The sequence below is a fragment of the Microtus oregoni genome, unplaced genomic scaffold (assembly GCF_018167655.1).
Source record: "Microtus oregoni isolate MIOR12 unplaced genomic scaffold, Mior012 000006F_ref0000085, whole genome shotgun sequence".
Taxonomy (NCBI): domain Eukaryota; kingdom Metazoa; phylum Chordata; class Mammalia; order Rodentia; family Cricetidae; genus Microtus; species Microtus oregoni.
This window is the reverse complement of record NW_024543065.1, coordinates 38,588,533-38,660,621: the sequence shown is the minus strand read 5'-3', so window position 1 is coordinate 38,660,621 and position 72,089 is coordinate 38,588,533. Positions and strand designations below refer to the sequence as shown.

Sequence of the window (72,089 nt, the reverse complement as noted above, 5' to 3'; positions counted from 1 at the left end):
CCCTAAGGGAGACATACATGGATCTAATCTATATGGGAAGTAGAAAAAGACAAGATCTAAGTAAATTGGGTGTGTAGGGATCATGGGAGAGTATGGGGGCAGCAAATTCAGTATGAAACAACACAAGAAATGCTGTAGAAGAGTTGCATCTTTGTTTACTTTTAAAATCTTTAGTAGAGTCAAAACTTATCAAGAAGGTGAGGAACTGTAAAGAGATGAGCTGTACATGTGACAACACAGGCTTACCACAAAGAGAAACTGCAAGAACTCTGGGTTTGGTGATACATGCTTTTAATTCTAGCACTCAGGAGGCAGAGGCAGTTAGATCTCAGTTGAGTTCAGCCTGGTCCACACTACAAATTCCAAGACAGCCAGGGTTATACAGAGAAACCTCCTCTGGAAAAAGCTAAAGCAAACAAAAAAAAATCCTTAAAAGCATGCAGAAATTCATTTTGAACTACTGAAGTAAAGTAAAATGGCATAGCTTCCATTAGCTGCCAATAGACCCTCATGGAGGTATAGTAGACTCATGGTACCATCCCTCATCCATGATGAAATGGTAATTGCCACAGTCTTACACAGTTGCTTGTTCTTAGTACTTTCTGAACAGTAGTGAGTCTCTGCATTACCCACTACCAACTACAAGAGTACACTTCTTTCACCAACGTTGAGAGTAGAACAAAGTGATAATTATAAATGTGAATCTTTAGATGGCAGATTAACAACATTTTCATTAACAAAACATCAATAGGGTCTGTCCTTGGACCTATACTTCTCAAGCCTTGGTTAGTGACCATGGCATGAGTTCCTCTCTATGGAGCAGAACTCAAAACCAATCAAGAGATTGGTTATGCCCATAAGGAGTCATTCCAGTATTGCACAAGTGCAACCATCTTGTCTAGTGGGTTGGTATTGTAAGATGAATGATCCAGGGGTAAATGGGACCATTGACATAATTTCTCTGCTAACACCCTATGAAAGGTAGCCAAGAAGGAGAGTTTCCTGGTAAATTCAAGATTGCTCTATCTTTCAACCTAGGTGTTTGAAGTCTTCAGGATTGCCATGTTCTTAGGGTGTCTAACCAAGAGCACTGGCAATGACCTATTTTGTTTGAGGTGAAAATGGGGCCTCCCTGACCAGTAAATCCTAGGTCGATGACCAGTACCTGGTATAGAAAGTTTCATCTACTAGCCCTAATGTCTGGAAGCAGCATTATTTACCCAAGTCAGATGCCTCTGTTTCAAGTTTTAAAATCATATTTCCTATTAATCTGTAAGACAGTGGGATTTCATGAGGCTTCTTCATACATCCTTTTGCTTAACCCATCCATTCTTACTACTTTCTTCCCCATGCCAAGTTAAAAATTTAGCATACATTATCCAATGCCCCATTCTTTTATAACACATATGTTCTACTATCTTCTATTGTTGAATCATTTACTTGGGTTGCAGAATGATGGGTTTCCATGTAATTTCTTCATGGACATTTCACTTGACCTTTCAGCAGCCCCCACTCTTGCCGCCACTCCACTACCTACTTGAACCATTCTGCCCCCATAATACCCACTCTCTAATTTCATATCACCTATATTCTACTACACATACCCTCTTCTTGCATCTCCCTATTAATGGTCCATTTCTGTCTTCTTGCTTCTACATGTAATCTTACTATAACACACAAAAAATACAGAAAGGTTGAAACTATGACCCACATAAAATATGTCAGGTTTGACCTTTGGGGACCAGGTGGTGGCACTCATCATATTTCTTGTTGTTCACATTTACATCTAGATTTCATATACTCGTTCTTTATAGCTAAGTAATATATCTTTGTAGAAGTCTAGCACATTTTCATTTACCCATGATCAGTTGATGGATGTCTGGGGTGATTCCATATCCTAGAGACTGTCATTAAAGCAGCAATGAACATGATGGGCAAGTGTAGCACAAATCTATTTAATCTTAATAATAAAAACTCAGAGACAGATATTAGGAAATGAAAACTAATAGATCAGAAAAGCAGAGCAGCCAGCCATGAGAGTTCCTAACTCTACCAATGCTTAGAACAAAGGGGCAATCCTCTTCTCAGACTGCATTCTCAGACTGACTGCCTAGACTGCTGCCTCAGACTGCACTGAGCTCCTTTCTCCTCCCGCCTTATATTCCTCTCTGCCCAGCCATATCACTCCTGTCTCTACCTTCTTAGTGCTGGGATTAAAGGTGTGTGATCCCAAGTCTTGTATGAGCTCTGTTTTTCTTTTAGATTGAATCAATTTTGTGTAGCCTAGGGTGGCCTTGAAATAACAGAGATCCATCTGCTTCCATCTCCTGAGTTCTGGGAATAAAGATGTGAGCCACCACTGCCTGGCCTCTTTGGCTAACTAGTGTGGCTAATTTTGTGCTCTGATCCTCAGTCAAGCTTTATTTGTTAGATCATAAAAAAAAGTGTCATGTTCTCCCTCCTGCTCTTCATTGGGACCTTGGGAGCTCAGTCCGATGCTCCAGTGTGGGTCTCTGTCTCCATCGCCAGATGAAGGTTCTATGGTGATATGCAAGATATTCATCAGTATGGCTATAGGATAGGGTCATTTCAGGTTCCCTACCCTCAGCTGCCCAAGGAGCTAACTGGGGACATGGCCCTGGGCACCTGGGAGTCCCTCTAGGTTCAAGTCTCTTGCCAACCCTAAGATGGCTCCCTTAATTAAGTTATGTGATTCCCTGCTCCACTATCCAACCTTCCTTTCTCCCAATCATCCCGTTTCCCCAAGTTCCCCCCATTCTCCCCTTCTTACTTTTCTCTCCCCATCTCCCTTTACCCCCGTCCCACCCCACCTCCAAGTTCCCAATTTTTTGCCCGGCAATCTTGTCTACTTCCCATACCCAGGAAAACAACTATATGTTTTTCTTTGGGTTCACATTCTTATTTAGCTTCTTTAGGATCACAGATTATAGACTCAATGACCATTATTTGTGGCTAAAAACCAATTATGAGTGAGTACATCCCATGTTCCTCTTTTTGAGTCTGGGATACCTCACTTAGGATAGTGTTTTCTATTTCCATCCATTTGCATGCAAAATTCGAGACCACGAGGGGTGCACCCACCCACTGAGACAGTGGGGCTGATCTATTGGGAGCTCACCAAGGCCAGCTGACTGTGACTGAAAAAGCATGGAATAAAACCGGACTCTTTGAACATGGCGGACAATGAGGGCTGATGAGAAGCCAAAGACAATGGCACTGGGTTTTGATCCTACTGCTTGTACTGGCTTTGTGGGAGCCTAGCCAGTTTGGATGTTCACCTTCCTAGACCTGGATGGAGGTGGGAGGACCTTGGACTTTCCACAGGGCAGGGAACCCTGACTGCTCTTCGGACTGGAGAGGGAGGGGGAGAGGAGTGGGGGGAGGAGGAGAAGAGTGGGAGGAGGGGGAGGGAAATGGGAGGCTGGGAGGAGGCGGGGAAAAAAGAAAAAAATTAAAAAATAAAAAAAGAAGTGTCACTACAGGCACATGCTCACTGGTATGATGGTGAGTCCTTGGAGTTCACTCTAGGAGTGGTTGTTGTGTATCCATTTCCTCTGAGATTAAACCCCTCTATCTCTGAGAAAACTCCTTAAAATAGGATATTAAAAGAGAGGTAAAGGACTGGGATGCTCTGTGGGAAGTGATATATTCAGTCCTAAAGAGAAGGTCCTGAAGCGCAGAAGTAGACAGTAGCTTTAGGAAGTCACTGAAATTGGCAAGATTCACTAGTGCTCTCCTGCCTCAAGCATGTATAACCAGTAAGGACTGCTGATACACTCAAACAAGCTGAGCTGCACAGAAGATGCTCAGACCAGCCATGAAGAAGACAGCAGTCAAGTTGCTTGGACCAGGCAAGACAAGCTGCCTGGAGGAGGTAGTGAGTGGCTGGAAAGACACTTCCTACCTCCCTTGAGCTGCCTGCAAGCTGTGTAGTGATGCCCCGTTTTCTAGTTTAAGTAGCCATCACGATGCAGCCATAATATAGTCCTTTCTGCTTTTGTAAGACACCCCATAAAACCTAGTGGTCCACTTGACTTAAGAGATGACTCAGTGGTAAAAAGCACTGTCTGCTCTTTCCTAAGACTCACTTGAATTTCCAGCATCCTCACATGGTCACTCAATCTGTAACCGCACTGCAAGACCCTCTTCTGGATCTGCTAGCACTAGGAACACACATGGCGCACAGACATACATGCAGACAAAACACCCCTAAAATAATTATCGTCATTGGATCACAAAGTTGAACGTTGTTCATTCCACATTATTTGTTATAGTAGCCTCAGAGACCAGCTCTCAAGGCTACCCCCAGCGTTCAAAGGGAATCTCTACAGCATAGTAAAACTGAACTTAAAGGTTTTTATTCTTAATGGGTACAGAATAAAGTCATACACGTGTTGTCCAAATCATGCTCTTTATTTTCTTCCTTTAGTTTCAAATATCTACAGTTTATGTCCACATACCACAGCAATTCTTTGGCAATAGAAAACTTACAGGGATATTGCTCAGGGTCACAAAGCAGTTTTTGTAGATAGGTAAGAGACACATACAGCAATAACTTGTCAGCTTGTTTTATGGCTGGCTGCAGTTGGGTCTGAACAGTTTCAGCTGACCTCTTAAAGAAGAGGGGTCACAAAGAGGAGAAACTACACAAAAGAGAAATCTAAGAAGGAAGCCAAGAATTCATCCATTATTCTACATTTCTTAAGTGTAGCGAAATTTATAAGCTAGTAGTTTGTGACCAATAAAACACAAAAAGGCAAAATGTAAGGAAATGGGGTTTTCTCATGCCTAGAGTGAAGCCATACTCCGGAGTGGGGGTGGGGTGGTCATTGAGTAACCATGGTAACCTGCCTAAAAGGTAGAGAAAGCATATAGTTCTGATTCACATCAGCATATTCGCTAAATGTTAACTGGCAAAGAAAGGCATTTCAGATCTAAAAATACTTCTTCTACCCTAAGTGTGGTTTCAGAACAAAGAGGAGACATATTAAATATTTTGTTCAAAGTTGGGACTGGGCATCTTCCTGCCGTTCTGACCACCTCCGGGTTCCATTTCTCATGGTGGATGAGTGAGAAAGCTATCTCTCTCCGGATATGGTTAGTTTGGTTGGTTAATAGCCTCTTCCTGTTAATCACACAAATCTCAGGACTAAGACATAAACAGTATACTGAGCCTAAAGTCTTGTATCAATAAACTAAAGTCAAAGTATATACAAAGTATTAATAGCCTTTAGGGGTCAAAGCAGGGAAGCCCTGTGGTTTCTGTTATTAGCTGGCAGTGTGAGTTCGGGGCAATTTTGTTCTCGTTAATCTCTAAAGAGCTTTGATTTAGCAAACTCAGACATCCTGCAATCCCATCCTTGGGTATTGTCTGTGAAATTCCTACTTGTGATCTATTCACAGAGACACCACATCTGACCAAATTGTCCTGTCAGTACGTTAATTATAGAGAACAGTCTTCTAATTTTTTTTTATCATAAAATGGAACAAAGACATGACTATGAGACTTACTTTATTCACCAGAATTACACAGTACAGGGAGAAGTAATCCTTCTATCAGTACACAGGAATAATTTGTGTCCGATTAATCAAGAATACATTGCTAAGTTTGTGGTACAAGTCCCAAAGGTGTTTTAGAGGTGGACCATGGTATCACAAGAGAATTACATGTAGACTCAGACAGCTATTCAAAAGGGAGTCTTTCTCTCGTTTCTCCAACATCAGTTATGTACATCTCTGGTGGGTTGGCCTTCTAAATATCAGCTGTAATCTACTGCATAATCTTATGGACTCCATCAATTTGTCATTGGTTCCTCACCTACAAAAAGTTGATGTTTATCCTGTTTCCAGAGAACGAGTGTCACACATCTCCTCTGTAATTGGGTAACAGTAGTTTCTTTCATTTTCTTTTCTTTCTTTTTTGTTTTTAGAAAACATCTAGACTGATTTCAAAAGTTGATCCTCTAGTTCTAACTCTCACTGCAGTGTATGACCTCCATCTCCCACATTTATGCCAATATTACTTATCATTTCTATTCCCGATGATGGCCATTTTAACTAGGGTTACATGGAAGCTTAAAGGATGCCAACTCTGCATTCCCCTGATAAATATATAATTTGTTTGTTTTAGATTTAGTGTGGGTTTGTTGTTTATGTTGTTTGCTCATTTGTTTTATTTTTGTTTTACTTTGTTTTTTTTTTACATTTTTAAATTTGAAATTATAATACAATCACTACATGTCTCCTTTCACTTTCCTCTCATCAAATCCTTCCCTATGCCCTTCCTGCTGTCTTTCAAATTTCTGGCCTCTCGTTTTTCATTAATTGTTGTTGCATATATATGTATATATTGCTGAATATAACCAACTCAATCCATATCATGTTACTTGTGTATATGTTTTAAATTATGAATATTTTATATTGAGTAACCAATTGGTGTGCTCTTCTCTAGGAGAGATTATTTCTCCTTGTGGACTTTTCCCCACCCACTTTGGTATGTCCATTGTTTGTGTCCTTGCTCAGATCCTGTTTGGGAAATTTTATGAGTATAGCTTCTGGCATTACTAGGAAACCAAACCTCACAGCAAACTCCTTGATTCTCTGGTCTTACAATCTTTATATCCCATTACCAATAATGTTTCATGAACCTTAGGTGCATGAGTGTTTTGTAGATCATCCATTGAGTCTGTACTTCACAACTATGTGTTTGATTAGTTTTGGTTTTTTTTTTTGTGGTCTCTGTCTGTTGAAAAGAAAATTTTTCTCCCTGAGGGATGAAAACTATATTTATTTATGGTTTAGATTCTTGTTAGGGATTATGCTGGTTTAGTAAAGTGGTGATTATAGGTTCTCCTCCAAGATTCATGCCTTCAACAGCACTGAATAGATAGCAAGGTTTCTGGTGTCATACGCCACCCTTGTGGGAGTGAATTCTGCTACAGTCCTGCCAGGGCAGGTTCATAGATTCCAGGGTAGGGGCATGAGAATTAGAAATGTTCGACAGGAAGAACAGAGATAAGAAAGAAACACAGAGACATAGGATAGTACCAGCAGGGAAGTTCAGTGAATACTGAATGTTAAATTTGCCCGCATTTATTTTCCATACATTTTATATCCCAATACAAAAGGGAGGAATAATGAAAGAGACTGCTTGCATTAACACTTGAGACATCAAGTCATTAATGCCTAAGTTTAGGGCAGTGAACACATTGCATCCTGCAGGCAACCAAACCTCCTTATTTCAAAAGAAGGAGCAGACGTATGTTTAAATTCTCTCACCTTTGGTCAGGTTGGGGCAGATCCACCTCTAAGGGCCATCTTAATATCCAAAACATCAAGTACCATAAGCCAGGATATCTTGTTTTGTAGCCACGCCTGTTAACAACTTTGAATGAGTAAAACGAAGCTCAAAATTTCTAACCTTCAGACAAGGTGGAATAGGCTCACATTTTGGGGTTCCCGCATTCCAGCATCAGTCATAGTTTCCCTTTTGTTAAGAGGTCTTAAGTCCAGTTAGAGAGCTATGGGTTACCACCAAGGTATGCTTGCCACTACTGCATCCTTAGGGCTATTGTGCCACAATGACAGCTGATGTCTTCATAGGCATCCTAGCTGCCTAGGATTGTTGGTTGGCTCCCTTCTTTGCAAGATAGCGTGGTGCTTATGGTACCATGAAAACTATTTCTCAGTAAGGAATTTGCTTTGAGACAGGGTCTATCTCTGTATTGCCAGCTTTCCTAGACTCACTATGTAGATTAGCCTTGAAATCAGAGTTCCCCTAGCATTCCTTCTAAGTGCTAGGATACGTGGCCTTGCCAACCTATATATAACTTTTTTTTATCAATTTCATAACTTTGTGATGAACATCATAACTTCTTGTTACCATGTGATAACAATTACCAAATTCATAGTCTTCACCCTGACACAGAGGAAGCCAGACACAGAGCAAACAAGATGTGATTGCCTTGCCGAAAAAGTTACCAAGTCACGTGGTTAACATAGACAAGAATAATAGGCTAATTTAAGATGTAAGAAAGAATGAATTAATAAGAAGTCTTGAAAGACCCTCGCCGAGGACCTCTTTTCGGGAGGAGACCTCCCCAACACCAAGGAACAGGCCGAGACTGCACGGATGCAAATCGCAAGAGGTTTATTGAGTAGACACAGGTACCTGTGGGCAGCAAGATCTCTCGGAAGATTTGCGCACCTGCCAACTGGAGGGCGGGCTTTTTATAGGGAAGAGCAAAAAGCAAGTTTACAGAAGCAAAAGCGTGGTTATCGGAATGCGGCGGAGGGCATGAAAGGTTTCCTCTCTCAGTATGGATGCCTGGCAACAATCATCCTGTTCCTATCTTATAGCTAACCTGCTTTGTTGACATCCTATCTTATTGACATCTTGCCTTGCAGTCTTCCTATCTCTATCTCCTGTTCTCTCAGGCACCTGGGATGTTCTAACGGGAGCAGGCTGGCTGCTGATCCGGAGATTTGTTTAAAACAAACAGGACGTTCCCCCGGGAGCATGCTAGCTGCGGGTTTTGAGGAGGGGGTCTGTAGGGTCTTTCAGTCTGAGCTATGGTGGTTAAGAGCACTGTCTGCTCTTCCAGAGGTCCTGAGTTCAATTCCCAGCAACCACATGGTGGCTCACAACCATCTGTAATGAGATATGGCACCCTCTTCTGGAGTGCAGGCATACATGGAAGCAGAATGTTGTATACATAATAAATAAATAATAAATCTTTAAAAAAAGAAGACTAATCCCAGCACTCGGGAGGCAGAGGCAGGTGGATCTCTGTGAGTTCGAGACCAGCCTGGTCTACAAGAGCTAGTTCCAGGACAGGCTCCAAAACCACAGAGAAACCCTGACTCGAAAAACCAATAAATAAATAAATAAATAAATAAATAAATAAATAAATAAATAAAAAAGAAGACTGAGCTACTATGTCAAGCAGTTTATAATTAATGTAGACCTCTGCATGTTTATTTGGGACTAAACATCTGTGGGACCTGGTGGGATAGAAACCCTAGTCAACAAATGGTGCCTTACATGTGGACAGTCATTGAATTCACATAAAGCCTGAAAAAGCTTGGGAAGTAATTCTAGACAAAAAGAATAGAGTTGCAAGGCTTCTTAGTAGCATTTTCTCAGGTGGGCTCTGTTTGCTAGAGGCAAGTGCATCTCATTTAACAGAGGCTTCCTGACTCAGCTTTAGTTTGTAAAACCTTGCAGCTCTTTTAAGAGGTCCTACCACCAAACACTTAAATGGTGTTTATGAATGCTTCTTGGTGGTGTCAGGGACCTTGAAATGCCTTAGAGTTGTGGCAATAAGCGTGGCTTTGGTTCCTCTGCCTTGAGGCTAGACTCTCAGAAAGCTAAGGAATGGGCTGGATACAGCCGTCAAAGCCATGGTTTTAACCCTAGCCACATCACTTAGCAAAATAAAGACTCATGTGGTCAGGAAAAGAAAGATACAGTAAAGACAGTTTCAGACAAAAAAGCCTCTAAACAGTTTATAGTGTGTATAAAAATGCATGTATGAAGGCGTAAGTCACGAACAATCCCACACCAGTTTGGAATTATGATTAATAGAATGGTTATTTATTTAAAGGGGAAAACTTATAGATCACTGTCCCAGACAACAGACCTCTGCACAGTCAGGAAAGGAGCCTAGTTGCCAGAGCCAGAAGCCAGAGGGGAGAGGGAAGTGGCTGCTTTTTTAAAGGGAGAGAGACCGCATCCCACTGGTATCTCAGTGGCTATTGGCTGAAGGAGCGGAAGGAGCTCCCGCAACACCTGTAGGCTTGGGAAAGAAAAGAAAAAGGATAAAGTCCTTAAAATAAAAAAGAAAGAGAGTAGTTGGGTGTAGTGGCACACATCTATAATCCCAACACTGGGGAGACAGAGGCAGGCAGATCTGTGAGTTCAAGGTGTGGTAGCACACACATAATTCTCCCTGGCCTTCCATCCAGGGTGCACAACCTCTTGACCATGCCTGAATCTAGTTTAATAGCTTCAATGATATCTGTTAGGACCTGGTCAAAGGAATGAATGGTCAGTCTTGGCCGGGTGGTAGTGGCACACACCTTTAATCCCAGCACTCGGGAGGCAGAGGCAAGGGGATCTCTGTGAGTTCGAGGCCAGCCTGGTCTACAAGAGCTAGTTCCAGGACAGGCTCCAAAGCTACAGAGAAACCCTGTGTCAAAAAAACAAAAGGGGGGGGGGCTGGAGAGATGGCTCAAAGTTTGAGAGCATTGCCTGCTCTTCCAAACATCCTGAGTTTAATTCCCAGCAACCACATGGTGGCTCACAACCATCTGTAACTCCAGTTCTCCAGTTCCTGGGAATCTGATGCCTCTTCTGACCTCTGCAGGCATCAGGCATGCATGAGGTACATACATATAAAATCAATAAATATTTTTTAAAAAAGAATGGGCAGTCTTTTTATTCAGAAGGATCTTCACAGCCTTTCTAGGCTTCATTCCACTTTGATTCACTGTCACTAACTTGGGTTTGACAAAGTCCTTGTTTTCTTTCACCTCACTTTTCACAGAGACCACGGCCAAGGCTAGGGTTGTACCTCTCTTGATATTCACAGACCAGTTCAGATTAACGTTTTTGGTGTAATCAACTTTATGAAATGATTAATTGGAAATGAGAGGCTGTGGATTCGTTCTGAATTAAGAAAAATCAGGTTTGATCAAGGAAGAACCCCTGAGAAATCTCCAATAGGAGCTGATGGCCCAGATGATTAATGTTTCAAAGGACCTCTGTTGGAGTTTCCTCTGAGTTCTGCATGTAGAACAGCTTCAAAACTGCTGTATGAGATGATCAAGCCTCACAGAATATTCCATTCAGGACTTGATTAGAATTCAAAATTTTCTTTAGGTCCACATTAGATTATCAGTGCCCTAATCAGCAGGAAGGAGCCTGGAAAACTACGCCCACATTCCAAAAACATGGATTATGGATGTTTGCATTTGTTTGGAATATTGGTTACAAGTTGTTATGGATAATGGTCAGGAGAAAAGCTAAAAAAGGAGATTTGATTCAGAGTTCTTGTTTTTCAACAAGGGCGGGGGGAGTGCTGTGGGACATGGTCTGTGCCCTGGAAGTATAGGCAGGGTGACCAGGCAGGAAGTAGAGGAAGGGCAAGGAGAACAGGAAAGATTCAATCTGCAGTCATCACCCAGACACAGAGGAAGCCAGGCACAGAGTAAGCAAGATGTGACTGCCTCGCTGAGAAAGGTATCAAGCCACATGTTTAGCATAGACAAGAATAATGGGTTAATTTAAGATGTAAGAAAGAATTAATTAGGGCTGGAGAGATGGCTCAGTGGTTAAGAGCACTGACTGCTCTTCCAGAGGTCCTGAGTTCAATTCCCAGCAACCATATGGTAGCTCACAACCACCTCTAATAAGATCTGGTGCCCTCTTCTGGCCTACAGGCAGGTTTTTTAAAAAAAGGAAAAAAAGAAAGAATTAATAAGAAGCCTGAGCTACTAGGTCAATCAAAAAAAAAACAATTACCAAGTTAACTTGCACAGCCTACTTGATAGAAATAAGAAGTGTATCTTATGTCTACTAACATTGACTTCAATTCCATCTAATTGGAAACTCTAATGGAAATAGAACAGTTTCCAGGTGCATACAGCATACTAAATTTCAACAACACGAAATAATGTAAACAGAACCACAATAGAAACGAGACTGAAGCAGTACTAAAATGCTCCCTTAAAGCAACCTCATGACCAGATTGACAGGACTGTATCAGAGCTGCAAAGAAGAACAGCAAAGTACTTAAGATACTTCTTGACACAAAAAGGAAGATTAGTTTATCTGATATTAAACCAGATGATGATACAACCAAAAAGGAACTACAGATTGATGTGGTCATTTAAAAAATATTGTTAGCTCTTTCTCTCTTGCTCGCTTTCTCTCTCTCTCTCTCTCTCTCTCTCTCTCTCTCTCTCTCTCTCTCTCTCTGTCTCAGGTATGTGTGTGCACATGTGCACACACGTGCCCACCTTAAATACTGCCCACTCTCACCTCCTACCTCTATACTATCCTGGTCTACAATTCCAACAAATCTGTTTTGATCATCTTCATTCATTTTGCTTTGGGACCCACTGAGATTAACCAGAGTCATCTGTGAAACTGTGGGTTTGTAGATGTGTAGGAGTCTAGTGGACTACAAGCAAAGGCAGTGATTCTGCTCCTACAATTCCATCCATAGACAACAGTTGAGTGGTAGATGGTTGGGTCCTGTGAGCTTTCCCTTTCCTAGACTGATGTGGTCTAGTGTGAGGACAATGCAGGTAGTACAGTTGCTGTTGGTTACTGATTACAGCAGCTGTATGGAGTCTAGAGAATGGCATGTCTTAGCTCTTCCTCCTCTTTCCCTTCTTATTTCCTTTCCACCTCCTCTTCTTTAATGTTCTCAAAGTCATGGACAGGATGGTGTAACTGATGTTTTTTAGGACATGTTTTCCTTATTTTCTTTGTCAGGAAAAGCTAAAAATCTGTGCATTCATCATTGTATTTTCCCCCATAGAGAAAACTTTCAGTTTAATCTCAAAGCATCTTTATTTAGCATTTGAATTTAGCCTATTATCGTTTGATGTAAAGATGTTGTCCAGGAGGCTGGCAGTCAAATCAAGGTTAGGCTGTCTAGCTTTTATCTGAAGGGTTCAGAACTCACTGTGGTGTGATATCGGGGTGCAGCCTCCTCCTAGATCCAGTTCAGGTCTAGGCTAACAGCAAGCAAGTGGGGAGGCTGTGCAGAGCGAGTCCAGGACAGCCTGGTGGCCAGAGCTGAGTGGTAGGCAGCATGAGACGGAGTGGGAGGGAGCGTTCAGTGGGGCGGAGATACTGGCCGGGAAACAACGGTTGGAGGATGTTGGACCTTAGGTGAATGTAGGGAGGGGTTAGAGGAGTGACGTAAACGGAAGATGGGAAACCTGTAGTGTGGCACCAGGGATGTTGAAGAGCTAAATAAAGGAAGAAGTTTTGAACTGCGGTTCTATGTCTTTGCTCGAGGGCCTGCACCGTGGGGAATCGCGTAGTGCAGACCTGGTGAGGAAGACCCTTCCGCAGTCTCCACGCGGGGCGGCCTGGGAAAATCAGCAGCTCAGTGGCGGGAACCGCAGCCCGGCGGCCCTGCAATCTCCGAGGTCAGAGGAGCTGCGGGGCTGGGACCCAGGAGGGAAGGGACCAGGGGTTCGAACAGTTTCTGTGCTGTTCATAAGGAAGCTGGCTCCGAAATTCTCCTGTGGATTTCTTACCCTTGTCTTAAAGTTTAGATGAACTGGACTAATCCTGATTTTTTCATTGATTTGGTTATGAAAATATTTCTTTTTTGTTTTTGTTGCTGTTTTGTTTTCAGGGGTGGGTGTATTCAAGACAGGATTTCTCTGTATCCTGGCTGTCCTGGAACTCACTCTGTAGACCAGGCTAACCTCGGCTTAAGAGATTCATCTGACTGCCATAATATCCTGGTAAGTATACCCTAGTAGAATTGTTGCGCCCAGACTTTCACCCCCAGAAAGGTCACCAGAAACCAGAGAAGACCAGACTGCAAAAGCACTGTTCATTGTTGCTAATTAGCGTAAATCAAACTGCAGTTCGGAGGAGCTTGTCCAGATACCCTAGTTTGCAGCAAGGGTGGAGGAGCTGAGCTCCTGCGGGGTTAGTCTTTTTAAGGAAAAACTATAAGAAAGCCTTTTAGAGCCGCTTTGGCACAGGTGCCAGGTCTTTTGCTCTTTCCTATCCTGCTGTGTTAGCTAGTTGCTTGTTCTTTGTTTCCAGGGCTAGGTCACTTATTCACTGTCAGGCGGCCTTGTGCTTGGAATTTCCCCGGGAGGGAGGAGGGACTACCACTATCTTCCTGGGAACAAGCTAGTTTGGGTTTCTATTTTAAAACACTTAGATAGGAAATTTCTTTTTCACCTCTATGAGAATAGAGGTGAGGGTCCCACAGAATCTTTCGATGTATCCGTTGTTATTTGCAAACACGTTTCTCTTTGCAATGACGGAAAGGACAGAGCTCTTGAAATTTATATTCATTCACACTAACATCCGTGTGATAGGTGGTACCTGAGGACTTGGCATCCCCGGAGAACTTTTAGGTATTAGTTATGAAAGGAAGTGTAAGGGCTTTTCCGAGCAAGGGAATCTTCGCTGTCGGGAGGCAAGAAATAACGCAAAGTCACAACAGGCAACAAAAATCAAGAAAGACATCAGAGGGCTGAGTAGAGGGTTGGGCTTTCATAGTGTCTCTATGACCTAGTAGAAAAGGGCAATGGGGCTGGAAGTGTTTCTTGGCGGGCAATGAAGGCTGAAACATTGGCCATTAACAGGGACTCAGGAGTTGGGGATTTCCAAGACTGTTGAGTTTTGGGACAGCCAGGAACAGAAAGAGTGATTTTTCCTCTGGCCTATTACCCTACAGGAATGCCTACAGACTGAGTTGAATATATGTATATTCCACTTTTATGGTTGTAAATATTAGCATTTAAAAGTAAACTTTTTACCCACCATTAATTTTCTGTCTGAGACATGTGCACTCTGGCTTAAATACAGCTTTCTGAAAAGTGTCTTTGCCAGGCCTGGTGGCACAGGACTTTAATCCCTGCACTCAAGAGGCAGAGTCAGGTGAATCTTAGTGGGTTCAAGGTCAGCCTGATCTACATAGTTCCAGAACCCCCATAGGTAACAATGAGACCTGGTCTCAAACAAAACAAAACAAAACAAAACAGACCAAAAAAAATTTGAAGAAAAATGGAATGTGTCTTCTTGTGCTGAATTTTTAATTTTGTATGTTGGAGTCTGGAAAGCACCATATGTTGTTTAAGAGTACGAGGTCACAGTATTTTCACAGTTAGAAAAGGCATGCATGCCAGGTGGTGGTGGATATGTCTTTCATCCCAGGACTAGGGAGGTAGAGAAAGGTGGATCTCTGAGTGTGATGCCAGCCTGGTCTCCAACTCGAGTTTCAGGACAACTAGGGCTACACTGAGAAACTAATCCCCAGGTCATATCCATCTGAAGTCCTCTGGGTTTGGGGTCTAAAGTGCATGGATTCTCCAACAATAGGGACTCACCTTCGACCTCTGGGATGCCACCATGGGCAATAGCTCTGTGACCAACAACTTCAAAGCGGGCTTCTCACACCTGATGTTGGTTGTTGTGTTAGAAAGTCTGTGACTCTTGTGAGGAAAATCATCAGCCCAAATGGGAGCTCTTATTTACACTCTAAATGTACATGCATACACAGATTTGTGTGTATCGCAGGCATTTTTGATAGATGATAGTAACATGATTCCTTATGGCATTTTGAACATCCTTACTGTTATTTTACCCCCCTTCTGTATTTATATTTGTTCCTTCTCCATAATGAAATCTCTCTCCATTTTTCCAGTTCCCCCTTTAAATCATTGTTCCCTGTTATTCCCTTCTCTATTACTCCCCACACCCCATAGTAGTCTGTTTTTATTGTTCTGGCTACTGCACTCACTCTAGGTTGTATACTCACATCTGAAGATTTGGAGCTAGGAACTGCCTATGAGAGAGAATATGCAATGTCTGTCTTTCTGGATCCAGGTTACCTCACTCAATAGGATCTTTTCCAAGTCCACCCATTTCCCTGCAAAGCTCATGATTTCAATTTCTTTATAGCTGAATAGTATTCACATTTTCACTACCCATTTGTTAGTTGAAGGAAATTTAGTTAGGTAGTTTCCATTTCGTAGCTATTGTGAGTAGAGCAGCAATGAACATGGTCGAGCAAGTATCTATGAAGTACTATGTTGAGTTTTCTGAGCATATACCAAGAAATGGAACAGCTGGGTCATTGCTTGACTTGTTTAAGGTGAGGATTTATTTGCTTAGGTGAGGGTTCTCCATATGGATTTCCAGAGCGGTAGATAAATTTGTTTGTTTGTTTTTGTTTTTTTCTAGACAGTTTCTCTGTGTAGCCCTGACTGTCTTGGAGCTAGCTCGGTAAACCAGGCTGGCCTTGAACTTACAGAGAAGTGCCTGCCTCTGTCCCCACTCAGGGAAATTAAAGGCTTACACCACCATACTCAGGTAGTGGCTACATATTTTGTTGATAGGATTTTTATTCCCTATGTTTTTGTTTTTGAAGTTGTTGTTTGTTAGATTAATGGTAGTATTTTTTCTTCCTTCTCTGTGAGAATTAGTGATTTGCTCTCTTGTCCATGGATTCCTTCCCAGTTCTCCTGTATTTATCTATTTTTCACATGAAATTTATTCTTTCACATGTTCTCATGGATGATTCCTCTGACTCTACTGTATGTTTTGCCTCTAATTTATTATCTGCAGTGCTGCTTTAGTGAAATCAATTGTTTTAACTGGGGACTACCTTGAAATGCATTTCTGTCTCCATCACCTTAAAATGACTTATTTTTCTGGAGGCAACAATATGTTTTACAGTGTTTTTTTTTTCCTCCAAGCTTCCAGTGTTGTTCATGCTGTCTTGGATTTGGGGTCATTGACTGGACACCTGATTGTATTCTGTTGCTTGGGTCTTTTCATTGTTCTTTAACAGTTTTCAGTAGTAATTTTTGCTTTTTCTTTTTGATCCCTTATATGAAAGTGCAGCAAGCTGTAGTAATAAGGGCGGCGGGGCTTCATTCCCAGCACCCCGGCCGCCTGGCTAGCTTATGCCCCGAAATAATTACATGGACACTGTATTCTTTTAATCACTGCTTGGTCCATTTCTATCTAGCCTCTTCTAGGCTAATTCTCACATATTAATTTAGCCCATTTCTAATCATCTGTGTAGCACCCCTAGGTGCGCTTTCCGGGAAGATTCTAGCCTATGTCCATCCTGGGTCAGAGCTTCATCGAGTGCATCTGCCTGGGAGCTGGGAGCATGGCCACTCTCTGAGGCGTCTGCTCCCGAGAGAGAGAGCTGTGGAGTCTGAGCTCACTTCCTCTTCCTCCCAGCGTTCTGTTCTGTTTACTCCTCCCACCTATCTTCTAACCAATGAGGGCCAAGCAGTTTCTTTTTATTTAACCAATGACCTTCCTCCATCAGCAAGCCATCTATTCATTATTCCTGGAAGAGAGACTCAAAGAAGAGAAACAAAAAGAAATGGTTGATTCTCCTGTAAACATGCCCCAGGTCAGTGGTCATGTCCATTATTGTTCTAGAAATGTTATATTTTGAGACATTGAAAGCCTTTAATTTTCTATTCCTGATAACATTTTAACTTTATTATGTTGCAAATAAACAACAAAAGTTCACATACTGAAATTAACCAGACCCAAAGATTATACAATTCAATGAATTTGTTGTTGTTGTTTCTTTGTTTTGTTTTTAAGACAAGGTTTCTCTTGTATATCCCTGGCTGTCCTGAAACTCACCTTGTATACTAGGCTGGCCTGGAACTCACAGAAATCCACCTGCCTCTGCCTCCTGAGTGCTTGGGGTTAAACGTGTGTGCCACCAATCCTGGCAACTCAATGAACATTTATGCCCATTAAGATAGTCATTGGGAACAGAAGCTCTGGAACCTCACATAGGATTTCATATTTTCACAATTGAATATATTGTGATGTACTCATCCACCACCGAAATCCAAAAAGGCCTGTGACAGTATTAGAAGGAGAAAAGAAATTCTTTTTAGCCTTTTTCATAACTGGGGTTCACCTGCATTCATTCTTACTTCAACTCTAATAGTTAACCTTTTTAGTTCTTTTTTCTGCTGTACTCATTGTTTTCCATATACATGTATTGTTGGCTAGGTTCTTCATATGATGGGAAATGTGGTTTCTTCTTTCTACCACTGTATGACCTCACCTGATAACTGCATGTTTTGAGTCCATCCATTTTCCTGAAGTTTTGTATTACATTTTCTCTTCAGATGAATAGTATTCCACTTTATGTGTATACCATTTTTACTATCTGTTCACCTGTTGACAGACAATTAGGTTGATTGCAGTACTTTGATGTGGTGAATGCAGAAGCAGTGAACATGGATGTAAATATCTCTATATTGGGGTGTAGAGTTCTCCAGTTAAGTTCCCAGGAGTGATGTTGCTGGGTCATATGTTATTTCTCGCTTCAATTTTTTAAATAATCTGCAGGCTGCTTCTCACAGCTGTATTAATTTATACTCCCCCCTCAACACACACCAACAGTTAATGAGGGTTTGTTGGGGACCAAGAAACCCCGCCGACCAAAAGTACTGGCCAATCTTCCTCATCCTCTCTGAACAGCTTGCTGCTGAAAGCATGATCAGTTGTGACACAGTTCTCGGAACGGTTTAACCACAAGATATTCCAAAAAGATATTCCAAAAAGATATAATAAGAACAAAAACAACTATTGCAAAAACAACTACTTCCTCCTTGGCCTAGGGCGCAATAGTTTCCAATCCCCTCTAACCTTACCCCTCCCTGCCAGAACCACCCTATAAGAATGAAGCCCTGCTAGCAATAAACGGAGCCTTGACGCATCTCAGACTGACTCTGTCATTCTTTACGCGCTTGGTTCCCTTTCTCTTTCCCCCCATTCCTACTCAGGTGATTCCTCCTCGAGGCCCACAAATTACCTGGCCTGCTGGATGGGTCAAGGGTTCCTTTCTCACAACATCCTCTCGAACATTTGTTGTCAGGTTAGTTGATGACAGCCATTCTTTGCCAGGGGTGATGTACTCTTTCAAAGTAATTTGTGTTTCCATGGCATTTTAGGGATCATTAAGATTTAAAATATTTGTTGATCATTTGTGTTTCTGTCTTTAAAAAGTGTCTATTTAGTTCATTTGCCCTTTTGTTGATTGACAGTTTTATTTCCATGTTACTTAATTTCTGTAATTTTTGGTAATGTCTATATTTGAGCCCCTATCCCAAGTGTCGCAGGTATAGATTCTCTCCTGCTTTATAGGTGTCTGTGTGCTCTGCTGATTGTTTCTGCTGATGTACAGAAACTCTTGGTTTTCATGGTGTCCCATCTGTTGATAGTTGGGTCAGTTCCTGTGCTGTTGCTGTTCTTTCTAATCAGTAATTTCTTGCCCATCTCAATATCCCCATGGATATTCCCTATGTTTCTAAGTTTCTGTGTTTCTCATTTTAAATAAGGGTTTTGATACATTTTGAATGGATTTTTATATAAATGAATAAAAATCTCATTTCATTTTCCTACTGGATCTAGTTTTGCCCCCATTATTTGTTGAAGAGGACATGTTTTTGTATCTATCTTTTTGCCTCCTTCATTAAATATTCAATGAGCATAGCTTTCTGGTTTTCTTTCTGGGTCCTCTATCATATTCTGGTATCCTCCTGTCTTATTTTTATGCCCATAGCAGACTAGCTTTATGACTACAGCTTTATAATACAGATCCATTATTCTGTATTTCCTGTGGCACTTTTCTCTGTTCTGCCCCATTTTGTTGTGTTTTGTTTTGAGATCCCATATCCACTTATGACCTGTACTTTGGCAAATATGCCACACCTTTAATTCCAGTACTCTGAAGGCAGAAGCAGGTGGCTCTGTATGAGTTCAAGACTAGCCTTTCCTGCAGAGTGAGTTCCAAGACGTCCACAGAGAAGTCATGTCTCGGGGAAAAAATAAAATTGAAGCCCAATTGATATGGAGGATGGACTGTATCCTTATATATTGTTGATTGTGGTCTCATACACTGTGTATGAGGGATCTGTGCCATTTCCTTGAATCATGTTTATAAAAATGCATATTGAAACACATGGACTGGATTGTTACAACATCTTAGAGACATGTGGAATTAAGAGAGACTTACATCTTTATATATATATATGTATATATATATATATATTTGGTTTTTTGTTTGTTTTGTTTTGTTTTTGATTTTCAAGACAGGGTTTCTTTGTGTAGATTTAGAACTTGTCCTTGGACTTGCTCTGTAGACTAGGCTCACCTTGAACTCACAGAGATCCACTTGTCTCTGCCTCCTGAGTGCTGGGATGAAAGGCGTGCACCACCACTGCCTGGCATATCTTGGTTTTTAATACTAAATAATACTTGGTTAAGCACATTACAACATGGCTGGCACATGCTGTTTGATCTTGTCATGAAACTGATGTTCTTAATTCAGATTGTAGCCTACTTGTATTTCTCTTTTGTATTTAATATTAGGACAGTGATGATGTGTCCATGTGTTTGTTGACACCTGATATCTGCTTCTCTCAGGAGAATTGCTGCTCACATCACTCACTTGGTTAGGATGCTCAGTGGTGACTTTCCAAACTAGAGAGATCAGGCTTTTTTTTTTCTCTCCCCTAATCCCCCAAACAGGATCCCACTGTGAAACCCTTTGACTACAACTTATTATGTAGCATTATGTGAAATGCAGCAGGAAGAATATCTTGGGATATTGACTGGCTGATGTGCATAAACCATCACATTTGGTGCAGAAAGTACATTCCTCATCATTGCTTTGGTCTAATCAGTTCCTGTGAGAACAATGGCTCTCCTCCCCTACCCTGAACCCGCAGTGTTTTAAAGTAAAGATTTGGGAAATGGGCTCTGACCCTCAGGTCTGCATTTCCATTTTTGTTTTTTGTTTTGTTTGGGTTTTCAAGACGGGGGTTTCTCTGTAGCTTTGGAGTCTGGCCTGGAACTCGCTCTTGTAGACCAGGCTGGCCTCAAACTCATAGAGATCCCCCTTCCTCTGCCTCCTGAGTGCAGGGATTAAAAGCTGAGCCACCACCACCTGGGAAGTTTGTGTTTCTATTCCTGACTCATGAATCACACAGAATATGCCACCACTTTCCATTTCCAGAGAAATAAAGGAAGAATCATGAACACTATTAACTTAAAATCTTTTAGACAATACAGCATAAGTACTAAAAAGTATACATTGAACATACAGAATTCAGATGCTGTAGCTCAGATTTTCGCGTGAGCCATTCTTCTGTACTCTGTCATATTTGTAAAGCAATAAAAGGTGACAGTAATTCTCACACAATTTAATGTATCCATTTATTCGTAGGAAGTCGATGCCACTTTTAAATGCATTCACAGTCACTGTACTTATGTGTACATGCTTAGCTGCAATGAAAATATTATTTGATGTGATTTGATTTTGAACTTCCATTAATTTGTACAACTCTTGGGGAGTGAAATATTCTTCAGAACTTCTAAAAATATTATTTGTCTAAGTTGGCTTTATGTGTTTTAGGAAAATTTTAGATTATATTAGATATGGCTGATGCAAATTTTTCTACCTTCCCAAATATTCTTATAAAATTAATTTCATGAACTATCTATCATATATATTAATGTTAAAATTGGCAGTCTGAAGTCTAGTTACACTCCTTGTTACTGAGGGAAAAAAATACAAAACTTTTTGCCTATGTCAGTATTAATATCTGCCTTCCATACCTACACTTTTGCTATTTAGCTAGGTGTCAGGCCTAGAGTTTAAACATCCCAACAGAGCCTGTTAGAATAGAGTCATGTAAGGCACAAGCACACACAAGATTGATTGGTGTCAGTGTTTTAGCATGATCTACAGGTACAGCATTTAATGCACATTTCCTCATGATGATTTTTCCTTCTGAGACATGTGCACTGTGATCCTGTGAGACATAAACACAGCATCCATAAGAGATAGAAAGTCATGTCCAGATCTTAAATGTGTGTTTCATATATCTACTTGTGACATTATTATGTCCTCCTGTTTTGAGAGAGTTGGAAAATTCATTATAGAATGTTACTGTGTTTAAAAAAAAATCATCTTTTTCAGTAATTGTTTTCACTCATCTACATCTCTAATTTTCTTAAGTCTTCTTCTGTTTAGAAAAGTACTCTGTCCATTACCATCTGGTCAACTGTACTTGTGTTTCCTTGTTTATGGGCTTAGGGTTTCTCTGCGTAACAGCCCTAGCTAGCTGTCCTGCAATTCACTTTATAGATCAGGCTGGCCTGGAACTCAGGAATCCACCTGCTTCTGCTTCTTGAGTGCAAGGATTAAAAGTGTGTGCCACTACACTCAGCTAAACTGTACTTTTAAATTGCAGGGTCTGTTGACCTTCAGGGATGTGACTGTGGACATCTCCCTGGAGGAGTGGAAATGCCTGAACTCTGCTCAGAGGGCTTTGTACATTGATGTGATGCTGGAGAATTACAGCAACCTTGTATTTGTGGGTGAGAACAGTTTGCTTTTAGAATTTGTAACTCATCTTTGTATGTACTGGCTTCACAGGCTGTAAAAGCTCTGTTAAGCTGTCTTGGAAACAGCAGGAGACTAGGGAACATTTGGTAAAAAGAAAGAACTTTTTTATGGTATCTGAAAAAATAAACACCTTTATTCTTTTAAAAAAAAAGCCTTTAATCTTAAAAGGAATTGGGTCTTCTGAACTATACTCTTTATGGTTGAATCAAAGCTAATTACTATCCTCAATAATTGTTTCATCTACCTTGAAGGATTCCATTCTGTTTTTGTGAGAATTCATACAATTATAGTGAATGAAAATTGTGAACTACTGAAAGCTCTATTTTCAATAGTTGTTGGTTGACTTAAGAGAGAACTTAGAGAAACAGTCATTTATCAAATATTTAATCTTAGAACAAGCCCTGTTAATATGACTTGTACTCATTTTCAGAGAACTATTGCATATGTGATCCTGTCCATCACCATGTGAATAATGAAAAGAAGTCTTGTCAGTGTAATGAGCTTGGTAAAGTGCTTCATGACACCTCCACATGTGCATTCTATAAAACAAGTGAAACTACAGAAAACTCTAGTAACTACAGATGCAGTAATCACAGAGATGACTCCATTGACTCATCAAACCCAGAAAGACATGACAGCATGCACACTGGAGAAGAACCTTGCAAATCTAAAGACTTTGAAAAATCTTTAAATTTGTGTCCCAGCATTAATAAAGATCAGAGATTCTCCAATGCAAAGAAAGAGCTCAGGGAGGGAGAATATGATTATTTCGACTCCATATACAGTCTTTTGCAACAAAGAGTCTACGTTAAAGAGAAACCACACCAGTGTGAGAAATGTGGGAAATGCTTCAGTACTGCCTCAAGCCTCAGTGGACAGCAGAGAATCCATACTGGAGAGAAGCGCTGTGAGTGCAATGTTTCTGACAAATCTTTCACTCCATATACAAATCTTAAAACACATCAAAGACTCCACACTGGAGAGAAGCCTTACAAATGCAGTGACTGTGGCAGATCCTTTACCCACTATTCATCTTTTAGAAGGCATCAGAAAATTCACTCTTTAGAGAAATTATACAAATGTAAAGAGTGTGGTAAGTCCTATATTGAGTTATCACATCTTAAAAGGCATTACAGAATCCATACTGGTGAGAAGCCTTACAAATGCGAGGTCTGTGACAAATCATTTAATCAGTGCTCAAGTCTTAAAACACATCAAAGACTTCATACTGGGGAGAAACCTTACAAATGCAAAGAATGTGGAAAGTCATTTCCTCAGATGTCAGCATTTCATAGCCACCAGAAAACGCATACAGGAGAGAAGCCTTACAAATGTAAGGAATGTGACAAATCCTTTGCCCACTGTTCGAGTTTCAGGAGACATCAGAAAATCCATGCTGCGAAGGAACACTATCCGTGTCTTGAGTGTGGCAAGGTCTTTCATCAGCTTTCACGTCTTAAAAACCATTACAGATTGCCCAGTGGAGAGAAGCCTTACAAATGCAATGAGTGTGCCAGATCCTTTACCCACTATTCATCACTTAAAAGGCAACAGAGAATTCATTCTCTAGATGGATTATACAGATGTAAAGAATGTGATAAGTCCTTTATCCAATTATCACATCTTAAAAGGCATCACAGAGTCCATACTGGTGAGAAGCCTTACAAATGTGAGGTTTCTGACAAATCCTTTACCCAGGACTCAACTCTTAGAATACATCAGAGAGTTCATACTGGAGAAAGACCTTACACACGTAAGGAATCTAACAAATTTTTTTACAAAGTGCTCAAATCATAGAGCACATCAGAAAATTCATACTGGAGAGTAAAATACCATTTAAAAAATAATGTGACATAACATTTATCCAGTATTCTATGCTTACAAATCACAACAGTATACATAATAGAAACATAAATAGCCAGGAGTCGCGGTGCACACCTTTAATCTGAGCACTCAGGAAGCAGAGGCAGGAAGATCCCTGAGTTCTGAGTTTGAGGTCAGCCTTGTCTACAGAGCAAGCAAGTTTCAGGTAGCCAGGGCTACACCGAGAAAACCTGTCTCGAAAAACAAAACCAATAAACAAAAAAGAAAGAAACAAAGAAATTTGTGAAAGTCTTTAAGGAAGATTAAATCTTAGAAAATATCCCCAAGTTTATGTTGAAATAAAATTGAAAATGTAAGTGTGTGAAAAAGCTTGAGTTTTGGTTTTTTTTTTTTTGCCTTTCATTTTTTTTTTCTTACTGTGTATGCTTCCTTTGCCTCCTTGTATACTGTGCACTTCATGTTTGCCTGCTACTTGTGGAGGTCAGAAGAGGGCATCAGATGCCCTGATGCTGTAGTTACAGACAACTGTGTGCCACTTCATGTGTGTTGGGAATTGAACACCCGCCCTCTAGAAGGGATGCCAGTGCTAGTAACCACTAAGCCATCTCTTCAGTCCCTGGAAAAAGCTGTAATAAAAACATTTATCTTGTTCAACATCTAAAAATTCACAATAATGCCCGGTATGGTGGTTCACACCTTCAATATCTGCACTCTGGAGGTACAAAAATTATGCGGATGTATTTACACCAAACTAGAAACAAAATGATATAGCTTCCATTAACCACCAGTAGACCCTTAAGAGGGAAAGGAGACTCTTGGAACACTCCCTCAGCCATGATGAAACGGCAACTATTCAACCTTACTCAGTTGCTTATTGGCAGTACCGCGTCACCCACTATCAACTACAAGAGTACACTTCTTTCTCCAAGGTTGAGAGTAGTAAAGATTGGTAATTATGAGCAGGAATATTTAGATGGCATAATAACAACATGATCATCAAGAAAACATCAGTAGGTTCTGTCTTTGGACCTTTAATTCCCAAGCCATGGTTTTTGGCCATGTTTACAGTACTTGGCATGAATTCCCTCTGTGGAGCGGACTTCAAATCCAATCAGGACAGAGGTTGTTTATTCCCATAAGCAGTCGTGCCAGGGTTGCACCAGTGCACACATGTTGGCTAGTAGGTTTGTTTGTAGAATGTAGGGTACAGGAGTAGATAAGACCATTGACATCTTTTCTTTGCAGTCCTGTGAGACTCTCCTGGTTAAGTTTAAGATCTATCTTGCAATCAAAGTGTTTGGGACCTTCAGCAACACCATGTACTTAGGGTGGCCAAGTAAGAGCCCTTGTAATGGCCTGCTTTGGGGTTGACTATGGGGCCTCCCTGTCTAGTAAGCCCTAGGCCGATGACCCATACCTGGTACAGAGAGTTCCATTTAATATACCTGGTGTCTGGAAGCAGCATTATTTACCCTTGTGGGATATCTCCAAGGATTTTAAATTCATGTTTAATATTAGCTTGTAAGAAAACAGGATTTCATAAGACTTCATAATCCTTACTTTTGGTTGACCCACTTCTTCCTGCCCCATTCCCAGTTAAAGACTTAGAACACATTATTCAGTGTCCCATTAGTTATGATCTGCTGGCCTGGTCTGTCACCTGGGTACCCTGGTTTTTTTTTTAAGAAACGAGCCCTGCCCTGTCCCAAGCCCTCCCCTTCCACAGAGGGAAGCAAATATCCTGTCTCCTCCAGCCTGTCCTCTCTCATTCCATCTCTCTCCTGAAGAGGTGACTTCTGTTCTCTCCCTCTCTTCCCCCCTTCTCCTTCCCTTCTATAACCCACTAAATGAACTATACCCACTTTCTCTGCATGGTGTCTATCCATCTCTCACCTGCCACCACTCCTCATGGGACCGGCTGCCCCACCGACCCTCCAAAGTCTCTCACCTCAAAAGAATTCTGGGATCCTCTAGGCTTCGGGATGACTCAGTGGTTAAGAGCACTGTCTGCTCTTTCAGAAGACTCACTTTGAATTCTCAGCACCCTCACATGGGCACTCAATCTGTTACCTCAATTCCAGAACATCCAGTGCCCTCTTGTAGCCTCTTCAGGCACCTCTGATGCACAAACATACATGCAGATAAAACACGTCTCTAAAGAAAAAGAAGCCAAATTGTTGGTTTCCCAATTTTGGTTTGTCATTGGTTACTTATCTGTGATAATTAGATGTTTGTCATTGTTTCCACAGAAATCAAGTCCCATTCTGTAATTGGAGTCACACGGGAATTTTCTTTTTTGAGACTATCTAGACGAATATATGAAAGTTCCCTCTCTACTTTTCACTTCCACAGGAGTGTATGACTTCCTTTCCCCACATTTATGCAAACATTAGTTATCATTTCTGTTCCTGATGATGGCATTTGTAAATACTAATTTACTTATTATGTATACAATATTCGTCTGTGTGTATGTCTGCAAGCCAGAAGAGGGCACCAGACCTCATTACAGATGGTTGTGAGCCACCATGTGGTTGCCGGGAATTGAACTCAGGACCTTTGGAAGAGCAGGCAATGCTCTTAACCACTGAGCCATCTCTCCAGCCCTGATGATGGCATTTGTAACTAGGGTGAGATGAAAAGCTCAAGGAGTCCTAGTCTGCATTTTCTGATTGCTTTATAGCCGCTTTTCTTAAGTTTGGGTTTGTTGTTTGTTTTATTTTTGTTTTTACTGTTTTAATTTTGAGGTTATTATATTATACTAGTTATACATTATACTCTAATATACTATAGTATATGTTATGTTATACTATATATGCTATACTATATATATAATATACATACTATACTATAATATACATTTTATTATTTTACCTTTCCTTTTCCTCCCATATACCTCTCCCTGATCTCTTAAATTTATGGCCTCTTTTTTTCATTGTTACTGCATATTGATATATCCATGTATATATATTTCTCAATATAACCTATTCTGTCTGTGTCATGTTCCTTGTATGTAAGTTTTCAAGGCTGATCATTTGGTATTGGGTAACCAATTGTGTGTTCTCCTCTGGGGAGACTATTTCTCCTGCTCCAAGCATTCCCCAGTTGCTTTTAGTTCTGCGTGTAGGGTTGAGGCCTTGTGGACTTTTCCCCAGCCACTTGGCATGTCCATTGTTATCCTTGTTCCACTCCTTTTGGGTGATCGTGTTAGTGAGATTTTTATGGGAATAGCCTCTGGCCTTACTAGGAAACACAAACCTCACAGCAAACTCCCTGATCCACTCTGACTCTTACAATCTTTCTATCCCCTCTTCAAATTTTTTTCTTTAGTCTTAGGTACAGGAGTGTTTTGTAGATGAAATCCATTGAGTCTGACCTCCACAACTCTGCATTTGATTAGTTGTTGGCTTTTTTTGTAGTGATCTCTGTTGCAAAGAGAAATTTTCTTGATGAGGGATAAAGACCTTGCTTATTTCTGGGTACAAGGAAAAATGTTTAGATTCTTGTTACGGATTATACTGGTTTAGTATAGTGGTAGTTGTAGTTTTCCTCCAAGATTCACGTCTTCACCTGCACCAGTAGGGAGCACCTGTCATGGTTTCCCTTTTGTTAAGAGGGTCTTAAACAATTAGAAAGCTGTTTTGTTACATGAAGGCATGCCTGCCACTACTGCAATGGGCTGACCACTGACTTTTCAAAATCCAAGTTCCTGAACTGTCTCTCCCCAAGTCTCTCCACAATTTCAGTATTTGGTTTTGGCTTGTCATGTTTGTGTCATGAATGGGACACTGGTATCTGAATTTAGCCTGTTATTTTTTGGTGTGTGTATGTAGTCCAGGAGGCTGGTAGTCAAGTCGAAGTTTGGGGGTAATACCGGGGTGCAGTGTCCTCCTAGTTCCAGTTCTGGTCTAGGCTGGCAGCAAACAAGTGGGGAGGCTGTGCAGAGCGGGTCCAGGGCAGCCTGACAGCTGAAGCTGTGTGGAAGACGGCCTGAAACAGTGGGAGTGATGGGTCTCCAAGGAGGAGGGACACTGGTATAGACCAGAGGAGTGATGGCAAAAATAAAACAAGCTAGGAACGCCAGGAAAACTCAATGGGTGGGCAGGGACAAAGGAGTACGTAACCGGAACCTGTGTATGATGGACAGGTTCGGAGGCGGCTCTAAGAAACACAGGCGGGAGGGGCCGGAAAACCCTCCATTTTCAGAAGTACCTCAGGGAAACGGTTGTATTTTGCTAGTGGTGGCGAATACAAACCAGATTCTCGCCGGGACCTGGAAACAGCCCCAGAGCCGCAGTCGCCGCGGGGCGGCCTGGGAAAGTCAGCAACGCAGTGAGGGAACCGCAGCCCGGCGGCCCTGGAATCTCCCAGGTCAGAGGAGCTGCGAGGGAAGCTGATTTGGAACTGAATCAGCTACTCTTAAGGATACCGCTCTCACAATTTTGTTGCAGGCGTATTACTTTGAAGATCTTTGAGATCGTATGAAATGGGGCAAATGCTGATTTTGTCATTGTTCTGCGGTTTCCAAACTATTCTCATAGAATATTCTCACATATAGCAATTGAATTTATGCGTTGATGTTTGAAAACATGGTCCCTTTTGCTGTTGTGCAAAAAAAATCCAAAACTGTTAGCATTTAAATTCAAACACTTTCTAATTCCCCTGACCTACCCCTTCCCTTTTCAAGAGTAGCATTTAACTTGGAGACTTGGTGGCCCCAGAGAGCTTGTTAGCTCTCAGCCCCTAAAGGAATAACTGCAGATTTTTAATTCATATATATTATGAATATATGAATATTATATATATGGGTTCTTTGGAGACAGGGTTTCTTTGGAGCCAGCCCTGCTCTTGTAGACCAGGCTGGCCTCGAACTCACAGAGAACCACCTGCCTCTGCCTCCCGAGTGCTGGGATTAAGGGCGTGCGCCACCACCGCCCCGCTGAAGGCTACACGGTTATGATTATAAACCTTAGTGTTTACTAACAAAACTTTATACTCACCATTATGTTCCGTTTGAAGTGTATCATACTGATGTAAATAGAATAATATGTTCTTATGCTGAGGTTTGAAGGCAAACCTCAGAGTCCAGAAATGTATGCATACTGAATGTGCGGATTTCAGGCTACACTATTTTTACAGTTAGGAAACAGAATATATAAGGACAAATTTAGAAAGCGGCTTTTCTGGTGAAAAAAAAAAAAAGCACCATGAGCATTGACAAATGGCCGAACTGTTGCCTTTTTCTTCAGGGTTGTTTACATGCAGTGAGGAGACTCTGGACTTCTCTCGGGGAAGAGGGGGCAGTGCCTGAACCCTGCCCATAGGGTTTTGTACTGATACTGAGTGTTGCAGAACTACAGCAGCCTGGTTTCTGTGGGCGAGAACAGCTTGATTGCGGTTTCCCTTGCTCCTGTTCAGGGATCCTAGGAAAATAACTATGTCTGTATGTTTGAGAGCTGTGTGTGTTTGAGTCTCACACCTCACAGAGTAAATTAAAATCATCAGAGGAAAAGGCGAAGTTTGACGAGATTTCATCTGTTTTTCGTATATTTGTCCTTTTGAGAGGTGGAAGGTTTCCTTCATTCTTGTCCCATGATAAAATCAGACACTAGGTTTTGACTGAGGTGTGGTTAGAAGTGGGATTCAAGTTACAGAAACGCAAAATGCTCCTTAAATATTTTCAGTGTGCTGACGCTGTATGACAGTTGGGGGATCATTTATAAAATCCTTTAATTCTACTGAGTACAGGACTGTGTTAGAAATCCCTGGTGCTCACTGAAAAATCTCTTTCTTGTATGCAGGGCTCTCACTGCTCAGCCAGACCTGCTTACCTGTGGAGGAGAACAAGGAGCCCTGGAAGGTAGAGAGAGGAAACAGTAGCAGAAGATCCAGGTATGGTGGAGGGTTTGACCAGGGGTTCAAGTAATCGTGGCAGTGGGACACATACTCGGTTTCACCACATTGTGTGTCACTAGAAATGATTCTGTAGACGTCCACTGAGAAAGATCCCAGGATATTCCTATTGTAGATTTTAGAAGAATCTCTATGTAAGAATTAGTACTAGGAATAATTATTTCATTTGACATTGCTTGTAAGGGATGCTGTCCCTCTTCCATTCACATTGCTGATTGTGTCTTCATGCTAATATTAAATGGTTTTTTATTTCTTTAATTTTTCATGTAGTGCTTAATTAGGACACTCAATGCCTTTAGGTTTTTTCTACTTAAAAGTTTTGGAGCTTTTTGCATTTTCTTGGGTTCTCTATCTTTTAGGGTTAATTACTGAATTTCTAATATAATGCCAGCAGGAATTTGACAAGAATTTCTTACTATTCTCTAGAGTATTAAACTGTATCTACATGTCTTCCCATTGCTATCCCCTGCTGTCAGTCTTCAGTCTTCATGACAGTACTCGACAGTTTGTATCGCTATAATTTTAATATCTTTTGAAATCGCCTCTAGGTTTGCTCCTTCTTTCATAATTTTTGAAGTCTGTGGTTTCTCACAAGTTTGTGTATTTTAGGATCGTTTTCTCTGTTTCTAAAAAAAATACCTGTAAGATTTGGGTACAAATTACTTAGAATCTTTATAGTACCCATACCTCCCCTATGCTGTCTTTACATGTTTGAATGAGCACATGCTGGCAATGAATCACTATTCAGTTGCCTTTAATATATTTTGTTTTCTACCTGCTGTTGGTTTCTGTGTTCCAGATTCTTTGAGAAGAGAGTTTTTAAAACATTGACATTTACTATTTTTTTAAAAAAAAATTGGGCTGGGCGGTGGTGGAACATGCCTTTAATCCCAGAACTCGGGAGGCAGAGGCAGGCAGATCTCTGGGAGTTCGAGGCCAGCCTGGTCTACAAGAGCTAGTTCCGGGACAGGCATCAAAAGCTACAGAGAAACCCTGTCTCGAAAAACAAGCAAACAAACAAACAAAAAGTTGGTAATTCTAGGACATGAGCACAGTGGAGAGTATTTCTTGAAGTTAGAAAACTCTACCTGAGAATCTCCTACTATTGCGTGGTTTACTTTCTGGATACCTGCTAGGCATTATTGGTTTTCTGTCTGATTTTCTTATGCATCAATGAATAGTGAATGTCGGAGCTTCCCTGTATCACTGCCTGTTTTCTCCCTTTCATTGCTTTTTGTATTTGAAAACTAAAATGCATTCATATTGCATACAGTCCTTTTTTCCAGTTTGTGCTTTTGTGTCCTGGTGATGTGCTGTTCTGTTCAGAGACAAGTTTCCGACGTCCACATATGGGCATATTCCTACTTTCTGTTTCTGTGCAGGTTTCACTGTTCTAGATCATTCATGAAGACCTGTGGTTCATTGTACGGTGGCAGAGACGAGGATCCAGGCTCATTTTCTGTGTGGATAGATACTTTTCCCAACACCATTGGTTTACGAGGCTGCCTGTTGTGCAAAAAGTGTGTGGTATTTTGGTGACATTGCCATGGTCACTGCTCTTGGTCTAGTTCTCCATCTACTGCTGTGGTGCACTGAGCTGTGTGTCTGTTCTTCTGCTGCTCCCATGGTGTTATTAGTCATATCGCTCTGCAGTCTCATCTAAAGTCAAAGCTGGGACAACAAAACCTCGGCCTTGTGGGCTGCTCTGTACTCTCAGGGTCTCTGTGCTACCGTGGAAATTTGTATGACTCTCTGTACTGTATCATGGGAAGTTTGATTGTTGTGGAGTTTGAGTTAATATACTAACCTTTTTCATTGTTACTGTTCTTGTCACAGTACTGTCCCATTCTGTGTGCATGGAAATTCTTTCCATCTTCCAGTGTTTTATTCAGTTCCTTCGGATAATTAAAGAGTTAACTGGAGAGGTCTTTCTTTTGCTTGGTTAGGTTTTTTGCTTTTTTTTCCCATTAGAAATATGTATTTTGGGGCCAGACATGGTGGTGCATGCCCTTAATAACAGCACTCAAGAGGCAGAAGTAGGTGGATCTCTGTGAGTTTGAGGCCAGCCTGGGCTACAAAGAGGGTTTCAGGATAGCCAGGATTGTTACACAGAGAAATCCAAAAAATTTCAAAAAATGAAAAACAAAACAAAAAAATTTAAAAAACCTTTTTTTAAAAAAAAAGTCTATCTAGTTTTATGTAAGTAGCAGTAACAACAGTACAAAGCTTTTCTTTTTATTTTTTAATTAATTTTTTCCCATCCCCGTCACTGTTTCTCCTCCTCACCTTGTTTCTTCCCAGTCTTCCCCCCCCAACTTTCCCTCTTCCTCCCTGCCCCCCATCCACTCCTCTTCCTTTCTCTTTAAAAAAAAGTCAGCCTCCCATATATATCAGTCAGCCATGGTATTTCAAGTTGCAGTGAGATTAGGTACTTCCTTCTTTTAAGGCTAGATGAGGCAGCCAGTTAGAGGAATGGGTCCCCAAAGCAGGCAACAGAGTCACAGACAGCCCCTGTTCTCCTATTAGGAATTCCACACAACTATAACATAGGTGCAAAGGAATTAGGTCAGTTCCATGCAAACACTCTAGTTGATGGTTCAGTCTGTGTGACCCCCCAACAAGCTTCTCTTATTGGATTGTTGTATAGAAGACGGAAATTTTGCCTCCAAGTAGGCATTGGTATTTCCTATTCACTTATATTTTTACAGGTTTTTGTAAGGATTAATTTTGATATTTATTCGTTGGCTGCATGTATGTCTGTGTGAGGGTGTCCGATCCCCTGGAACTGGAGTTACAGACAGTTGTGAGGTGCCATGTGGGTGCTTGGAATTGAACCCAGGTCCTTTGGAAGAGGAGTCAGTGCTCTTAACCTCTGAACCATCTCTACAGTTCCTTAACTTTCCTATATTGACCACTATATGTTTTTCTCTCTCTGTCTTGGTCTGGATAACAGTTGATGCACTGTGTTGAGTTGGTGTGGAAGGAGCAAGCACCTTTGTCTCTGTCCTGACTAGAGTAGAATGATTTCAGTTTTCCTCCTTGAGTGTAATGTTGGATATAGGTTTATGGCTTCTAGTGTTTATGGTGTTGAGGTTTGTGTCTTCGGAGCTTTTATACTGAGCAAATGTGGTATTTTGTACAGGCCTTTTGTGGCTCTGTTAACATGATCATGTTTCTTCTCTCACTGAGTATAGATATTTGCTGTTTTACATTGATTGCTTTGTATGTCTTTCTGAAACACTTACATCCCTGGCATGAAACCAACCTGACCTGTTTCTTTCTTTTTTTTTTTAAATTGACTTTTATTGAGCTCTACATTTTTCTCTACACCCCTCTCTGTCTCTCACCTCCACTTCTACCCTCTCCCAAGGTCCCCATGCTCCCAATTTACTCAGGAAATCTTGTCTTTTTCTACTTCCCAAGTAGATTAGATCCATGTATGTTTCTCTTAGGGTCCTCATTGTTGTCTAGATTCTCTGGGATTGTGATTTGTAGGCTGGTTTTCTTTGCTTTATGTTTAAAGACCACTTATGAGTGAGGACATATGATAATTGCTTTTCTAGGTCTGGGTTACCTCACTCAATATGATATTTTCTAGATCGATCAATTTGCCTGCAAATTTCAAGATGTCGTTTTTTTTCCTGCTGTGTATTACTCCATTGTGTAAATGTACCACATTTTCCTTATCCATTCTTTGGTCGAGGGGCATTTAGGTTGTTTTCCAGGTTCTGGATAAGACAAACAAAGTTGCTATGAACATAAGCTCAGCACATGTTCTTGTGGCATGATTGAACACCCTTTGGATATATACCCAAAAGTGGTATTACTGGGTCTTGAGCAAGGTTGTTTCTTAATTTTCTGAGAAATCACCATACTGATATCCAAAGGTGCTATATCAGCTTACACTCCCACCAGCAATGCAGGAGTGTTCCCTTTTCCCCACAACCTCTCCAGCATAGGTTGTCATCAGTGTTTTTTATCTTGGCCATTCTTGCGGGTGTAAGATAGAATCTCAGAGTTGTTTTGATTTGCATTTCTCTGATAGCTAAGGATGTTGAGCATTTCCTTAAGTGTCTTTCAGCCATTTTAGATTTCTCTGTTGAGAGTTCTCTGTTTAGGTCTCCATTTTTTTTTATTGGATTATTTTTTCTTTTGATGATTAATTTCTTAAGTTCTTTGTATATTTTGGATATCAGCCCTCTATCTGATGTGGGTTTTGTGAAGATCTTTTCCCATTCTGTAAGCTATTGTTTTGTCTTGTTTGACCATGTTCTTTGCTTTACAGGTTTTCAGTTTCAGAAGGTCCCAATTATTAATTGTTTATCTCAGTGTCTGTGCTACTGGGGTTATATTTAAGAAGTGGTCTCCTGTGCCAATGTGTTCAAGTGTACTTCCCACTTTCTCTTCTAAGAGGTTCAGTGTGGCTGGCTTTATGTTGAGGTATTTGATCCATTTGGACTTGAGTTTTGTGCATGGTGATAGATATGGATCTATTTTCATTCTTCTACAGGTTGATATCCAGTTATGTCAGCACCATTTATTAAATATCCTTTCTTTTTTCCATTTAATACTTTTTGTTTTGTCAAAAATCACATGTTCAAAAGTATGTGGATTAATATCTGGGTCTTTGATTCGGTTCCATTGCTGACCTTTGTTTCTGTATAGTTCAGAGAGAGTCTTGGTGTCTATTTTTAGTCAGACAACTGGTTTGGCTTGTCCTTATATGATATGTTGTCCCTTTAGAGAATTTATTGCTGAATCTGTCCAGTCACTGATTGTCCTGGAACTCACTCTTGTGAACCAGACTGGCCTTGAACTCATAGAAAGCCTCTTGGCTCTGCCTTCTGAGTGCTGAAATTAAAGGTACTTGGCTAGTCCTGGAATATTTTTTGAAGAGATCATTAGGGCTAAGATTCCAGTGTTTGTGTCAGATCTATTCTAGTTTCATGACAGAGAAGGTTGGTTCTAGGAACTCATCCTTTTCTTCTAAATTTCCAGTTTGTTTGAGATGACTTTACTCAGGAGTCCACACAATAACACAGATATCATGGGTATCTTTTGCTATGCCCCCCTTTCAGTCTAATTCCATTACTTAGGGAATTTCCTCTCTTGTTGCAGATTAGGGAAAGATGCTTTGTTGGTCCTTTTATTTCATCACAGAAGCAAGTCTGAAGCATTGGCTCCTGGTATTGTTCCTTGAATCTTTATTACATTGATTTCTACACGGCCTTTCTTATACCTTTCTGCATACTATTTCAGACTGATTTGTTCTTCTGCTGGTAAGCCCTCAGGCACATAACTATGGATGAATATCTTTCACAACCAGAGCCTATTGTTGCTAAAACTTCTCAGTATTTCTTTATCACTCACTTCTGTGTCCCTCTATTTCATGAGCTTCACTCTAAGAAAGTGTCCTAGGTGCTTCATGAGTTCTCTCTTACTGTTCATTGATTTAAGTCTCCACAGTAGCTAGGTAAGGAATAGTAAACAAGGGGCTCAGCAGTTAAGAGCACTTGTTGCTCTCACAGAGAATCTTGGTTCAGTGCTCAGCATAGATGTACAAGAAATAGCTTGGAGGTGTCAGTTGTAGTGAGAGAATAAATGTGGAGCCTGGGTATGTCACAGAGTTGCTGACACCTCATGTCAATATTGGAAGACTTGGGAATGAACCTTGTGGATGAGAAATAAAGTTGTTTGTGTTCATGGAGCCCAGAGCTAGAAGCCATCCTGTGCCCATTGTAATGTGGCAATGGAAGATTTATCATATTGGTGATGTAGCTAGGAACACAGCAGTAACTTTTAAAAGGATCCACCCTAATTTTGGACAAATTTATGATATAGGAAAATACTGTCTCATCTACCGAGCATCTCATCTACAGAGAAGTCTGAAATGGAGGGGAAATGAATTGTATTAAACACCACAGTTTTCTTGTAACCATAGGCACCAGATCTCAAAATCTCCTCAGTGATAAGTAGATGTGATAGAGAAAGGACGTGTACCCACTCTTAAGTGGTTTATGATTCTTAAATGGGACCTGGCATCTCATTAGTATCACAAGTTGGATTAAGGGCTGCATGTTAATTGTGTCTTAAGTCACACCCAACGTACTCTTCCATGTTATACATATGTTAAATGCAGTGAGAAACCAAACACATTGAGTGACATTCTCCCTGGCACACTCCGGGGCAGTGCTTTGCATTTGAGCTTCTAAGGTCCTGAAAGTCGTGCATGTTCCTCTTTGAGGAGAGTTGGCTGCATGTGGTACCCTTCACTGAGTTCATTTTCTGTTAGACATTTACTGCAGGTCGTGCAGAAAACTGTTCTTAACTTTTTAGCCCTCTCTTCTGCCACTCTCTATTTTTTTAAATGTTTATGATCCTTAACCATGAGGTAATTACAAACTCAAAACCAACTGATTCTCCTATTTTCACCCTATTCAGAATGGCTAAGGTGGAGGAGAAGGTGTAGTGGGTATGCATTCGCTCCCATTACTCCAGATTAAAAGGCAGGTGGATTTCTTTGACTTGATGTCAGTCTGGTTTACACAGTGAGTACACCAGCTAGAACTATACAGTGAGACTGTCTCAAAACACATTTTGAGGACACTTTCTTAGAGTTAGGGTGAGGGCTAGCTCGTGCAATACAGTGACACAAGTGGAGTGACACTTTTCCACTGAGAAGAGCTTTTGATCTTGCAGCATTTCACCTCATCTCTACACTGCTGTCAAATTCCATGTTGCTGCTGGGACTTCCACTGACCTCATGGAACCACCTGTAGTCACATACCATGTATTAGAGTTTTTCTGGAGGAACAGAACTGATAGAATGAATACATGATAGATAGATAGATAGATAGATAGATAGATAGATAGATAGATACATACATACATACATACATACATACATACATATACACATATATACATAGATGGAACAATAGAACTGATAGAATGGATGGATAGATAGATACATACATACATACATACATACATACATATACACATACATACATAGATGGAACAATAGAACTGATAGAATGGATAGATAGATAGATAGATAGAGGAATAGAACTGATAGAATGAATCTATAGATGGATGGATGAGTGGATATAGATATGGATATAGATATAGAAAGGGATTTTATTAGAGTGTGTTACAGGCTGTGGGCCATCTTATCCAACCAATGGGAAAAATCCAAAAGTTGCTCAGTTCATAAAGTTGGGTGTCTCAGCTGGCCGGAATCCTTGAGAAGCAGGCTTTAATGCCAGAGAAGGAATGGCCTTACCAATGAGAGCAAGGGCAGGCAAGCAAAGAGAGCAAGCTTCTTTTTTCATGTCCTTTATATAGGCTGCCAGGAGGAGGTGTGGCCTAGATTAAAAGTAGATCTTCCCACCTCAAAAGATCTTACATTAAAAGTGGACTTTCCCACTTCAACTGATTTAAGTAAGAAAAAAAAAATCCCTCCCTGGTGTACCCAGCCACTTGAGTTTTAGTTAATGCCAGATTAGTCAAGTTGGCAACAAAGAATAACCATCACATTCCATTTCTGTTGCTGCTTATCAGATTCCTCCTTTGGTTAGTTTAAAAACAATGAATTCTTCAGTTGTATCTTCTCCAGTTTTTTCTAAGAGGTATTAGTGGAGGTCTTGAATTACATCTGCTTCTTTTTTCAGGTTTGAGAATTTCTTTCCTATCGCCCTGTATTGTAGGTATCAGAACTACAATCTGTTTTCATCTTGATTTTGTTGTTTTAGTACGAATTTCCTAACTTCATAGGGTTGCCATAGCTCAGTGAATATCTTTTGAATTCTTCAGGTAACTCATACGTATTCATGGTTGATTCCTAGAGCTTTATTTTACTTTGGACACTTTTTATTAAGAACTTTGCACATGTCTAGTATTTCAATATTAAAGAAAATTTAGTAGAAAAAAGTCTTCCAAATCACAGGGTATAAACATAGAATGCCTTTATTTCATTATTGATCTTAGAGAGATTATCATTCTAAGGGCATTCCTTAGAAGAACAAGCTTTACCCATGCCCCTTCATTCTCTTTTCCCTGGCAGCCATTGGGTGGGTTCCGCCAAGCCCTCCACACTAATGAGTCATTACTCATTAGTCCACACTAATGAGTCACACTAATGAGACATTACCTAAAGCAGTTTAGCACACAGACGTTCTGCTTAACACCACATATTGACCTTTTCCATAGTTTCAGAAGGGTTGCTGGTGACAGGTATTCTCATACAAAAGTGTGAATAATACTGAAAACAAGTGAAACTTGAGAAGAGGAGTAAGTTGGGAAGGTACACTTTAATTCAGCGAACAGGGCACGGTCTGCTTAGGTGGTGATTAGGTCGGCTCTAAGTAGATCTGATGAGAGGTGTGCCATATTGAGATGTTTGCCAGATAGACTGAGCTATTGCTTGCTGTGTCTGTTCTCCCAGACAGCATGGTATACATGGTGAATAGTGTATTCACAGAGTCAGATATTGTAGTCTAAGTATTTTTCTAACCTCTAGAAAAGCCAGCATCAATGTGCATGATGGAAAACTGTAGAGTCCCTCAAACCTCTCCTCAGGAAGTGACTGTTCTGGAATTGTGACTGTGTTCACACTGAAAATGATTTCTATATTTAACCTCAGAACATACAGAGTTCCCATGTCCTCTGTCAATATGAAAGCAGACTTTTGCCTAAGCTGTAATCTTTTGATGCTGCCATTAAACATTGCACTCTTGCCTTAGAGAGGCCATATGAAGAACACAGTGCTCAGTTGTTCATCTATGATGCTTTCCCACCTCAAGACTGCATCATGATTTCCAGAAAATGAACTCATTGGCATCTTTGGAGGGAGGGTAAAGGGAGAATTTTCTTCTTCTTTTTCAGATGTTCTCTTATTTATTTCATTTCTCTATTTTTAACCTACAGGTCCTTTGTGTATATATTATGTCTGTAGGCAACAAATGTACTTTCATTTCCTGGCTGCCCAGACCCAAATAATCACACAGAAATGATATTAATTACAATACTGTTTGGCCAATGGCTCAGGCATATTCCTAACTAGCTCTTACATTTTAAATTAGCACATTTCTATTAATCTATGTATTGCCATGAGGCTGTGGTTTACCAGTAAGGTCCTAGCATCTTTCTCCTTTGGCAGCTACATGGCGTCTCCTTGATTCCACCTACTCTTTCTATATATCACTATTCAGATTTGCCGCCTGTCACACAAAGAATGCCAGTCACACATGGTTGTAAGCTATCATATGAGCCCGGGAACTCAAAACAGAGTAAGTGCTCTTAGCCACTGAACCATGTGTCCAGTCCCCCTTTAACTTTTGTTTTTATTTTTTTTATTTTCTTAATATTTATTTTATTTATTTATTATGTATACAATATTCTGTGTGTATGCCTGCAGGCCAGAAGAGAGCACCAGACCTCTTTACAGATGGTTGTGAGCCACCATGTGGTTGCTGGGAATTGAACTCAGGACCTTTGGAAGAGCAGGCAATGCTCTTAACCACTGAGCCATCTCTCCAGCCGTTTTGTTTTTATTTTTAAAAAGAAGTTTTTAGTTTATTTTTTGTGTATGAATATTTTGTCTGAATGCATGTCTGTATACCTGTGTAGGCCAGAAGAGGTCGTTGGATTCCCTTGAATTGGAGTTACTTGTGTCGATGGGAATTGTAACTTGTAACTTGTGTCGATGGGAATTGTACCCAGGTCCTCAGGAAGACCAGCCAGTGCCCTTTAACTACTTACTGATCCATCTCTCTTTAGTTTTTTGGTAAAACCATTTTTATATTAAATGACTTGGGCTCCAGGTGTTTCCTTTTGTATAATATTTTTTATATTTCCCCCATGTCAAGAAAAACTGCTAGGGCAGTGGTTCTCAACCTTCCTAATGCTATGACCCTTTCATATAGTTCCTCCTGTTGTGGTGAATCCCTACCATGAAGTTATATTCATTGCTACTTCATAACTGTGATTTTGCTACTGTTAAGAATCGTAAATATCTGGTTTTCCAGTGGTCTTAGGCGTCCCCTGTGAAATAGTTGTTCAACTCCTGAAGGGGCCGTGACCCACACGTTGAGAACCACGAGGCTGAGCGTCCAAGCCCTTGGTTCTCATGCACTTTTTTGATATTTTCTTTTGCTGTACTTGCAATTCTTTACTCCACGAAATCTTATGGTCAGATTTATTTTGTTTTGTGTTTCTGCTTAATTTCTGTGCTTCTGGAAGCTCTTTTACTGTTTGCTTATTCCGGAATTATTAAGCATTAAATTATATCTTTCTTGAAGACTTGCAGCCTCTCAAGTTTTCCAGGTAGGTCCTTGATCTAGTTTGAATTGATTTCTATGTAGGGTGAGAGACATGGATCTGGTGTCATTTTTCTGCATGTGGATTGTTCCTTTGCCAATCCAGTGTGTTCAGGGTGCTCTCTCCTTTCCTGGATACTTCTTTGACATAAATTAGCTGTCTTTCCTGTGAGCTCTGTGTTCTTTTCAATTTCTTACGTGTTTTTTTTTTTTTACGTGCATAACCATGTTGTCTTTGTCACTTGGATCAGTTTTGTAACTTGAAGTCAGGTCCTGGGATAACCCAGGACTATTCCAAAGATTGATCTAGATATTTGTGATTTTCCTGTTTGCGTATGACTTTTAAAGTGTTCTCTGCTTCTGTGAAGAATGTCAGTATTTTGCACATGGGGATTGCATTGACTCTGTAGACGGCAGTTGTTAGTGATTTAGCCATGTCACTTTTCACAGTGAATGTGCATAGAACTTTATTTTCTTCTTCAGTGTCCTAAATTTTCATCATAGGCCTTTATTAAGTTGTTATTTAGGCGTATTCCTAGGTCTTTGGTTGCTTGATTTGGTTTGGTTTTTTGAAACAGGGTTTCTCTTTGTAGCCCTGGCTGTCCTGGAACTCACTCTGTAGACTAGCCTAGCCTCAAACTCACAGAGATCTACCCACCTCTGCCTCCAGAGTGCTGGGATTAAAGGCATGTGCCAGCATCATTGGGCTATTCCTAAGTGTTTTACAGTAACTGTGAATGGGTTACTTTCCTTCTTTTTTTTCTTTTTTTTTTTTTTTGGATTTTTCGAGACAGGGTTTCTCTGTAGTTTTTGGTGCCTGTCCTGGAACTAGCTCTTGTAGACCAGGCTGGCCTCAAACTCCCAGAGATCCGCCTGCCTCTGCCTCCTGAGTGCTGGGATTAAAGGCGTGCGCCACCACCACCCGACCCTTCTTTGTTTCTTAACAAAGCAATGTGTCCCATTGTTGGCACATAGAAGAAGGAGCAGTGTTTCTATTTTAATTGTGTATTCTTCAATATTATGTGAAGCATTTATCATGTCTAAGAGTTTCCCATGGTGTCTGTAGGGAGGTTTTGTGTATATGATCATATCATTCTTTTTTATCTGTATGTCTTCTGTTTCTTCATTCTTTATTGTTTTATCAAAATTTTCAGCTTGCTCTTATAATTATTATGTGAGACCACAGAACACATGTATTTTCTTAATACAGTTTTTTGAAGTAATGCTATTTTTAATTTTTTTCTTTCTGCTATAAATGTTGGCCTAGGATTGACACATGTACCTCTCATTATGTTGACCTGGGTTCTGTTTATTCTTAGTTTTTTTAAATTTCTTTTTGTTTTTCAAATCAGGGTTTCTGTGTAGCCATGGTTGTCCTAGAACTCACTCTGTAGAACAGGGGGACCTCAAGCTTGTAGTGATCTGCCTGTCTCTACCTCCCGAGTGTTGGAATTAAAGGCATGTGCCATTACTGCCCATCCCTAGTTTGTTTAGAAGTTTACCATGAGGCTTTGTTGCACTTTGTCAAATGCCATTTCCAGGTCCTACTGGGATTTTTATCATATGTTTTTTATTCCCTGTGATATTTTTGATGTGGCTGGTTGGATTTTAGGTAGCATTTTTATTCCTTCCTTGTTAGACTTGGTAGCTTTCTGGTTCGGTGTGTTAGATACAGTCACTGCTCCTGGGCCTCCTCTGTTTTTCTCTTCCTCACATGAAATGTCTTATTTCCGGTAGTCTCATGATAATTTTTTTGACTAATCTTTGTATATTTTGCCTCTAACTATTATCCGCAGTGCTGCTTAAGAGGAATGACGTGCGTTAACTCCTGACTATCTTCAAACACACTTCTCTGTCAATTTTAAGAGATCATTTTTCTGGCTGCAGTAACATGGCTGGCAGTTATTTTCTTTCAGGTATTTAAATATATTTTTTCATTCTCTCCTTGCTTTAGAATTATTGACCGTACATCTGGTATTAGTCTGGTATTTGGGTCTTTTTATGTGGTTTGACATTGTTCCTTAACAGAGTTTACTATTAATATTTGTTTTGCATTTTTGACACCTGGTATGAAAGGGCAAGAAGGGGTCCAGTCATTGTTCCTGAGATGGAAAGTCAGAGCAGAGCAACGAGAAGAAATGACCACTTCTTCAGTAAGAACATCCCAGGTTAGTGTTGTGTTCACTTTTTTCCTTTGAGACTTGTTATATATTAAAATCTTGTGTGATGGTTTGAATAGGAATGACCGCCATAGACTCATGTGTTTGAGTGCTTGACTCATAGGGAGCGGCACTACTAGGAGGTGTGGCCGTGTTGGAGTACGTGTGACCTTGTTGGAAGAAGTGTGTCACTGTAACAGTGGACTTTGAAGTCTCAGATGCTCAAGCTTGGCCCAGTGTCAATTTGCGGCCTCTGCATCTAGATGTAGAACTCTCAGCTCCTTCTTTAGCACCATGCCTGCATGCCACCATTTTTCCTGTCATTACAAAAATGGACTAAACCCCTGAAACTATAAGCTAGCCCCAGTGAAATGTTCTCCTTTCTAAGAGTTGCCTCCTCATGGTGTCTCTTGACAGCAATAGAAACCCTAGGTAAGACATCTGGAAAGTGATTCATTCTCTGCTTCTGATGGTTATCATTTGAAATGTTTGTTTCCCATGTATCCCCCCCTCCTCCGCGCCTGTAGTCAAGATTAACTCTTTAAATGTCTACTGTGTACCACAGCCTTTTCTCCAGTTTCCTTCAGATTTCGTGTGAGGGCAAATATTCACAATGAAAGTAAAACCTGCATTTCCAATGTGACAAGCGCTCAAACAAATGTGTTGTGGTTTCATTGCTACAAAGGATGGGTTTGTTATCCATATATTAGTTAAGGCCTCGTGTGTCATGTAGGTTCCATGCGAGGGATGTGTCAGGTTTCCACATTTGACCGCCTTGAGTTCCTTGCTAGAATCTCTAATAATGTTTTGGAAAAGAAATCAGAGATGTGCTATTTGGATCCACATCTATCCTATCGCTAAATATTTAAACTCTCTAGAGAGTGCTGAAGATGGCAGGCCAGAGAGCCTTGATCATGCTGTGAAATTGGTATTTCTGTAAGGAGATGCACACTGTATCTGCTGTTTCTCCCTTTGGCATTTGATATCACAGTGATGATGTGCCTGTGTTTGTTGACACCTGATCTCTATTTGTCTCAGAAGAGTTCGTTCCTGCTCACATCTTTCTCTTGGTTCCGATGATCAGGGATAACTTCCCAAACTAGAGGAATGAATATGTTCACTTTTTCTTTTGTGTGCTTTTCAGACAGTGACCTATTGTGTAGCCTCTCCTGATTGTGAGTCTTTATGTGAAAGCATGTAGAATGTCAGTAAGAATTTTCTTGAGACTGTTGAGTAATGTACATAAGCAGAAATGAAGATTCCTCTTAGTTATATTGTTCTGGTCTTTTCCTCTGGAGGAGGAAGGCTCTCCTACCACCTCTTTTTCTCTTTTGCTGAAGCTACTGTTTTTCATAGTTTGAGATTATGAGAAAAGGCTGTAATGGACACAGTTGTAGCATTTAGAGACACAATTTTGCTTATCACAAACTTTCCATCTGAGATGTGACACTGTGAACCCATATGACATAAACTCCTACTTCATAAATGGTAGATTTCTATTTCTAAACCTTAAATTTTTATCTTATATTTCCTAAAAGTATATCATCTGTGGGACTATCATGTCATTCTTTTTTCAGTATTGTGTGACAGACTGGGGAGATGCACATGCACACACAATTGTGCGCACACACATAAAGGGAGCCCATGTTACATGGATATCACCAACTTGGTGAACCGATGAATTTTACTAGGGTTACTTATAGAAGTAGAAATGACTCAGACACTGTATCCCCAAGCATGGATGACATCTCACAAATCCGGGAAACCTGGAGCAGACTGTATTGCTTGCCAGCAGTACAACAAGTTGGAGGGTATCATTTCCTGGTGACTCATTTGGCCAGAGCCAATCTTCTAGGCAGCTCAGCTGAGGCTGCTAGGCTGGTTTCTTCTTGAGGGGGGAGGGGGCCGTGCCTGTGCTCCTCTGAAAATCCTTGCAGCTCGACTTACGAAGTCAGAATGGCTTTCTTCAGTCTTTACTCTTCATATACTCTTGGGGAGGGAGGGAGGGAAGGAGAGAAGAATGGAGGGAGGAATCTAAGGAATTTGTTCAGTTTCATTGACAGTTGTGAGTTGTTTACTTCCTGTTTAACGAGTTTTTCTGCAGGGAAGAATGTTTCACACTCCCAGGAAACTGTTGTACAGCACACAAAGTTAGAATATACGATTAAATTTTATTTTAATTTATATGTATGAGTATTTTAGCCTGCATGTATGTCTATGTCCTACTTACATGCCCTCAGAAGGCAATGGATCAGGTGGAACTAAAACTACTGGTGGTTATGGGATGCCCTCTAGATCCTGGGAACCAAACCCAGAGCATGTGGAAGAACAAACAGTAGTTTTGACTGCTAAACTATGTCTACATTCCATATTAAAGAATAATTCTCCAGGGCTTGTAGACATGGCTCAGAGGTTAAGAACACTGGTTGCTCTTCTAGAGATTCTAAATTCAATTCCAGGCAACCACATGGTGGCTCACAACCATCTATAATGGGATCTGGCGCCCTCTTCTGGCATGCAGGTATATATGAAGGCAGAACACTGCTTACATAATGAATAAATAAATCTTCTTTAAAAAATAATTTTCCTGCCTCATCTACATCACAGAAATGTTCCTAGGTTCCTATAACTCTTTTACTAGGAATTCTCCCCAGCAGCACATGGTAAAACTCTTAAATATTCATTACAGGGTCTGTTAACATTTGGGGCCGTGGCTTTGGACTTCTCCCAGGAGGAGTGGGAATACCTGGACTCTACTCAGAGGGCTTTGTACATTGATGTGATGTTGGAGAATTACAGCAACCTGGTCTTTGTTGGTGAGAACATTTTTCTTACAGAATTCGATCTTTTGTATTTACCTGGTTTATAGGTATATAAAGTCATCTGAGAAAACAATAAATGCTCTTAACTGCTGACCCATCTCTCCGGCTATCTTACCAAGTTTTTAGTGAAACATTGAATGTTAAATGTGTGGAAGAGATATGCATTTCAATACACTTTGTAAGTTGAATATTTTCATTTTAGCATTGCACAAAACTGTTCGTTAATTATTTTGTGGGAAAAGAGATTTTAAAGAGAGATATTTTAAATATAATCCTTCAGAGAGCTTTTTTTATGAAAGTTATTTATTTTTTTTATCATCTATTTGTCACACTTTCTACAAGTAATGCTGCTGAGAGACGAATGAGAATTCTGTTATCAGTCCCCACAGTGTGATGAAGATCAAAATGGAGGTTCTCAGCATTCATATAATGATAGGGAAAGTAAAAAGCCCTCCACCAAGAGCCCTATTCTAAACAATTATTACTTGTCTTAGAGAACTTAAGGTGACATCAGCTATTGAATCTTACTCACGAGTGTATCCCTATTATCTCTAATTGTGCTCATTTCCCAGAGAACCATTGCGTGTGTGGTAAATACGAGAACGTCTTGGATCAAGACTCAAACTATATTATATGTCAGCATGTGAATATCCAGGAGAAATCTTACAAGTATAATCAGCTTGGCAAAATGCTTCATGAATCCTCCCAATGTACACCTTCTGACACAAATGATTCTGCAGAACACTGCAGCATCTACACATGTGGTAAACACAGGGATGCCTCCACTGACTCATCAAACTTAAACCGACGTAAAAGTGTGCACACTGGAGAAGAACTTTTCAAATATGAAGACTGTGGCAAATGTTTATGTTCCAATAATAGTCTAAATCCAAGTATTCACACTATAAAGATAGAACCCAAGTATACAGAAAGTGATAACCTTCTGGGTTCTGCACACAGACTTGTTCAGCAAAGAACCCATAGTGGAGACAAAGCACACAGTTGTGGGAAATGCTGTTCAAGCCTCAGTACACATGAGAGACTTCATAGTGGAGAGAAACCATGGACATGTAAAGAATGCGGTAAGTCTTTTAAGTGGTTATCTCACCTTAAAACCCATCGCAGAATCCATACTGGAGAGAAACCTTACAAATGTAATGAATGTGATAAGGGCTTTTCTCGATTATCTAGACTTAAAAACCATTCCAGAGTCCATACTGGAGAGAAACCTTACAAATGTGAGGAATGTGGTAAGTGCTTTTCTCGGTTATCTAGACTTAAAAACCATTCCAGAGTCCATACTGGAGAGAAACCTTACAAATGTAAGGAATGTGGCAAAGCCTTTACCCACTGCACAGGTCTTAGTACACATCAGAAAATTCATACTGGGGAGAAACCCCACAAATGCAAAGACTGTGGTAAAGCCTTCTATCTGCTGTCAACACTAAAGGAACATTACAGAGTCCACACTAGGGAGAAACCATACAAGTGCAGTGAATGTGGTAAGTTCTTTCATTGGTTGTCGGGCCTTAAAAGCCACTACAGAATACATACTGGAGAGACACCTTACAAATGTGGAGAATGTGAGAAATCATTTTCTCAGTTGTCAAGACTTAAAAGCCATTATAGAACCCATACTGGAGAGAAATCATGCAAATGTGTAGAATGTGACAAATGCTTTACCCACTGCACAGCTCTTAGAAGACACCATAAAATTCATGCTGATGAAAAACCTTACAAGTGTGAGGAGTGCAGCAAATGTTTTTATGTGTTGTCACACCTTAAAAGCCACTGTAGAACCCATAGTGGAGAGAAACCTTACAAATGTAAGGAATGTGGTAAGTGTTTTTCTCAGCTGTCAAAACTTAAAAACCATAACAGAATCCATACTGGAGAGAAACCTTACAAATGTAAGGAATGTGGCAAAGCCTTTACCCACTGCACAGCTCTTAGTACACATCAGAAAATTCATACTGGGAAGAAACCTTACTCATGCAAAGACTGTGGTAAATCCTTTTATTTGTTGTCGAGACTTAAGGAACATTATAGAGTCCACACTGGAGAGAAACCATACAAGTGCAATGAATGTGGTAAGTTCTTTCATTGGTTGTCAAACCTTAAAAGACATATCAGAATCCACACTGGAGAGAAGCCTTACAAATGTGGAGAATGTGACAAATCATTTAACCACTGCTCAAGTCTTAAAGCTCATCAAAAAATTCATGCTGGGGTGAAATCCTTTAAATGTGAAGAGTGCGGCAAGTCCTTTTATTGGTTGTCAAACCTTAAAACCCACTACAGAATCCACACTGGAGAGAAACCTTACAAATGTGACGAATGTGACAAGTCCTTTTCCCAACGTTCTCTTCTTACAAGGCACAACAAGATCCATACTAGAAAAAAATATGAATATGAGAAACTTATGAGTGATTCAGAGCCACAGAGTTGGTCCTAGCCACACCCACTTAGCATTAAAAAGAAGAAAGCACTCCTGGACAGAGAATAATTATAGATGTGCGTGCAGTAAAGACAGTAAAATTCAGATGAAAAAGATGTCTAAATGGGTCACAGTGTTGGATAAATGTACATAGGCTTGAAAGAGAGGAAAAGAGTATAGACAGTTATAATATAAAAGAGTATAGTCATAGATTAAAGTAGTAAAGATAAAAAATAAATATTAAACTTGTGGAAAAAGTAATAGAATAAGAAAAATAATCTACATGAAGATGGAATATACACAGAGAATCTAGATTATGTGTGTGTGTGTGTGTGTGTGTGTGTGTGTGTGTGTGTATGTGTGTGTGTATTTTTTTTTTTTGACCATGAATGAGCTAAGCACTGAGAGACATTTCATTGTACGGGCTGCCAAGCTAAACCAACATATATTTTAAAGGTATCTTGACTTCAAAATTTGGTTCTAAGGTTATGTTGCTTTGGGAAAGAGGTTCTGCTTTTGTTTCCACAGAGTATGAGAACCTGTGGATTCCTTCCAGACTAATGTGGTTTGTTGAACAAAGTCCCCCCAAAAAGTCTTTGTGAACCCCCCAAAATACTTCACCCAACAAAAAGCAGGAAGCAGTTTGGAGAGTTCACCCAAATTCTCAAATATTGTTTATAAATGTTTGTTTACAATTAAAGGGGGATGTGATATCGAGATGAATGCTTTGCATTTGTATGGATCTTGGTTTATTGATACACATTTAAGGTCAATTTTATTACATGTATATTTCTGCTCTTGATTAAGGTATTGTGTTTGTGCAGCTCATTTAAAATGTAAAATATAATCAAGAAATATAAGTTAATGGATAGTGATTTGTAATAGTTAAGCTTGCCGTCATGCTAGTTAGGTTTTCTGGATGTACAGAAATGTATTTCAGATGGATAGGTATTCTTCAGATCTTTCAAAGACTAACAGAATATGGCATTTAAAATGTTTTAAGAACTTAGGACTTTTCGTGACAATGAGAAACATCTGCTCCTGGCAGCACCAATCTACTTCAAGAGGATGATGGGCATCGAAGAAGCTCCGCATGGAGTTTATTAGCCATTTAGTCAAGAAATTGCTCTTGCCTGGACTGCTTGATGGTATGCTGTATGAACTGGTTATGCAAGACCCACAGAAAAATGACTGCTGAACTTGCCTAAAGATGAGATGATCCTTCAGGGTTTCTGCTTCATGAGAGGGTCTGCCAGACACTCTGCAGGACACAGAAAAAAGTGGCTGACAAACTACCAATATAGGCAAAACTGTCTTTGAAATTTCCTGCTTCATGGAAAAGTCTGCTGGATACTATGGGCCTGTAGGTTGAAGATGGATGCCCCAATGTTGCAGAACTTTGGTGACTGTCCAAGCAGCAAGATGTCTCTGTCAATTCTAGAGTTTTGGATGTTGTTTACAATGCACTTTTTTGTTAACTTAGGTAAAATTATATCCTTCTGGGGTCTTTGATGGAATTGAGGACTAGATCATTATAATTACAGTTTTCCTTCATTATGATAAAAGATAAAGCAGATATAAATATTATAACTGTAATTCTTGCTTGATACCTGTTTTGTTATATGTAATTTTACTATGTTAAAGTTAAAACCTTTCTTTTTGTTTAGACAGAAAAGGGGAGGTGATGTGGGATTCCCCTCTATGCTGTGAATATGTTTTATTACCATTGGTTAACAAAGAAGCTGCTTTGGGCCTGTGGCAGGCAGAATAGAGTAAGGCAGGAATTCCATGCAGAGATAGAGAAGAAAAGAAGGTGGAGTCAGGGAGATGCCATGCAGCTGCCAAAGGAGACAGGCTCCAGAACTTTACTGGTAGGCCTCTACCTCATGGTAAAACATAAAACAATAGAAATGGATTAATTTAAGATGTGAGAGTTAGTTGTTAAGACGCCTGAGCTAATAAGCCAAGCAGTGTTTGAATTAATAGAGTTTCTGAGTGATTATTTCGGGTCTGAGTGGCCTGGAATGAATGAGCACTCTCCACCTACAAGAAATTACTTGAGTGTTTACTGTTGTGAAATCCTCATGTCTTGTACAGTAGGAATTACATGTCTTGTAATTGCTAGAGACCTCAAAACTGTATTTAATTTGTCAAAGTTTTTACCTAGTATAAACACATGTGAAAATTCATCTTGAAGGGAAAAGCAAAAAAAAAAAACCTCCTTTAATAAAGACTTATCTTTAATTCTCCTTCAAAATAGTCATTCTGGAGTCAAACCCTACAAATAGCAAGAGCAGGAGAAACAAACAGTAGAGACGTGGCCTATGTGTATGACACCTGTCCATGCTCATGCACAGCTCGGAAATCCCAAAGAATGTTCATGAAAGTAATTTTTCAGTACTCAAGAAAGTTGGAAAGTTATTCAATACATAAAACTAAAAAATAAAGAAAAAGGAAGTTACTCCAACTGAAAAGCACAGTAATTCATATAGAAACACTGAGACACAATAGCCATTAGACAAACAAGCATATTACAAAGAAGAAAACCAAATGAGTGAGTGAACATGTCCTGTTTTTGAATGGACAAGGGTGTTTCTATTTGAATAATTCTTACTGACATTTTGGCAATAATAGTATTGGAATTTGCTGAAATGTAAACACGGTGCTTTGTTTAAACTGGGATACATCCATGCTGTCTTGCTTACAGGTGGTTTTATGATAATTTGTATCAGTTGTTGCTTATCAGGGCTGATGAGCCTGAGACAGGTGTCAAGGAAGTTAGATAGTTAGATACTGATCACTAACCATCTGTGGACCCAAGTCAAATGTACAGATTCCTGAGGGCAAGTTCAGAGGGTCCCTGGATCAAAGCTCTTCTTCCTGTAGATCAAGGCCCCTCTTCCTGATGACCTTTTGGTAACTACAGTAGTTCCGGTACTGGGGAGAATTCTGTCATTGCGTGCCTATGAAGACCCCTCCGTTTTTGCCCTCTTTGCCCTGACTGCTCATTAATGGTTTCCTAGTTAAAACAGCCTTTGCCACCCAAGCAGAATCCTGTCTTGGAATCCCTTTGGTTTCCGGAGTTATTCTTGCTCTTTATTTGTAACACATGGTGGTTAAAGTGATTGACTCTCCCGGAGTTCAGTTTTCTTTGTGTGGGGGCAAGATTCTGATAGCAGCTTACAGGTACATTCCTTGGCACTTGCTGCCTGTACCTCCTGGAAATGTAACTGTGTGTTTTTGTTCCATGGAGACTTAGTAGCCTAAGCAAACTTCATTACTGTAACACAAATGGAGATGAAATTTATTTTGCAGGAGGAGGAGGATACAGGTAAGTATCCTGGGCAATAGGAAGAGAAAACAGCTAGCCTAACATAGCCAGAAGCAGGGGCTTCTTAAAAACATATTTTACAGATCCCTAAAAAAAATTAGCAAATCCATGGAATTAGTGATGTCCTCAATGAAATGTATGTGGAAAAATAAAGATATCAGAGGAAAACAAAATCTAATCTTAGAGAATGTATAGTCATGTTGAACAGTGTGCACCATACACCAAGAAATTCACGCGTTTGCCTTCTTTGAAAATGGTGAATACCAGCTATAAGTTTCCATCTCTTAGTAAAGTAACACCCTCCCATTGTAATTACATTATTTTTTGGAAAACTGCCTGTATTTTTGAATTGTTCTACAACCCTGTGTTTGGGTAATTTAATAAATAAAACATCCATGTTTAATAGTTTTACATTGAAATTCACTGAGTAAATGTAATCTAACCTCCTGTCTGAAGTTCTAACACCTTAGTTTAACGAATGAGGAATGCTGGGTAATTTGCAAGGCTTGATAAAGCCCTGTAGACTCATTCAAAATCTTTCCATAGCATGTAAACCATATATGATTTTGCATAATCTTGTCCAAGTTTATATTTCATGTCTGAGGCTTTAAGATGAATTTAACAGAAATTACTTGGCAGTGAAATTAGAATCCTAATTTACAGTTATGGATATCTTACTTACAAACAATAAGGTTTTTTTCAGGTAGTACTTTTCTTTCTAATACTTTCCACCACAGAAGCTTTTCCTTTTTAGTTAAACACATGTCTGAGTATTTTAAAGTTGAATCTATTGTTTGAGAATTTCATATTTGTGTGCCATACATTTTGATAGACTCACTCCAGTTCCTTCCCAACTCTTCCCCACAATCATACTATTCCTTCACATCCTCATGTTCTCTTCCCTCCCTTCCTCCCTCCCTCCCTCCCTCCCTCCCTCCCTGCTTTCTTTCTTTCTCTTTCTTTCTTTCTTTCTTTCCTTCTTTCTTTCTTTCTTTCTTTCTTTCTTTCTTTTTTTCTTTCTTTCTGTTTGTTTTTGTTGTTCATTTTCCCTCGAGGTAGGGATTCCCTGTGTAATAGCCCTAGCTGTCCTGGAACTAGCTCTAGACTAGACTAGCCTTGAACTCCCAGAGATCTGACTGCCTCTGTCTCCCAAGTGCTGGGATTAAAGGCCTGTGCCACCACCACCAGGCTCTTTTTTTTTTCTTAAGTGGCTAAGTCCACTTAGTGCTAACTGTATGTACATGCGTGTAAAACCAATCTGCCCACATTTAATTTCCAATAGACCAAAACATTCTGTAGGCAAACCACTTCCTGGGTGGAATCCAATGGTATCTCCTTAAAGGAACTAGAAGCTTAGTTGGATCCTTAGACTTTTTTCTGAAGTAAAAAAGTATCTCTTCTCTATTCCTGAAATACAAGGTCTGGATATTAATCACACCTGTCGTCAATAACCTTGAGAGAGCAGAACTCTCTGACCTAAGTCCCGACGGGACCTTTGAGGCAGAAACATTCTTGAAGAAATAGAAGTTAAATTCTGACCCTCTGACCTTTTGTCAAGCGCAGCCTGGATGCTGAGTCCGATTAATGAATGCTGACGTCATTAATAATTAATAACGATACTGGCATCAGGATTAATGAATCACGCACTCTGGATGTTGCAGAATCAGAAGCTCTTTATTATACATCACCATGGGGATTTATACCTAACCCAGACAGGTGGGTCAACAGGATGGAGACCTCATTGCAGGATCCTTGGGTTAGGGCCAAGCAATGCGTTCTGAGGAAGCAGGGTTAGTAAACCACTCTGAGAGTACGGAACTTGGAAGTTTCTCAGAAGCCCAGAACAACAAGGGCAAAAAAGGTCACCAACAGGGGAGGTGAGTAGGAAGGCCAGGACTCCCATTAGGTCCCAACAGGCCTCCACACTCAAATGACCTAATAAAATCAATTATATACTTTTGAGATATTTTGCAAAAACCTGTTACTTTCTGTTTTAGATGAAAAGCGACACTTAAATATCTTTTAAATCTTCATCATCCATCATGAGGGTTAATTTTTTTTCCATTTTAAGATGGGGCATTTTCTTTTGAAATATCTCCTTAATTTGTTTTGTTTTGATACAGAGCCTTACTATGTAACCTTGGCTGACCTGTAACCCTCTCTGTAAACCAAGCGTCCTGTATCTCACAGAAATCCACCCACCTTTTCCATCTGAGTGCTGGGGTTAAAGACATGTATCCACCAGGTCAGCTTATCATTTTTGTCTCTGCCTAGAATCTTTTTTTTGGGGAGGGGGGGTTAATTTTTTGAGGTTTCTTTGTTTCATGGTTTGGACTTTGAGTTCCTGAAACCATGTCTACAACACTATTCTGATTTCTGGTTGTTAACAATATAATATCTAAGTCCTTTTACGTTGTTGTTGTATATTAAGGGCTTTTAATGCCCCCTGATGCTCAGACTTTGCCAAGTAAAGACTACTGTTCTACAGAATATCTGGAGTCTCTGGAGTTACCATATACATATCATCCTTTAAATCTTTTCATCATATATTTTCAGGTGGTAAATTAGCCCTCTTAACCATCCGTTTCCAGTGATACTCCGGAGGGAAGGTTCAGAAAATTGGATTGACTTTATTTGATCACAAATCTCGGCCACTTTCCTGGTATTCTCTGGTGCTTCTTAGCATATGGCAGACCCATGCAAGCCTGAACCCATCCTAAATTTGCAGGGAGGGACTGAGTGTACCAGAGTTATAGTCCTTTGAGGGCCACAACGAGCGTCTACAAGGACATACTAACTTGCTGCAGCCCGCTTATTAGACCTTAGTCCAAAGCTGAGCCCAAGTATAGTTAAACAGCTTTCCACACCCTTGTTGGTTCCATGTCTCTCTCTCTCTCTCTCTCTCTCTCTCTCTCTCTCTCTCTCTCTCTCTCTCTCACACACACACACACACACACACACACACACCATCTTAGACATCCACCTGTCTCTTCCTCCCTTGTGCTGGAATTAAAGGCCTGTGATACCAATTCTGGCAAGAGTGACCTATATATTTTGATTGTCTAGGTTAAGCTTGCTGAACCAAGCCAGCTAACCTGCCTGCAGAGAAGAAATTTTCTCTAAGCGGCAGAATTTCCCACAGGTCATTGCTAGTACAGTGTGAAAGGAGAAACCCGGTTTCACAGCCAAACCCGGAATGTCGCCGATTTCAGCGGCGTTGCCCAGTGACCGGTGGACACCTGCAGAGCGGGGGCAGCTTGGGAAACCGGGCGGAAAGAGGAAGTAAGTGGGTGGGGATGGGCGAATGTGAGCAAGCTGCATGGTGGGCGGGACCAGAGTAGGCTGGGAGCCCGAAGACGGCTGGCACAGCAAACTCGCCATTCCCTAAGTAAGGCAGACCTGGGTGCGGAGGACCTGGCGAGGTGTCGCGGGGACGCAAAAACTCCCCGGAGCCGCAGTCGCCGCGGGGCGGCCTGGAAAAGTCAGCAGCGCGGTGGCGGGAACCGCAGCCCGGCGGCCTTGGAACCTCGCAGGTCAGAGGAGCTGCGGGACTGGGACCCAGGAAAGAAGGGACCTGGGGTTCGAGCTGTTTGCTGCTGATTTAGGAAGCTGTCTCTCACAAAAATTTGCCCTCGGTAAATTTTATATCGTGTGAACCGGACTAATCCTGATTTTTTTTTGTTTTGTTTTAAGATTTTCAAAATAGTCTCTTAACCTCGCAAGATTGAATTTATATGTTGATGTTCTAACAGTGTTCTCTTATTACTTCCGAAAGAACAAAGCTCTTAATTTTAAATTATCCACGCTTTTCAACTAACGTGTTCTATCACTTCCCTCTTCAAGAGAGTGGCTTTTAGAGCTTGTCAACCTAAAAAGCTTATTTGACCACATAAGGATCAACTGTAGATTTGTTTGAATCACAAATATATATTTAGTAAACTGTAGGATATTTTCATTAATTTTCCATCTGAAATGTATATATTCTGTGGTTTAAATACAGTGCTCAGTATTTTTTGTGTGTGTGCGGGTGTATTTGTGTGTGTGTGTGTGTGTGTGTGTGTGTGTGTGTGTGTGTGTGTGTGTGATAGGGTTTCTCTGTGACTTTGGTGCTTGTTTTGTAGACCAGGTTGGCCTTGAACTCAGAGGTCCGCCTGTTTCTGTGCTAGGATTAAAGGCGTGCACCACCACCGGGCAAGCAATAATTTGTATTGTTATGTGAAGGTCTTAGTGTTGCATCTTATAGTCCAGAAAGACACCTTATGCATGTTGAGAGTGAGCCAGAGTATGTTCACAGTTATAAAGCTCTGTATAGAACAGCAAGCACCTTAGTAGAAAGAACTTTTGAATAATTGTGACCACTCACCTACATCAGAAAAGAGTCTCTAACTTTCTTGTCTCCTTCGTTCAAGAATAACACATGGACATGTGGCTAACTCTTGCTTTCGGGGGTCGAAACAGGGTTTCTCTGTGTAACAGTCCTGGATGTCCTGGAACTCTAAACCATACTGGCCTCAAACTCAGAGATCCACCTGCCTCTGCCTCCTGAATGCTAGGATTAAAGGTGTGCGCCACCACCACCCCACTCAAACTATTGCTTTTTATTTCAGGGTTTGTTATAGTCAGTCATGTTGCTGTGGACTTCTCCCAAGAGAAGGGGGAAAGCCTAGACCCTGCTTAGAGGGCTTTGTACAGAGACTGGATGTCGGAGAATTGAAATAGAATAAGGTAGAAAAAAACAATTTATTTTTAAAAACAATTTATTAGATACTGAATTGCTCATTTACATAAAGCACTGATTTTACAGCTCATTTCCAATCATGACTTCATCTTGCTACTTGGAACAGAATAACCTGGAAAAACTGCTGAAACAATAAATTGTTGCCCTTAGCGACCTCATCACATGCATTTAAACATGCTTTAACATGCATTGGAAAAGCACCTAAGCCTTTTATGCTTCTGCAAAGTCCTGTTTACTTTTCTCCTGGCCCCACCTTGTGCTTGTAGATTATAAAATGCAAATACAACCGGAAATGGAAACTCTCAGAGGTACCCCCCTTTCAGTCCACACTGCAACAGAGGTCTCCCAATCTTTTCAAACTTCAAGGAGCATGCCCTACTGCATTCAAATCTTAGAAGTCACCAAACAGTGATAGTGCACACCCAATCCCTGACTTCACACTCTACTACAGGGCTACTGTTATAGTTTTCTGTCTCTTTAAGAGACAAGCCACGCCCACTCCCTCCCCATCCGCTGAGGCAGGCTGATCTTCAGCTTCCAGCCTGAGCTTGCTCTCTTTTCCATCTTCCTCTAGGAGAGGCAGCTTTGCTTCTGCTTCTCTCCTACTCTGCTTCCCTACTTCTCTGTCTCTTTCTCCTTCTCTCTCTCTCTCTCTCTCTCTCTCCTGTCCCCCTTCTCCCTTCCCCCTTCATAACCCCCTAAATAAATATTCATCCTCACTCTGCATGTCGTGTCTATCCATGTCTCTGTCTTCTGCCTGCCCGCCACGTGTCTCCCTGCCTGGGAGGGGACCGGCAGCCATCTCTGCCTGGGACTGGCTGCTCCCAGGGTCCGCTGCCTGCTGCCACATGGCCCGCTACCACCATTTGGGACCTACAGAATTTCTGCTGCCTACTGCTGCCAGGGATCTTGCAGCATTTTTTTTTTTAAATATAAAAGCTACAGTACTGAAAACAGCCTGGTATTGGCATAAGGACAGGAGGACCAATGGAACCAAATAGAAGACATGGTTATCACTCTTCGAACTCCTGATCCTTGATAAAGAAGCAAAAAATATCAAATGGAAAAAAGAAAGCATATTTAACAAGTGGTGCTGGCATAACTGGATATCAACATATAGAAGAATGAAAATAGATCCATATCTATCACTATGCACAAAACTCACGTCCAAATAGATCAAAGACATCAACATAAAGCCAGTCACACTGAACCTCTTAGAAGAGAAAGTGGGAAGTACACTTAAACACATTGGCATGGGGAACCACTTCCTAAATAGAACCCCAGCAGCATAGACACTGAGATAAACAACTAATAAATGGGACCTCCTGAAACTGAAAAGCTTCTATAAAGCAAAGGACACTGTCAACAAGACAAAACAACAGCCTACAGAATGGGTAAAGATCTTCACTAACCCTACATCAGACAGGTCTGATCTCCAAAATATACAAAGAACTCAAGAAATTGGTCACCAAAAGAACACATAATCCAATAAAAAAAATGGAGTACAGACCTAAACAGAGAACTCTCAACAGAGGAATCTAAAATGGCTGAAAGACACTTCAGGAAATGTTCAACATCCTTAGTCATCAGAGAAATGCAAATCAAAACAACTTTGAGATTCCATCTTAAACCTGTAAGAATGGCCAAGATTAAAAACACTGATGACAACTTATGCTCGAGAGGTTGTGGGGAAAAAGGAACACTTCTGCATTGCTGGTGGGAGTGCAAGCTGATACAACCCCTCAAGGCAGAGGTACTGGCAGGAGCAATGTTTATTGCCAGAACTCTATGGCATTTCAAGGTCCCTGCCACCACCAAAAAGCTTTGCATCAATAGCATTTAAGTGTTTCATGGTAGGATCTCTTGAAAGAGCTGCAAGGTTTTGCAGCTAAAGTCAGGAAGCCTCTCTTAAATGAGATGCACTTGCCTCTAGCAAACAGAACCTACCCAAGAAAGTTCTTTAAGTGCATTAAGTTGTGCTTAACTCCATTCTTTTGTGTCTGCAATTAGTTCCCAGTCGCTCTCAGGTTTTAAGTGGATTTAGCTGTTCTCATTGGCGCCATTCTGTTGACTGAGTTTTTGGTCCTGCCCTGTTCCCACAGTTGTTAAATCCCAAAGAAATCACACAGAGGTCCACATTAGCTATAAACTGATTGGTGTAACATGAACAGGCCGGCTTGTTTGTTTGTGTTTTTGTCCCGCCCTGTACCCCTCAACTGTTTAGTCCCAAAGAAAATCATACATAGGTCTCCATAAATTATAAAGCTGATTGGCCCATTAGCTCTAGCCTCTCACTGGCTAACTCTCACATCTTGATTAACCCATTTTTCTGATCTATGTTAGCCATGTGGCTCAGTACCTTTTTTCAGTGGGGCAGCTCACATCCTGCTGCTTCTGTGGTCTGGGCAGGAGTGGGAGGAATCAGCTTCCCCTTTTCCAGAATTTTCCTGTTTTCGTTACATCACTTCTACTTCCTGTCTGGTTTTCCCACCTATATTTTTTGCCTGGCCAGTCAGCGTTTATTTATAACATGATTGACAGAATACAGACAATTCTCCCACAAATTGGCCCATCTGCTTAGGCTTCGTATTAACTAATTCTTTATTAATATTTATTTATTTATTTATTTATTATGTATACAATGTTCTGTCTCTGTGTATGCCTGAAGGCCAGAAGAGGGCACCAGACCTCATTACAGATGGTTGTGAGCCACTATGTGGTTGCTGGGAATTGAACTCAGGAACTTTGGAAGAGCAGGCAATGCTCATAACAACTGAACCATCTCTCCAGCCCCTTAACTAATTCTTTTTTTAAAGGTATTTATTTTTAATTAATTTATTAAGTATACAGTGGTCTGCATGCCTGCAGGCCAGAAGAGGGCACCAGATCTCATTTCAGGTGGTTGTGAACCATCAAGTGGTTGCTGGGAATTGAACTCAGGACCTTTGGAAGAGCAGGCAGTGCTCTTAACCACTGAGCCATCTCTCCAGTCCCCCTTAACTAATTCTTATAACTTACATTAGCCCATAATTCTTGTCTGAGTTAGTCATGTGGCTTGGTACCATTTTTGGCAAGGCAGTCACATCTTGCTTCCTCTGAGGCTTTTTAGCCTCAATTTTGCATATTTTATTTTTTTTAATTAATTAATTTATTTATTAAAGATTTCTGCCTCCTCCCAGCCACCGCCTCCCATTTCCCTCCCCCTTTCCCGATTAAGTCCCCCTCCCTCATCAGCTCGAAGAGCAATCAGGGTTCCCTGACCTGTGGGAAGTCCAAGGACCACCCACCTCCATCCAGGTCTAGTAAGGTGAGCATCCAAACTGCCTAGGCTCCCACAAAGCCAGTACGTGCAGTAGGATCAAAAACCCATTGCCATTGTTCTTGAGTAGTCCTCATTGTCCGCTATGTTCAGCAAGTCCGGTTTTATCCCATGCTTTTTCAGACCCAGGCCAGCTGGCCTTAGTGGGTTCCTGATAGAACATCCCCATTGTCTCAGTGTGTGGGTGCACCCCTCGCGGTCCTGAGTTCCTTGCTCGTGCTCTCTCTCCTTCTGCTCCTGATTTGGACCTTGAGATTTCAGTCCGGTGCTTCAATGTGGGTCTCTGTCTCCTTTCATCACCTGATGAAGGTTAATATTCAGGAGGATGCGTATATGTTTGTCTTTGGATTCACCTTCTTATTTAGCTTCTTTAGGATTGTGAATTATAGGCTCAATGTCCTTTATTTATGGCTAGAAACCAAAGATGAGTGAGTACATCCCATGTTCCTGTTTTTGGATCTGGCTTACCTCACTCAGGATAGTGTTTTCTATTTCCATCCATTTGTAATTTTTTGCATATTTTAGTATTCAATCATTTATCTAATTTAAGAGTTCCTCATGCTGTCAATAGGGAGGTTTTTGTGTTTTGGGGTTTTTATTTGTTTTTTGCTTCGTTTTGCTTTGTAAGGGGATTTTTTTTGAGACAAGGTTTTTCTGTGTAACAGCTCTGACTGTCCTGGACCTTGTGTTTTGGAGCAGGCTAGCCTCGAACTCACAGAGACACACCTGCCTCTGTCTCCCAAATGCTTGGATTAAAGTCATGTGCCACCATGCCCAGCTATCAAGTAGGGAGTTTTATCTCTGTGGTCACATCATTGTTGAAAAGAGCAGTTCAGTGTCTTTATTTCCTATCTGTATTTCTTTGCTTCTTTGTCTTGAAAGACCCACCCCTCAGAACCCGCAGCTGGCCTGCTCTCATGAGAACATCCTGTTTGAGAGACCCTTAGGACCCCCTCAGGACCTGCTGCTAGCCTGCGCTCATGATAACATCCCGTTTGCTTAGGAGAACAGGATATCTGTAGTCGGCACATGTGCCAAACTTAGAATGTCAGCAGTTCACAAAAGGAACAGTCGCCCCCCCCCACACACATGCTGGACTGCTTATCCTCCTTTGTCCTTGTGAATAATCTTGAAACATAACTCCATTCTGAAAATTGAGGCAAAGACAACCCACAGATGTTTCCCTTATCACACAGCTATTCTCCTGCCCTGGAATAGACCAATCACTGCTAGTAACCCTTTGAATAAGCCAATCCAATAAGTTGGAAAACAACCTACAGGTCCCCCCTTGTGTCTGTGGCTTTTTGCTTTAAAAGATGGACTGTAACAGCTATCAGTTGTCCTTCATATCCCGAACCTGAAGGGCCCTGTCATGACAGAATAAAAATCCTCTTGCTTTTTCATCAATTGTGGTTATGTGAGTGGTGTCTGGAGCAACTCCTCCCTGATGTTTGGACTTCTAGTCCTACAGTCTTTTCCAAATTTCTCTTGCTAGCTGCCATAGTTCCACATTCAATAAAACTGAAGAATGGTGCCCCTTCATCTTGTTACAGTGTTTCTGCTCATAATGCTCATTTTTCTCTGTGCTATACCACTGACCTAGGTATGACACACATGCCCTTTACTGTATTAAGCCATGTTCCATTTCTTTGTACCTCCTTTAGGAATTCTTTCATGAGTTTTTGTTGAACTCAAATATGTCAGTGACATTTCTGTTTCTACTGACACTTTTTTCTTGGATTTTTCTTCCCTATAATTTTGTTGGTGATATTATAGGTGGTTGTATTTTGGTACTATTTTTTTCTTTTTCTTATTGCAGTGCTCTTCTTGTTTACTATGTTGTGCCTACCTTGTTTATTTGTTTGTTTGTTTTTTTGAGACAGGACTTCTCTGTGTAGCTTTGGAGCCTGTCCTGGAACTTGCTCTTCAAACTCAGTGCCTGATTAATTCATCCTTGGCTTTCCTATATTCATCTTTTCCTCGCCTGTATTTCATCTCATGAGTCCTCTTGGATCTGTGTCTTTTTCTTTTTTCTGGCTGCTTCAGACTTGCAATGTGTCTTTTTTTTTTAATTCTTAGTGTATGTATATGGGTGTTTTGCTTGCATGTATGTCAGTGCACCTTGTACAAGCCTGGTTTCTGCAGAGTCCCAAAGGCATCATATCTCCTGGAATTACAGTTATAGTCTGCCATGGGATTTGAACCTGAATCCTTTGGAAAAGCAGTCAGTGCTCTTAAATGCTGAGCTTTCTCCTCCCCTAACTCCCCCCCCCATCCTCTCTTCTCTCATTTTTGTGTACATATTCTGCTCTACTTATTCTCTTCAGTATGTTTGGGTGAAATGGCCTGTTAATTCATGACTATCTTCAAATGCACTTATCTATCTGGCAACTGATGTTGTGCCCAGTGTTGGGACTAAAGATTATCAAGAGGATCCAGGCAGTGGTGGCACATGCCTTTAATCCCTGTACTAGGGAGGCAGAAGCTGGAGGATCTCTGTGAGTTCGAGGCCAGCCTGGTCTACAAGAGCTAGTTTTAGGGCAAGCAACAAAGCAACACAGAGAAAGCCTGTCCAAAGACTATCAAGAGAGGGGGCTGGAGAGATGGCTCAGTGGTTAAGAGCACTGACTGCTCTTCCAGAGGACCCGGGTTCAATTCCCAGCACCCACATGGCAGCTCACAACTGTCTGAAGATCAGTTCCAGGGGATCTGATACTTCACACCAATGCACATAAAATAAAGTTAAATAAACCATAAACATAATAAAAAGAAAAAAAAGATTATCAAGAGACCAGATCTAATGTAAGATAAAAGAGTCTTATTTATTATTCCTTATGCTGGGGCCAACCATCCTACAATCACCCCCGCCCTAGAAGGATATGGGGGCTTCTTTAAGCCTTACTGAGGGGAGTGTCTAAGGAAGTTAGGTCATTTTAAATATGTTTGGGTTAAGCAAGTGGTAATCACATTAGTTCTAATTGGCTGGGGCTAGTCAGAAGCTGGTCAGGGCTACAGTTTTCCATTTTTGGGGCAGGCCTGGATGAGTCTCAGGCCCTGTCCTTGAGCTGCTGTGGAAGCTGGCTAGGCCTGGCCTGGCATAGTACTGCATGTATCAGGTGTCCTCCTTGCTGTTGGAGGTGTTGGAGATTGATTGTCCTTTATTTGTGACTTTTCCTCAGAAATTGCTTGTTCAGTCTCAGGAAACTGAAATTGAGGCCTGATCTCTGAGAGAAGGCTGAGCAGCCTGTTATGACATCGGTTCTGTCCTTTCATTAGAGACATGTTGTCTGGTTGCACTAATATGGTTAATGGTTGTTTTCTATCATGGCTTTAAAAACATTGTTTCATAGTCTCCTAACTGTAGGAATATTGATAAGACATCTGGTGTTATTCTGTTAGGATCTTTTTATGTGGTATATAACTTTGTTCCTAACAACTTTTAATATAAATTTTAGATTTATCTTTTTGACACCCATGAATACAAGTGCAAGAAGAGGAAAAATGGCTGGTTCTTCAGTAAATACATCCCAGGTCAGTGTCATGCCCACTTCTCATCTGTAGAATTTGTACAGGAAAATGGATTGAAGACTTTTAATTCTGAAAATATTTTCCATTGTGATGATCAGAGAAATATGCTGATACCCAATTGCTACAGAGGATGGGTGCATATCTTTATCAGTGAAGAGACCAGTGTTCCACAGGGGCTCTGTTTGAGGGACCTATTAGCTATCCCTAAAGCGGTTTTATGAAGGTGCACATTGAGATGCCTGCAGCGCCCCCCTAGCATCACTGAGCATTTAGGAAGAGGTAGTCTTAGACAAGATCGCACTGTCTCTGAGCCTTGTGCAGAGTACTTACGCTATCTAGAGTGCAGAGCACAGCAGTTCTTTTTTTGTTTGTTTGTTTTTGGTTTTTCGAGACAGGGTTTCTCTGTGGTTTTGGAGCCTGTCCTGGAACTAGCTCTTGTAGACCAGGCTGGTCTCGAACTCACAGAGATCCGCCTGCCTCTGCCTCCCAAGTGCTGGGATAAAAGGCGTTGTTCTTATATCATCTTTTCCTAAAGCAACGGGTCTCAGCCTGTGGGTCATGACCCATTTGCCAAGCCTGGAACTGTATTAAAGGGTCACAGTGTTAGGGAGGTTGAGAACTGTTGGCCTAAAGTGATGCTCATGTCAGTAAATTCATATTGTAGTTTCCTTGCTTCTCTCCTTCTCTGTCTCTCGACAGAGTGTCACTGTGTATCCCTGGCTGTCCTTTATTATTACTGATTTATTATTTATTTATTTATTATGTATACAATGTTCTGCCTGAAGACCAGAAGAGGGCACCAGATGTATTACAGATGGTTGTGAGCCACCATGTGGTTGCTGGGAATTGAACTCAGGACCTCTGGAAGAGCAGCCACTGCTCTTAACCGCTGAGCCATCTCTCTAGCCCCCAGTCCTGATTTTTATGTGTACTTTATGGTTGCCAAAAATATTCTCATAAAACAACCTCATTATATGGTTCATATTTGTAGCGTCAGTGATTTGGATTGTTGCTTCTCCCTTCTTACTGTGAGAAAACCAGAACGTTCTGACAGGTTTACTTACTTATTATTTTGAGACAGAGTCTCACTTTGCAGCCTTAGTCTGGAACTCACTATATAAACCTGGACTGCAAAGAGATCTGCCTACTTCTACCTCCTAAGTGCTGGGATTTAAGGTGTGTTCCACCACACCTGGTATTTAAAATCTTTTGACATTAAATTAATCCATAGATTCTGGCTCCCAAGTTTTGCCTCTTTGCTATACAAAATTTGGAGCTGCAGTATTGATCCTAGACCCTTAACTCAACAGAGCTTATGAGAAATCAGTCCAATAAGACCTAACTGCAGAAAAGATTGATCCAGTGTCACTATTTTAGCGAGGTCTACCATTGTGGCATTTAGAAGCATAATTTTGTTTATTACAAATTTTCTGTCTCAGACGCATACACTGTGATTCTGTGTGAAACGGACCCAACCTTGATAAAAAAGTATATTTCTCTGCCTGGACTTTAAATTTATATCTTTTTTTTTTTTGTGATTTTTTTCAAGACAGGTTTTCTCCGTAGCTTTTGGTTCCTGCCCTGGAACTATCTCTTGTAGACCAGGGTGGCCTCGAACTCACAGAGATTCGCCTGCCTCTGCCTCCCGAGTGCTGGGATTAAAGGCGTGTGCCACCACCGCCCGGCTTAAATTTATATCTTATATGCCCTAAAAGTATATTGTTTCTGGGAATATATCTCCTCTGTAACCAGTTAGACAATGTATTTTTTGGTGTAATCACTCAAGAAAGCATCTTACTGAATAACTGTGTTCCCTCATTTACAGCAGAAAAATAGCCCAGTTTCCCTTGTGTTCTTTGTATCCAGGAAGGAACTCTACTCATGGTAAATTTATGTCATTTCAGGGTCTGTTGACATTCCGGGATGTGACTGTGGACATCTCCCAGGAGGAGTGGGAATGCCTGAACTCTGCTCAGAGAACTTTGTACATTGATGTGATGCTGGAGAATTACAGCAACCTGATCTCTGTGGGTGAGGATATTTTTCTCGCAGAATTTGTAACTGATCCTTGATATATGCCTACTTTGTAGATGTGGAGACTCTCTGGGTAGCTGTCTTAGAAACTATAGGAACCTAGGGAGATAATATTAATTAATGCTTCCTCCTGGTGTTTGATGTTTTCATCATGTTTTCCCTTTTGGAGGCATTATGAAGCTTTCCTTTTAAGTCAACATTATCTTCAGACACCCAGTAGCAGGTGTTTTCACCCACATCCTAAAGTATTATTTCAGTCATTGCATTTGATTCATCCAGAAACTGATTATAATCCTATCCACATCCTAATGTTCCATTTCCATTGTTGCACTTGATGTATTCCAAGACTGATAATATTCCTACCAAGTCCTGAAGTTCCATTTCCATCATTGCATTTGACTCAGACTTAACAGGAAGCAGTCTGCAAATTGAAAATGTTCCCTAAATATTTCTTAGGCTTTATTTACCTTTTTTTAGGCATGGGTGTTAGCCTGCATTACGTGAATGTTGAGGCTGCCTGACTAAGCCATCAGGAGGCAGCCAAGGCCCTGAATCTGAAGCTAGAGAGGGGCGTGAGCTACCACAGGTGCTGGGAACCAAACTGAGTCCTTTTGGCCATTGAGTCATCTATTTAGAACTTCCTATAAATATTTTTAAGATTCTTCCATGATATAACAATTGGTAAACTATTCCTAGAGTCTTGGATTACGTCATCTCTTTAGCTATCTGGTACGTTCTATAGGATCCAGCAAAATCATGTTCCACTTTCTAATATACAGGTATTATTGTGTGCAAGGCAGACCTGGTCCCATGTCTGGAGCAAATCCAAGTGCCCTGGAATGTGAAGAGAGAGGAGATGGTGGCCGACCCAGGTGGGGGTGAGTGAATGAACAGGACAGAAGTGAGGGGCTCAAGTGAAAGAGGAAGGTAAAACAGGAAAGGGTTTTGCTGTGTTCTGTCTCACTAGAGGTAATTCTTTGATAACTTTTCTTAGTGCAGTGCTCTCAAGATGCAGCCTGGTGTAAATGCCAGAAGACATTGTTCTCATTGCACATGTGTTATCTCGAAAGCACTACTAGAATGCCAGTGCAGTTTTATTTGTCCATAAGGGAGAAGGATTCTGTCTCAGTAACCATCCATAGTCTTCAGTTATCTGTCTTTGGACCAATAAGAAGTGATTTTCTTTTTCTTTTTGGTTTTTCGAGACAGGGTTTCTCTGTGTAGCTTTAGAGCCTGTCCTGGAACTAGCTCTTGTAGACCAGGCTGGCCTTGAACTCTCAGAGATATGCCTGCCTGAGCTTCTGAGTGCTGGGATTAAAGGAGACACATTATCATTCCTTTTTATGATTGTTCTATTACCAAGGCAAGATTCATCCTGCTGCTTGTTCCTTTAAGTTTGAGTAGACTGAGGAGTCCTGCCATGTTAGTGATTCTCAGTAGGGCTACTGAGGATGATCCGTGTCTCATGCTGTTTATGTGCTTCTTTCCGGGCCTAACATTCTGTCTGATAGCATCATCTATTGTTACATGTTGGATATCGAAATGTTCTATAATCAATTGGGCAGTGGTGACTCATGTCTTTAATCCCAGCTTTGGAGCCTGTCCTGGACCTAGCTATTGTAGACCAGGCTAGCCTCGAACTCATAGAGATCCGCCTGCCTCTGCCTCCTGAGTGCTGGGATTAAAGGTGTGCGCCACCACTGCCTGGCTGCTTTTGACCATTTATCTCTTTATTAGGACCATCAGGTGATTTAGACAGGCACAGTAATACAGCTTCACAAAGTTAAACAAATGCAGTGTAAAAAGAAAAATAGTATTACCTCGCAATTTAGCAAACATATTTTTTTTTCCAGGATGGAAAAATGGCTCAATAGTTAAGAGCACTGGTTGTTCTTCCAGAAGACCAGGGTTCAATTCCCAGCACCCACATGGCAGCTCACAACTGTCTGTGATTCCAGTTCTAGGGAACCCAATAATCCTATATAGACACACATGCAGGCAGACCATCCATGCACATAAAGTAAAAATAAATCACTAAATTTAAAAACAAGAAGTATTTTCTTTACATCCATTACTTCTGATGATTTTAATGTGTCTTTAGGAAAAAAAGTCTCGCCAGGTGGTAGTGGCACATGCCTTTACCCAGCTCTCAGGAGGCAGAGGCAGGCGGATCTCTGTGAGTTCAAACCCAGCCTGGTCTACAAGAGCTAGTTACAGGACAGGTCCCAAAACTACATAGAAACCCTGTTTAAAAAAAAAGAAAGAAAAAGAAAAAGTCTCACCAGGCAGTGGTGGCACACATCTTTAATCCCAGCACTTGGGAGGCAGAGGCAGGTGGATCTCTATGAGTTTGAGGACAGCCTGATCTACAGCGTGAGTTTCAGGACAGCCAGGACTGTTTCACAGAGGAACCCTTTCTTGAAAAAGAAAACACAACAAGAAAAAAGTCTCTATCAAGATTTTGTTGTTGTTTATTTTTGAGACAGGGTCTCTCAATGTATATCTGACTATTCTGGGACTTGTCATGTAGATCAGGCTGGTTTGGAATTCACAGAGATCTGCCTGCCATTGTCTTAGAACTTCTGGGATTAAAGACATGTTTTGCCACACCCAGCTCTGTCAAATTTATGAGAAAAATTTTAAGCTTAAAAGACATTTGAATATTCTGAGTATGGATGTGTCACCAGTACTCTTATTAAGTGGAGATATTTTGAATTTTACAATATTTACAATATTTCAAGGAGGATTAGGCAGAGTAACATATTTCAAACGTAATCCACCAGAGAACTCTGTTCCCAGTATTTCTTCAACTATTTGTCTTTTTTGCATATGAAATTTAGGGATAAAAAGGCTGTTATCTGAAATGGAGATCGGAGTGAGGTTCTTCTGGGCATCCATGCTGTGCCTTCCTGAAAGCTCTGTTCTAAAGGACTGCATTTACTTACTTCAGAGAACTCAGATACTCAATCTGTTTCATCATGCATCAAACCCTATTAGTCCTAATTGTGCTCATTTTTCAGAGAATCAACGGATGTTGAATGAATCAGAGGAGGTCTCGGATGAAGACTCAAAGTTTACTATCGATGAGCGTGTGGCAGTTCAACAGAAGTCACGTAAATGTAATGAGCTTGGCAAAATGCTTCATGAATCCTCCAAATGGACACTATGCAAAACAAATAATACTGCAGAAAACTGCTACAAAGACAGATGGATACAAAACCACAGGGATGATTGTATTGAATCAATCAACTTCAGTAGCTATAAACACATGCACACTGGAGAAGAACCCTGCAAATATAAAGATGTTGACAAATCTTTAAGTTTATTTTCAAACATAAGTCAGAGTCATGGAATCTACATAGGGAAGAAAGAGTATAAATATAACGAATATGATAAATATTTTGGCTTTACCCCAAAACTTGTACAGCTAAGACTCCATAATGGAGAAAAATCACACCAATTCAGGAAATGTGAAAAATCCTTGAGGACCTACTCAAGCCTCGGTACACATCAGAGAGCTCTTACTGGAGAGAAACTATGGAAATGCACAGAGTGTGACAAGTCCTTTAAGCGTTTGTCCGACCTTAAAATCCATTACAGAATCCATCCCGGAGAGAAACCTTTCAAATGTAAGAAATGTGACAAATCTTTCACCTACTGCTCATCGCTTAGAGAACATCAGAACATCCATGAGGGCAAACTTTACAGATGTTGGGACTGTGGCAAATCCTTCACCCGGTGTTCATCTCTTAGAGCCCATGAGAAAATTCACACTGGAGAAAAACCTTTCAAATGTAAGGAATGTAATAAGTCCTTTTATATGCTGTCCCAACTTAGAAAACATGAGAGAACCCATACTGGAGAGAAACCTTACAAATGTAAGGAATGTGACAAGTCCTTTACCTACTGCTCTTCTCTTAGAGAACATCAGAACATGCATGCTGGAAAATTTTATAAATGTCAGAAATGCGACAAAACCTTTACCCGGTGCTCATCTCTTAGGGCACATGAGAAAATTCATACTGGAGAAAAACCTTACAAATGTAAGCAGTGTGGTAAGTCCTTTTATATATTGTCCCAACTTCGAAAACATGACAGAACCCACACTGGAGAGAAACCTTACAAATGTAAGGAATGTGGCAAATCCTTTACCCAGTGTTCAACCCTTAGGATACATCAGAAAATTCATGCTGGAGAGAAACCCTACAAATGTAAAGAGTGTGGTAAGTGCTTTTATAAGTTATCATATCTTAAAGTCCATTACAGGACCCATACTGGAGAGAAGCCTTACCAATGTAAAGAATGTGGTAAGGGCTTTTCTCAGTTGTCCTGTCTTAAAAGCCATGGCAGAATTCACACTGGAGAGAAACCTTACAAATGTAGTGAATGTGGCCGATCCTTTACACATCACTCAACCTGTAGGAGACATCAGAGTACTCATGCTGCAAAACTTTATCAGTGCGAGGAGTGCGACAAATCCTTTGCCAAACCTTCATCTCTCAGAACACATCAGAAAATCCATGCCGGAGAGAAACCTCATGATTGTAAAGAATGTGGTAAGGCCTTCTATCAACTGTCACACCTGAAAGTCCATTACCGAATCCACACTGGAGAGAAACCTTACAAATGTAATGAATGTGACAAATGCTTTACCAAATGTTCATCTCTCAGAACACATCAGAAAATCCATGCAGGAGAGAAACCTCATGGTTGTAAGGAATGTGGTAAGGCCTTCTATCATTTATCACACCTTAACATCCATTACAGAATTCATACAGGAGAGAAACCTTACAAGTGTAGTGAATGTGACAAATCCTTTACCACACTGGCAAACCTTAGAAGACATCAGAAGATGCACACTGGGGAGAAAACTTTCTATAGTAAATAATGTGGCATATACTTTTTCTAGAGCTGTCTGTATGGACCACTGCAATCTCTACATCATAGAATCATTATGAACATGGGAAACTTGTGAAAGCCTTTAAGGAATTTTTAAAAAAAAAAAAAACATCAAGAATTTATAGTGAAGAAAAATTCTAAGATCATAAGTTAGTGTATTACAAAGAAGAAAACTAAGCATACACAAAATTCTCATGTATTTCAGTGGAATATAATTTTTTGATTTAATAGGGAAATGTGCTTTGGAAACATTTTTGTATTGTAAGTATTGAAATTGGTTGACATGAGTACAGTACAGTTGGTTAGGTTACATTGAAAAGCATCCTTATTAGCAAACGGTTTTATGATAATTTGTATCATTTGTTTTTACATCAGAGCTGATGAACCCAAGTAAAGTGTCAGGGAAGTTAGGTAGATAGGAAATGTTGGGCCCTGAAGCCCCACCAAGGCAGAGGTCACTCCAAGAGACACTCTCAGCACGGTTGATGCAATAGCAAGAGGAATTTTTATTCTGCCACGGCAGAGGTCCCTCAGCCTCAAGTGGAGAAGGACCCCTGCTTTTCTATTACAAGCTCTTTTAAAGGAAAAACCACAAAATCAGGGAGGGAGTAGTACAGAATCAAAGGGGAAGTCCAGAAATCATTTGTCAACTATTTTGACTAGTTCATTCAACGGTCAGCTAACTCTACTTGATCAATGTTATGGCGATTACAAAGAGGAACACCTGCAGGTCGTCTCACCCCAGTTCCAGAGTCCGGGTCTATTGAAGAAAGACTACAATGGGGATGGAAAGTACTCAAAGCTCCAGTGCATGCGTGGTTGGTTACCAGGGTCCTGGTTCCGAGGAAGGGGGGTGCAGTAATGCTAAGGTGCCCCAAAGTCAGAACTAGCCACTAGTTTTGTTTGTTTTTTTTTTTTAAAGACAGGGTTTCTTTGTGTAGCTTTGGAACCTATCCTGGAACTCACTCTGCAGACCAGGCTAGCCTCAAACTCACAAGGATCCTCCTGCCTTTTCCTCCAAAGTGCTGGGATTCAAGGCGTGTGCCACCACCGCCCAGCTCTGGACAGACGACTTATGCCAATTTCAGATGCTCTGTGGGTCAGACACAGATACCTGCACAGTTCAAAGCCCTTTGTTTGTTGACCTTTCAGTAACTATGCTAGTTTATGATAGTTCCAGTGCCAAGAATTTGGACTATTTTGTGCTTATGAAGACAACTTATTTGACTTCCTGTTCATGCTGAATCATTTTCAAACAAATTCTTCCACTGGCTAGTAGTGGCACATGCCTTTATCCCAGCACTTGGGATACAGAGTCAGGCAAGTCTCTTGAGTTCAAGGGCAGCCTAGTCTACAGAGTGAGTTCCAGGACAGCCAAGGCTACATACAGAGAGAAACCCTTGCCTCAAAAAACAAAACACATACCCATACTCACCAGTTCTTCTTACTTGAACAGAATCCTGTCATGGAAACCCTCCCCTTCTAGAAGTTATTTTTTTTTACTTGTAATAAATATTGAAGTACTCAACTGTATTGTCCTAGGACTTGGTTTTATTTCTCCATTAGTAGGGTTCTGGGGGTCACAGAAACTTGTTGGTGCCACCATTGCATCTTGCTGCTGCCTGCTGCTGCTGCTGCTGCTGTTGAATGAAATTGGTTGCAGTAAAGAAACCAAAATAGCCTCTCTGTGGGTGAAAAGGGAAAAGTTTATTCCAAATTGCCAAGGCTCTCTAGAAGTGGTGACAGGTGAAAGATTTCCAGGAGGAATGGGGGAAAGAAGGCTTTTTGGTGGGTTGGAACTAGTGAGCCTGAACTGTGGGAGCCTAGACAAATCAGTAGACACCACAGTCATACATTACTGGTGTAAGACTTTAAGACAATCCTGAAGCCATTTTTGACAATTCTGAATCCTCTCAGCCTCTGTGCCATAGTGCTTCCCCTCCTCCCCTGGGAACCAAGGACCTAACAGCTACACTCGCACGTACTCAGTTCCTGAACAATTACCCACTTACGTATGCTTTGGTTCCATCCCCTGGGAAATGGGGTCAAAATGACCTCTTACCTCATCTGATCTGGCAACAGCTCTCCAGTCAATTATTGGTAATAGTCCTTTCAAATAAGCCAATCAGAATAGTCAAAGAACAACTCCCCTTGCTTCTGTGGCCCCTTTAAAAGTAGACTGTACCCGCTATTTGGGGTCCTTCGGCTTCCTGAATGCTGGGGGACCCTGTCATGACAGAATTAATAAAATCCTCATGCTTTTGCATCGGCTGTGGTGTGTGAGATGGTCTCTGGGGGCGACTCCTTCTCGTTATTTGGACGCTAGAGTCCAACACTGGAAGAACCACTCATTCCTCTTGCTGGATTTTAGCAAGTAGGAACTTTCTTCAAACCCCTGAGGGAATAGAGACTTTTGTCTAATTGCCTGGCCCTGGAAAAAGGAGTTTTTTTGGGGAAACAGACAGCAGGTACTCCCTGTTAGCAAGGTGTCATTAATATTAAAGTTGAGCCTCCTGTGGTGGAAAACGCCTTTAATCCCAGCACTTGGTAGGCAAAGGCAGGTGGGTCTCTGATTT

At 40.8% G+C, this 72,089-nt stretch overlaps 2 protein-coding genes across 3 annotated transcripts; both read left to right on the top strand.

The window, feature by feature from the left end:
* The first annotated feature begins 17,138 nt into the window (after positions 1 to 17,138).
* On the top strand, positions 17,139 to 47,874 carry LOC121449249 (zinc finger protein 54-like). The gene is made up of 7 exons (XM_041653555.1): positions 17,139 to 17,162; positions 22,039 to 22,165; positions 22,624 to 23,064; positions 23,097 to 23,100; positions 23,321 to 23,946; positions 46,283 to 46,585; positions 46,922 to 47,874. Exons 1-7 carry the CDS (start codon positions 17,154 to 17,156, stop codon positions 47,680 to 47,682), a joined length of 2,271 nt encoding a protein of 756 aa, XP_041509489.1. The 5' UTR covers positions 17,139 to 17,153; the 3' UTR covers positions 47,683 to 47,874.
* A 6,533-nt stretch (positions 47,875 to 54,407) lies between these two features.
* On the top strand, positions 54,408 to 71,040 carry LOC121449247 (zinc finger protein 595-like). 2 transcript variants are annotated; one of them, XM_041653550.1, is made up of 5 exons: positions 54,408 to 54,630; positions 62,508 to 62,583; positions 64,485 to 64,611; positions 65,394 to 65,492; positions 67,635 to 71,040. In XM_041653550.1, the coding sequence occupies exons 2-5, from the start codon at positions 62,527 to 62,529 to the stop codon at positions 69,500 to 69,502; spliced, it is 2,151 nt and encodes a 716-aa protein (XP_041509484.1). In that variant the 5' UTR covers positions 54,408 to 54,630; positions 62,508 to 62,526; the 3' UTR covers positions 69,503 to 71,040. The 2 variants fall into 2 exon arrangements, with proteins under 2 accessions (XP_041509484.1, XP_041509483.1); XM_041653549.1 differs by having other exon boundaries at positions 54,415 to 54,528.
* Positions 71,041 to 72,089: the final 1,049 nt, after the last annotated feature.

Coding starts and splice junctions, on each gene's coding strand:
- LOC121449247 (XM_041653550.1), top strand. CDS start 62,527: ATGAATACAAGTGCAAGAAGAGGAAAAATGGCTGGTTCTTCAGTAAAT. Junction 64,612..65,393: donor CAGCAACCTGATCTCTGTGG/GTGAGGATATTT, acceptor TCTAATATACAG/GTATTATTGTGTGCAAGGCA. Junction 65,493..67,634: donor GGTGGCCGACCCAGGTGGGG/GTGAGTGAATGA, acceptor CTCATTTTTCAG/AGAATCAACGGATGTTGAAT.
- LOC121449249 (XM_041653555.1), top strand. Junction 22,166..22,623: donor CAGCAACCTTGTATTTGTGG/GTGAGAACAGTT, acceptor ACTCATTTTCAG/AGAACTATTGCATATGTGAT. Junction 23,947..46,282: donor TGGAGAAAGACCTTACACAC/GTAAGGAATCTA, acceptor TTCATAGTGGAG/AGAAACCATGGACATGTAAA.